The following is a 63822-nucleotide window of genomic DNA, read 5'->3' as shown; positions in this document are numbered from 1 at the left end:
GACTTCAGCTTCCCAGGCATCAGCTTGAGCCTGGATTGGAAAAGGAGAACCTTCCGACCCACTTGTAGTTCCTTGACCCGGAGGTTTTTGTCATGCCAAAGCTTCGTCTTCTCCTTATACCACATCGCAGACTCATACGACTCAAGCCTTAACTCCCCCCGCTCCTGAAGCTGCAGTTTCCTCTCTTCCTCACAAGCCTGGGGTCTCATATTAATCTCATTCACCGCCCAATATGCTTTGTGCTCCACTCCCACGGGCAGATGGTACATCTTGCCAAACACCAACCTATATGGCGACATTCCAATAGGTGTTTTGTATGCTGTCCTGTAAGCCCACAATGCACCACCGAGCCTCTTGCTCCAATCCTTCCTTGACGGATTCACCGTTTTCTCTAATATTGCCTTTATCCCCTTGTTTGAGATCTCTGTCTGTCCATTAGACTGAGGATGATAAGGTAGAAAGCTTGTGGTGTACTCCGTATTTCCTCATCAGAGCTTATATGGTTCGGTTACAGAAATGCGTCCCTTGGTTAGATATAATAGCTTGGAGCACACCGTACCTGTTGAAAATGTTAGCTCTAAGAAACTTAGCCACTTCTTTTGCCTCACAAGACGTGGTAGCCTTGGCTTCTATCCACTTTGAAATGTAATCTACGGCCACAAGGATGTATACATTCTCATACGAAGATGGAAATGGGCCCATGAAATCCATCCCCCAGACGTCAAAGATTTCGCAGACGATTACTAGGACTTGCGGCATCTCATCTTTCCTTGAAATTCCTCCAGTTTGCTGGCATCTCTCACAGTTTTGACAGAATTCAAAAGAGTCCTTGTGTAATGTAGGCCAATAAAATCCACTGTCTAGGACTTTACTCGCAGTCTTCCTTGGCCCAAAATGACCTCCACACGCCAATGCATGGCAATGATTAAGCACATCCCTTTGCTCCCATTCGGGGATGCATCTCCTGATTACCTGGTCGGCTTCCATCTTCCATAAATAAGGGTCGTCCCAGAAATAATACTTAGCCTCGCTTTTAAGCTTTATCTTCCGGGCCTGGGAAATTTCTTGCGAACTGGGTACCTCTCCTGTGACCAAGTAATTTGTCAGGTCTGCGAACCATGGTTCAGCGTTCAGCTGACACTTCCCTTTTTCAGCATCTCCTGGACCTGTTATCGCCATTATTTCCTCCCAACTGATAGGTCTAGGAGATTTTCCTATGTAGTACAGATGTTCCTCCTGGAATGCGTCAGGTATAGCTTCCTTCGTTTCTCCCTGGAAAATCCGACTCAGATGGTCGGCCACTTTATTCTCTGTCCCCTTTTTGTCTCTCACTTCCCAATCAAATTCTTGCAAGAGTAACACCCAACGGATTAACCTTGACTTTGATTCTTTTTTTGCCAGCAAGTACTTGATAGCCGCGTGGTCGGTAAAAACTATCACTCTCGACCCCAGTAAGCATGGTCGGAATTTCTCGAATGAATACACGACTGCCAACATTTCCTTTTCCGTAGTGTCATAGTTTTTCTGGGCTTGGTTGAGTGTCTTCGAGGCATAGAAGATTACATAATTTTTTCCATCAATCCTTTGACCTAGTACCGCCCCCACTGCGAAGTAGCTAGCATCACACATTATTTCAAACGGTTGACTCCAGTCGGGTGCCCTGATGATAGGGGCAGACACTAGCTTATCTTTCAATAATTGAAAATCCTTCTTACACTCTTCGTCGAAGATGGAATCAACATCATTGTGCAACAAGTGGGTGAGTGGCTGAGCAATCTTCGCGAAGTCCTTTATGAATCTTCTATAAAAACCTGCATGCCCTAGAAATCCCCTGACTTCTTTATGATTCGTAGGGTAAGGCAATTTCGAAATCACATCGCCCTTTGCCGAGACTGCATGCCCTAAGATGATTCCCTCGGGTACCATGAAGTGACATTTTTCGAAGTTAAGAACCAAATTCTTTTCCTGGCACCTCCTCAATACTACGTCCAGGCTAGCTAAGCAGGACTCGAAAGAGTTCCCATATACGGTGAAATCATCCATGAAAATCTCGATACAATCCTCTAGTAGATCTGAGAAGATACTCATCATGCAGCGTTGAAAAGTGTCTGGCGCATTGCACAGCCCAAAGGGCATCCTTCTATAAGCATATGTGCCAAAGGGGCATGTAAACGTAGTCTTCTCTTGGTCTTCGGGATCTACATAGATCTGGAAGTACCCACTGTATCTATCAAGTAAACAAAAATATTGCTTTCCAGCCAGCCTCTCTAGCATCTGATCAATGAAGGGTAATGGGAAATGGTCATTCTTGGTTGCTTCATTCAGTTTCCTGTAATCGATTCACATCCTCCACCCAGTGACAAGTCGAGTGGGCACCAATTCATTCTTGTCATTCTTAACTACCTGAATTCTGGACTTTTTAGGCACCATGTGAACCGGACTGACCCATTTACTATCTGGAATGGAGTAGATGATACCCAGGGAAAGCAGCTTCAACACTTCCTTCAGAACTTCCTCCCTCATGTTTGGGTTCTGCTTACGTTGCGGGTCCCTACAGGCCTTCGCACCTTCCTCCAGCCTGATGTGGTGCATACAAAGATCAGGACTGATTCCTACTAGGTCTGAGAGAGTCCATCCTATTGCCTTCTTATTCCTTCGGATTACCTCCAGTAACTCCCTTTCCTGTTCCTCGGTCAAGTTACTGTTGATGATTACTGGAAATGTCTCATTTTCTTCCAGATAGGCATACTTGAGCTCTGGTGGAAGCATTTTCAATTCCTTCTAGGGGGTGCTTGTTTCCTGGGGTAAGGGATTTTTTTTCTTTCACATCATTTATCATTCCCTTTCCAGACCCTGAAGAATTTCCCATACTAGCCACATGGGCTAATCCCCTTGACCTGGCTGACTCTGGATTCGTACAGAATTCCGAAATGGCTTCGGCTAGCTCCTCATCCGATAATTCCCTTGTGTGCATTGCCTCACACCAACTAGCTACCTCTCTGTCAATAGAGTGACTTGACTCTGAATTTCCAATCTGTTCCTGCATCAACTCGGTCTCAAGATATTCCTGGACCAGGGGGTTAATAATATCGATAGCATGCAAATTCTCTACATCTAATGGCTTCTTCATTGCTTCATCTATGTTAAAGGTATATTTCTCCCCATTATAGTCCAGACATATTGTTCCATCAAAGACATCAATAATGGTCTTAGCGGTACGCAGAAAAGTGTTGGGGTTTGGAGCCCCTTGCACAGCGGAAGTCATGCATTCACAAATAAATCATACATACAGATCTATTTGACCGATTATGGGATTAATTAACTATATGTTAAACCATCAAAAATGCATGCTAGAACGCACATAAATCATATAAAAGGCATTAAAACCTAAAACATGAATTTCCTACGGATTAGAATTACCGATCTGATTCTCCAAAGAATCTTCGATTGCTTGCGGCTTCTCCATGTGATGTTCTTCGTACTCAACCACGAACCTTCTAATCTGTATCCCGAACTCAGAATCCGACATTTGGGTGGGCAAATCTTGTCAGAATCGAAAAAGGCTTGATTAGAAAGGAGACAGGACTCTAGTTCTGTGAAGAACTGATTTTTCCGTCCACTCCCAGAGGGGAGCACGAAATTATGAGTGTTAATCTCTCTTAATCTTCTTTCTAATCTCCTTTTATATAGAGTTATTATGGGCCAGATTAGGGATCCATGGAGGTTGGACTTGGGCCAAACCTGTTGGACTTTTACTAATTAAATTGAGCCTCAATTTAATACAAGTCCAACAGAATATTATTATCAGCCACTATAGTAAAATAATATTGACTGCCCGTCCAATCCCAAATTACGAGTAATCCGGACTTTACCTCTTTAATTTATTATTTTCCTGTTTAAGATATAAATATCCATTAATTAATTTAAGCCTGCTATTTGACTTTAATTAATTAATATCTTTTTCCAAGAGTTGTCTAGTTCAAAATCTTTATTTATTATTCTGGAATAAATTCCAATCGGCCGGGTTTCTGAATTATAAAACCTTTTTCGAACACCTCTTGAGGATATTATCAAACTGGACTCACCCAGCACACGATTCATTGCAATAACAATACTAGCACCTCTAGACATTAATCACCACTACCCAAAATATCAGGATTCTTGGATTGCGAAAAATCCGCACCATTTGATAAATCAAAGTAGTGCATAATCAATATCGTATGCTCAATGTTATATCAACAATGATTAAGAAATAACAATCACCGAGACCTCGTCTTTCAGTAAATAGCAGTAAAGACTTATCTCAATTGTTAGATCCTTTAGTGCTATACCACACCAGTGTCGTTTATTTCCTAAGGTAAGGAAACATGCGGACTAATACTGCAACCTTTCACGATAGGTAGCCAAAGCCTATCTAGGTTGTGAAATTTTATTTCTCTTCTACAAAGGACCGAATGCGTCACCTTATGTGAACGTCGTTCACGACCAGTCTACTATGCAGAAGAATTAGACTTATTTGCTTCTTATACATTTAAATGTTTGAGAAACATCTTATAAATGCATAAGCAAACACCAATGCGATAAAATTAATTCTTCTCGCCTTGGGTTAAAAGTGGATTGTAGAGTTTATTGTATACAAGCAATTCTATCCGTGCAACATGCTCGAAATATGCTTTTCAGTATACCAATCCTAACAAAAAGGTCGTCCTTAAAGCACCCCGCTAGACTCAGCAGAGTTTCGAGGAATTAAAAGTGGACTGATGGAAATCATGTGGCTAAGAAGGTTGTTGACAGATATTGGCTTTCCACCTACACGAAAGAGCAAATTATTCTGCGACAACAAAGCAGCAATCAGTATTGCAGAAAATCCAGTGCAGCACGACCGAACCAAACACGTTGAAGTTGATCGTCACTTCATCAAGGAGAAGCTCGAAGGCGGAATCATAGAGTTTCCATTTGTTCGGTCAGAAGAACAACTTGCAGACATTCTAACTAAAGCAGTTCATCCGAAAGTCTTCAAGGAAATTCTGGACAAGTTGAGTATCGGAGATACCGTCGCTCAACTTGAGGGGGAGTGTCAAACTGTATCAACGGAGACATCCACGGAAGGAAAAGATTGCAAGAATAATTGATAGGCAAGATTTATGAAATTAATGTAAAACATATTATGTCCTAGAATAGATTGGTATATTTTCCATAAATAGTGGTGGCATATCCTCCCTATATAATGAGGGTTGTAATTCATCATAAAATATAACGAAATATATAATCACCTTTTCTACTCCTAAATCCTTTGTGTTCCAAATGCCTAGCAAGAGGAATTCCGCATCTCTCGATTACCATTGTTAAGAGCCTTTAAATGCAATTCACCTTAAAATACTTTCGGCAAACATGAAAAGCACTTGTATAAGAATTTTATTTAATTTTTCCATTTTCGTCTTGTCAGTTGCATGCATTCATAGACGGCATAATAACAAGTGCCAATACAAGGTACGCAAATTAAATTATCCTGACTACATAATATACTAGCAAAATTATGGTAATATCTCAAAGTCAACCCTTTTTATCTTGACTACATAATATACAAGCAAAATTATGTTAATATCTCAAATTCAAACCTTACTCTTATATCTATATAAATATAGTGAAATATTATGCAAAATACAATAACTATTGTTGTATCAATTTCCCCATATATATATTCCGCTTTAAATTTTATTCAAGATTCAATTAATAATTATAAATGCAGATAATAAATTGCAAGAACTAGATATGCAAATATCTCAAATTCAATCCACACTCTTCTACATATAGAGTGACATAAAATTAGAAACAATATACCCCTCCTTTCTCCATCTCCTGATGAATTCAACAATGAAAGCACCCCATTACATCCTCCTCCTCATCGTCATCCAAGCCTTCCACCATCTTCCGGCCATCCTCGCCGTTAAATATGAGGCGCTGAACGATGCAAAGAGTTATCCGGGAGGGCAGAGGTTCGAGAAGGAGATCGGAATCCCATACACATTAGAGATCATGAAAGACATCAACTACTTCATCTGGGACATTTTCCAGCAATACGACGAATCCGACAGGAAACCGGTGGAAGTCGCCAAGGTTTTCATCCGGGAATACGATGGTGCGGAGGCGATAACATACGGCGAGATGGTCAACGTCAGCTCGCTCTACTTACAAGGGTACCAAGGGAACCTCAAATGGGAGTTCACATCTCTCCTCCACCACGAGCTCACGCATGTTTTCCAGTGGAACGGAGAGGGGAAGGCGCCGGTGGGCCTTGTCGAGGGCATGGCCGATTACATGATACTGATATCCAATTATTATCCCAAGGGATTCGCGAGCCGCGGGATGGGGGAGAGGTGGGATCAGGGTTATGACTTCACGGCCAGATTCTTGGAGTATTGCGAGGAGTTGAAATCGGGGTTTGTTGCGGCGTTGAATAAGAAGATTAGGTATACTTGGTCTGAGGATTTCTTTGTGGAGTTGATGGGAAAGCCGGTGTCGCAGCTCTGGACGGAGTATAAGGCTAAATACGGAAATATCAATTAATTCACTCCATTGTTTTGTATTCCCAAGCCTACATGAAATTATAATAATAGATACATACCCATGTTTAGAACAAGAATTTGAATGGATATATATTCATTCGTTATATGAAAATTTTGATTATGTATTGTTTGATAGACGTCTCAGGAGTAGAAAGGACTTGTCTTCATGCATAAAAATAAAGAGGGTACTTGTGTTACATTGCAGTTTAGGATCTGAATGAAGCATTTGTTTGATTCATAATCTTAAATTTAGTCGCTAACATCTAAATTTCTATTTTATTCTGAAAGAAAAATTTGATCGTAAAAATCACAAATTTTGGTTGTGTTTGACGTCCTATAATTGACAACTTTAGAAAAAATCGATCCATACATGGTGTTAAGGCGATTATGATGTTAGCAACCAATAGTAAAAAATAATTTAATGGACGTGTAAGAGCATCTCCAGTGGTCGGCGGACAAGCAATAGCCCAGCCATGCCACATCAGTAGCACTAAATTCCTCCTACCACATCAGCTGGACAAGCAACTGGACAAGCAATAGTCCAGTCATAGCCTTGCCACATCATCAACACTAAAAACAAATAATTAAACAATCATACGAAATACGGAATTAAATTTACGACACATATACGAGAAAATTCTCTAATAATATTAAATTTTTTAAAAATACATTAATTAAAAAAAAGTAAAAAAAATTACATTACTTAAAAAAAATCCTAATCCACGCACGGGCCCACCCCTTCCGGCGCCGCCTCACTCCTCGCCGTCGTCGCCGCTATCCGGGACCCCCAAATCTGCGGCATCTGAGCCCGCGTCAGAGCCCCCACCTGTTGAGATCCATTTCACGTTGTTGGTCTTGTACAGAAATTAAGATAGAGAGAGTACTTGTTAAAACAAGTGGTGCGAATGAAAATGTCGTGCAAATCGCGTATATACAGTGTTTCGAAAAAAAAAAATTTGGCTCGCCGGTTCCTCGCCGATCGGGAGGCTGCAATAGCGGCGAGCCGATCGGCGAGAGAATCGGCGAGCGCCCGGGAATCGGCGTGCCCTCGCCGATTTGGTGCTCGCCGGCTGCAATAGTTCGGCGGCGAGCCGCTCGTACGCCGACTACTAGAGATGCTCTAAAAAAACTGGTGTCGAAAATTTTGTCAGTGCCCACTATGAAATGAGATATAATTTGGAGTCGTAATTACACCAAAAGACACTTAATCTAAAAAGAGTTAACTACAAAAATGGTCTCTAGACTATGGGTTTATCTCGCTCATAGTCACTGGACTTTAAAAATATCACCAGACATCCCTGGACTAAGGGTTTATCTCGTTAATGGTCCTTATTCACGGTTTTCGGTCGAAAATACCCTTTTGGGGGTTTGGGCAATTTGGTCTTTTTACATTTTTAACATTTTAAATCTGATATTATTTCAGTTATGTACTAAATCTGAGATTATTTCAAAATTATCATTCTTCTTCCCTTTTTTCATTCTTCAATTTGTTTCTTTATTTCAATATTAGATTTAATTTTATAAAATTAAATTTTAAATTTTAAATATTAATAAATTTTTTAATTATAAAAATTATTAAATAACAAAAATTAACAGTCATAATCAATATTTGATAGTGTCTAATATTTAATCAATAAGGTATGACAACGCTTTAGTTTTAATCAATATTTAATAGCTTTAATCATAAATAGATCATATAACACGATTTATTCTGAAATAAATATGCATCTAATGTAAGACTAATGTAATTTTCGTTTATTAATTTGAAAACAATCAGAATTTACTAGAAACTTTCAACAAAAATACTCCTATATAAAATTTTTAGTATGATCAAATTTTTAGTCAACTTCATAATATTCAATCATAAGCAATTATAACAACCGAATGAAGGCTAAATAGAATAGCTCTTATTTTTCTATCATGATTAATATTATTTTTCTGTACTTCTTCAATTCAGCTGAATATTATATTAAATAACAAAAATTAATAGTTTTAATCAATATTCATATTGTTCATGAATTAATAGTTTTAATTAAAAAAATTATTGATATTTAAAAATCGAAATTTAAAATTTAATTTTATAAAATTAAATCTAATATTGTAATAAAGAAATAAAGTGAAGAAGAATGATAGCTTTGAAATAATATCAGATTTAGTACATAACTGAAATAATATCAGATTTAAAATGTTAAAAGTGTAAAAAGACCAAATTGCCCAAACCACTCAAAAGGGTATTTTCGACCGAAAACAGTGAAAATGACCATTTTTAAGATAAACCCTTAGTCCAGGGATGTCTGACGATATTTTTAAAGTCTAGGGACTATGGGCGAGATAAACCCATAGTCCAAAGGCCATTTTTGTAGTTCAATCTACTAAAAAATGACAAATCACACCTCGGAGTATTCAAAGGTAAGAAGTATCGCTAATTCACAACTAAGAGAGAGTACTCTAAGATCCCATTTATTATGATAATATGATTTTCATGACAATAAAAATAATATCACAACTAAATAATATTATCATAATAAGTAATTATTTTATGACGAGATAATATTTTATTGTAAAGTCATGATAAATAATACTACCATAATAAATAATATTATGATAATATTTTATCATAATATAATAAATGGAGTAATATTTATCATTATATTATGATAAATATTTTATCATAATATTATATAGTATTATATCATAGACTATAATAAAAATATTATTTTATGATAATTTTAACAATATTATTATGATAAGATCCTGTTTGGTAGCTATACAATAAAATTTTATTGAATCACTATAATAAAAATATTATTTATCATGACTCTATATTTTTATTAATTTAGCCTACTAAAACTAAATATGTGATTCACTATACAATAAAAATATTATTTGACATGTTTTTTTACTATTTAAGTTATATTTTTATGGCACGAAAGAAGTATTATTTTATAGTAATTATGAGTGAAAAGAGTTAATGGAATATGTGATTCACAGTAAAAGAGAAATATGAGACCAGATAAAAAATTACAAAATGAAATAATTAATGGGAATTAGACTAATATGGAAACCCATATTATAATTGTCGGGAGAATTGGGTTTTAGGCCTATGCATGTATTATCTTGAATTATATTAATATCGGGATATGATCTACTATTAAGGGAATCAGCTAAGATTTTAATATTCTGGAGTAGTGATTTTACTAATAATATATTTTATTTAAATTTGTAGTAATATATAAAAATAAACACTACAAAAACTTATATTTTAAGGACACAAAAATTGAGACACATTTACTTGCGTCGGAAATTTTTTAAAAATAACAATAATTTAGGACGCAAAAGAAATTGTCCCTAAATAAAGGACAAATTAATTTTATTTTATTTTTTAGGATACTTCGATTTGCGTCCTCTAATTTTAGTTAGGACACCAACAATAAGGACATTTTTTGAAGCGTTGATGGTATATTTAGAAACACAAATTAGTGTCCTTAATTACGTTAAAATGTCTTTAACGATTTTTTTTATAGTCAAACTATAAATTTTTATTTTCTTTTTTTTTGATAAAATACATGCCTCGGTGAAACAGAAGTTTAATTATTTAGATGGAAAGAAAGTCATGGTTTAGGGCTACTCGTCTTACCAAAATATCCACTTTCCTTTTTTAGTTTGTTCCAGCCAAGATGACTCATTACTAAAAATAGAAACACATTGTTTCATCTGTATTCTCTCACTTATTTCTCCACATAAAACACAAAATAAAGTTGCATAAAATACTGTGTCGTCTAAGGAAGGAGTCATCTTTCTTGAAACAGATGGAGTATCTTTTAATCTACCGATGGCTCGATCATATTAATGAGGAAAATGAAATTTTATTTAAGAAACAAGACTAGTACGATGTAACCTCTAGCGTAGAAAATGCATGTGTAGTTATATTGTACTCTCTCCGTTCTATAGTAGTGGAGTCATTTTGTTATGTTGGTACGTTCCATAATAATAGAGTCATTTTCTTTTCTAGCAAAAGTCAATAAATTTTTTCTCTCTTACTTTACTCTCTCTTCATATCTCTACATTTTTCATTTCTTACTTTATTCTTCCATTAATTAACTTACTTATTTTTCTTAAATCACGTGCTGAAAAGAAACGCATCCACTAATACTACTATTACTACTATTACTTGTTTAGATTGGTGTATATATAGCTGTGATATATGCAAAAAATAATCTTATTGCAGAATACAAAATTAAAATATGGAGGTTATTTTTAGATATAACGAAGATCATTGTAAGTTTGTTTTTAAGTGATTTTAGAAAGATGACCTAAAATAATCTAAAATTAACCTCAAATCCGAATTTATAAAATGAGCTAAAAACTATCAAATAATGATATCCGTATAAAATGCATGATTTATTATTATCAGATGGGCAAATCCTATGGTTAGGACTTGACCTACATTTTATATTAAGAACAATTCTTGTTTGGATCAAAATTCGGTCTATATATATAGGGTCCTATTAGGTTGAGATTTTTTAGCTTAATTGAGAATTGAGATGCATTTTCAGCCAGTCATCCACAACATTTTTGAAATGTTAACTGCAAGTCTATTATGTCAACTAGGGGGTATTATCGTCATTTCATTTCTAAAATGGCGGAAAAATAAAAGTTGCATTTTAAATCACATTCAAAACCCTTCTCTAAAACTCTCGAACGTTTACATTTTGCAATTCTGCAAGTACTCTTATACAATTCTGCAAATCTTCAAAAATCAATCAAACATTGTTATTTATCTCCTAACCCTAGACCTACAAAGTCAGTTTTCTACATCTATAAGTGCTAATAATGAGGAACGAAGAACAAACACAAGAGAATCGGCTGAAGTGCCGATTGTCGCCGGAAAAAGGCAGTCGAAACAACAAAAAACGTTGAAGCGACTTCTTCAGGTTAAGAAATTGATTCAAATTTTAAGTATATTCTTCGATTTTAGTGTTTAAAAACACATCTGGATTTGTTTTCTTATGAATTCGATTTCTGCTGATTTTTTTGTTGATTAGCAATGGAAGAAGCGGAAGATGCGGAATCGAACATCGCCGCTGGAAAAAAGAAAGAGAACAAGCATCTCCTTCCAGTTAAGGATTTGTTTAAATTTTGTAGATTATTGACATTTTATACAATAGTTATTGACATAGTTATAATAATATACTTGTGTTTTCTATAAACGGCATATACTTGTCAATGATATTGTATGTTGTTGACTAGGGCTGGCAAATCGTGCGGATTGGGTCGTTATCGGGTCAACCTGATAATGACCCAACCCAATAAGGCCTAACCTGAACCCGACCTGTTAAGGAAACTGTAAATCTGAACACGAACCCGACCTGCTACCTTCAAATCCGAACACGACCCGCACCCGACACGAACCCGTTATCGACACGATATAATATGGGTTGACACGACACGATAACAACCCGAACCTGATATTACACGATTAAAATCTAATATTACACGATTAAACCTTAATTTTTAACCTAATTTACACAATTAAAATTCGTTTTATACTATTTAAACCTAATTTATAAGAAATTAAAAAATTAAAGTAATATATATATTTTTAAATAATAATAAAAATAATAATATTATTTCTTAATGGGTTACCCGTATCCGACCCGCATCCGACCCGAACCCAACCCGAAATTATCGGGTTCTTAATGGGTCAACCCGATAAGGACATGGATCCAATAAGACTTGACCCCAACCCAATAATTTCGTGCGGATTCGTGTCAGATTATCGTGTCGTGTCGAAAATTGCCAGCCCTACTGTTGACATGGTGTATGCTTGTTTGGATGGCTGTTGACATAGTCATATTGACATTATAAACTTTAACTATTGAAATAATAGTAATAAGATAATTGTGCTTGCTTTAAACAGGATATACTTTTTATTGACATGATATTGCATACTATTGGCATAGTGTATACTTATTAGAATCGCTGTTGACATAGTCATATTGACATTATGAAATTTAATTATTGACATAATAGTAACCAGATAATTGTGCTTGCTATATATGGGATATACTTGTTATTGACATTGATTTATTATGTACTTTATCTACTGACATAATTTTAATAATATACATGCACTTGTTGTTAATAGGGTATACTTGTTATTGATATGATATTGTGTATAATTGATATTGATTTATTATGTTTGATTTTAAACCAGAAAAGAGAAAAATATCAAAGAGAACAAGGAGTACTACAATATCTCAGAAAGATTTAAAGATTATTGAGATTAGCAGCAAAAGAAAAATTGACAAGGACTCTTGTGTAGATCAAACAAAAAAATCAAAAACACAAAAGAAAAGTGTAGAGGAAATAGGAATAAACAGTGAAGATGAAGAGATGCACAATGAGGATGAAGAACAGACTGAGGGTGCTGGAAATTTATCTCAAAGATTTCTAGTGAAAAGAAAGCCGCAATTTTTTGTTGATGCCATTAGCAAACTGAATGAGGCACAGATTAATACTGTTAAGGAGTTGGGTTTTGAAAATGTTCTACATTTCAGCATTGATTACATTCCCAGCAGATTGGTGTTCTCATTGTTAGAGAGTTTTGATGAAAAAAAAAACCCAAGTTAAAGCTTTATAATGGGAAGAAAATTCATATCACTGAAGAGGATGTGGAGCTAGTGTACGGATTTCCAAGAGGTGACATAATTTACAACAGAGATAAGTGGAAAACTCATGCACCTTTCATGAGAGAGATAGCAGAAAATGGTAACATGAAACTAGGAAATGTTAACCATAAAACTGTTGAAGAGCTTATGTTAGCAGATGGTGAAGGAGGATCATGGTTCAAGAGAATGTTCATGGTTCTTTTAGAATCAGCTTTGATTGAGACATCAACATGTGGAATGATCAAATCTAAGATTGGGCATATAATTGAAGATCTGGACAATGTGAGAAATGTCAACTGATGTTTGTATACAATGTTTGTTCTCAAGCTTGGAATGGAAAACTGGTCGAAAACGGAGAAGAATGCTTTTGCAGGACCACTTCCATTCCTTTTGGTATATTTTACATTTTTCATTTTATATTGTTAACAATTAACATGATTATATTAGGTTGTATGTGTAGTTGATATAGGTTGGAATTGTTGTTCATATGGTTTGTAATCAAGGTAACAAACATCATTGTTGATATCATAAATGAACAGGTACAATTTATAATAATTATCTTAAACTCTAGAAGCTTTGTATATAAATTTTATAGATTTTATATAAGTAATTGACATTGTCCATATCGTAGTTGACATAGATAAATATATAATTGACATGGTATAGCATTCTCGTGCCACTATATATATGCGTCTCTATTTCCCACTTCGACAGGCTGACTGACAACATTCTTGAAAATTTTGAAGTTTTAATCGTTATAAAAACATAGGCAGTTTGGAAGTAGAAAGAAAGACAGTGGGCTGGACTGCAAGAGACCCTTCAGGTGTTCTCTCGCACTATACATACTGATACGAGTATATCTATAGATATTCTCATATCTCTATTATTTCATATATTATTAATTTAGCATATCTTTCATATTTCTTGATCACTAAGTTAGGTTATTAAGGAGTATTATAAATAGGAGTCTTTGTTATTTTTTGAATCATTAAAGAAATACAATTATCTTTTTATCGTCTTTTACTTTTCTCTGCAATTTACTTTATCAAAAACCTTAGTTGAACGATAGTTGGCTGCTCGACGGGAGGATCCCTCGAACGAACCAACATCTTCTCCGCAATCTCTCGCAGTTATCTATCAATACGAGTTTACTCGTATCATCTGGTGCTTTCATTGAGAGCTCATCCTCCGTATTTCCGCCATCATGTCATACACCTACACCGCCTACCACCATCACCAATTCGGCCAACCTCATCCGCGCCCCGAAACAGACCCATATCAGTGGCCATCGCTGTACGCCGCCCCAACTACTGAATATGGACAGCCACAACCACCGCCCTTCTCCGACACACCAGACCCATCCTACGGGCTGCCATGGTTTGGCTCTCGAGACGAGCAGCCACGATACACTGCAGCGAGGACCACCGCACCGCCGCGATCCACGTTCGCTGGTCAGGATATGTACCGCCATGTACAGTGGCAGCCACCCGACCATGTACAGTGGCCGCCTCCATGCCAGACCCACCCACAACAAATCGACTACTACCAGCCGCCGTTGTTATATCCGCAACCTCCCTATCAACCGGATTAGCAATGTCTCCCAACGACCAACGAAGTCGCTCATATGGAGCTTCTCAGCATGCCACGTGATCTAGTGACGCCGGAGTCTGAACCGAACCTAACGGTGGCTGCCTTGGCTTCACGGCTTGAGCGCTTGACCGCAGTTGTCAAGCAATTGGTGTCCCAGATGGATGCAAACGAGCGTCACTTGAGCGATTCACACGCTGCAATGCGTCCTCCACCAGCCCCAGCATTCAGCGTCCATCCAGTCCCTCCGTTAAGCATCCCGTACACAACGCCGGTATTGTGTCCCCTACAGCAACCGACCGTTGCATCCCCAGCTGTTCTCCTTCACATTCCACACCAGGTTTTGATGTCGTACTCGCCCGATATGTCGTCCTACTCCGCTGCACCCTACGATTTGCAATCGCTCGTGAACCGTGACTAGGGCTGGGGAAAAATATCGAAAAAATGATATATCGCTCGTATCGTATTGAAAAATATCAAAAAATTATCGAATTTTTGATATATCGTAATTTTCGATACGAAACGATACCGTATCGTAAGTTTTCGATACGATAACGATATGAATTTCCTTATATCGCGATATATCGTTTTATATCGAATATACGATATTTTCGATATATCGTTTTATATCGAATATACGATATATATCGATATTTTTGATATATCGTTTTATATCGAATATTCGAATATATCGTATATATCGAAACATATTTGAAATTATAATTTTCGATATACAGGTATTCGATACGATATCGATATTTCGATATATCGTACCAAAATTTGATATATCGATATATCGAATTTCGGTACAATATATCGAAATATCGATACGATAACGATATTGATATTATCCATATCGAAAGTTCGATATATCGAAATTCGATAAATCGAAACTTTCGATACAATAACGATATGAAATTCTTTCATATCGATATTTTCGATACGATATACGATACAACGTTTTCGATACGATATCTCGTATCGACCCACCCCTAACCGCGACACTGCAGGCAGCCACATAACTGCAGGAAGCAGCTTGCCGGACCCTTAACCAAGGATGCCGCTCACATCGAGCACTGATAAGGCTAATTTCATGCATTGATTAAGGGGTTAAATTCATACATTTACGGGGTCTAACACACCTTTTTAAGCCAGGTGTGTAGAATGTTCGCCAGGTCTAGAAAAAAGACAAAGACGTTTGCATTGCGCAAGGAACTGACGAGAAAAGTGAGCAATATGACAAAAATGACGAATAGGGATTTCTGCAAAAGCTTCTAGAAGATCAACCCCGCACCCATATAAAGAAGACAACTTGCAATTGAAAGAAAAGAGGAGAGTTCGGAAAAAAGAGTTCGTTCCGGGGTTTCTCGGCACTTAGGCTGTTAAGGATGAAGTTCCTTAACTCGTAGATTTTGCGTCGAACGTCGCGGGAGCTTTTGCCCGTCGATCAATCCGGCGTCAAAATTATGATTTTGTGCGTTTTGCACGTTTGAAAGGAAAGAGAGTAAGAGAAAATAAAATAGAAGAAGGATAATTGATATTTCTTGAATGATCAAAATGACTAACAATGTCCATTATTTATAATAGTGGATACTAACTTAATGAGCAAGACAAAAGATATGAAAAAGATATGCAAATCCATAATTAACTAACTAAATAATAATAATAATCGTATCAACTCTCCCACGGTTGAAATCCACCTTGTCCTCAAGGTGGGAACCATGAAGCAACGATGAGTGTCGAGGAATCCTCCTGGGTCAAACATACACCGAATCGTTGAGCGTCTCCCTGCATCAATGTGTCCATGAATGCTCAAGCATAGAGTGTCATTTTGCGGAGGAATCAATCGGGCATCAGCATCGAGCGATGTTGATCGATGATTCATGCTTGCGACAACCCTGACATGAGATAAATCACTCAATAATTTCAGTGATGCGTTGTCCACAATGGAACTACCCAAACCAATCTGGACTTGGGGAATCTTGAATCGAGAAGCATTCAATTGTCGCGCGCTCTGAATCTCGATGCAACCGTGAACCGATTTCTCTTTACGTGCGGAATCCGGACTGGACTTCTCTATCTTCTCAACCTTTTCAACTCCACCAAAACGAGAAGAAGAATGTAGAATCTTCTCCGAAGAATCATCAAATCCTTCCTCAACTCGATCACAGTCAAGAATCACAATCTCTTTCTTATTGCACTCCAAAACATTCCCAACTGAAGTCTTAGACAGAGCATAAGCCAACGAGCGATATTCTACTTGCCAAGGAAGAAGTTCTGGCTGCGGCGGCGGCTCGAGGGCCGTATCGGGAAGCAGCGCAAAGGGTGGTGGTGTTGTAGACTGCTGCGCCGGAGCCAATGAGTCGTAGGAGACTAAACCCGACGGCCCCGGCGAAGCCTTGCTATTTCCTGATGGAGGAAGGTGCTGAAGGAGGTCCCCAAACCCAAAAATTTGGGAGCCGTAGGGCTGCGCAGGTTCAGGCAGCTCGAAAGGAAGCATGTTTTCGATTCGTCGGTCGGCTGCAACAAGGTGAGACTCCATCCTGTAGCACGCTTCCAACAATTGTTGAAGTTGTGCGAGAGCCGTCGATTCTCTCCCCCTTATGCAATTGCAGCGAATCGGGACATGTGCAAGAATTCAAAACTGCACATTTCGTATGAGGACCTCTTGAAACAATACCCTTACAACATGGCTTCCCTAGAGAGGAAATAACAACTTGAATGTTATCACCAGTCTTTGGGAAACCACTTGATACATTCACCTCAGATATTTGAGGTCCTAGCGTTGCTATAACCTTGGAATCAGAAGTATCCTTAGGCTTCGAGGGATTGGAATAATCAGAATCCACGGTGTGGATTCCAGCAGCATTCTCTCTATGCGCGGGGTTATCCCAGGCTGTGAATCGGCGCCCCGGAAATCCCTCGACATCAGCGCCGTAACGATCACACGGCTGTTGAATCGCGTTTTTGGCATACGAGCCCACGATCCCTAGGTGCTGATGTGAATCGACGGACGTTGCTGGAGAAATGATCGGGCGATGCCTCCCCGTGTCCCCTCGGCCCCTCTGCCACTCCTCATAGGGCGACTCAGGCTCATCAATCCTATGCGCCGGGTTGTCCCACGCTGTCGCGCGTCTCCCCCGAAATCCATCGTTATCTGCGCCGTACCGATCCCACTCTGTCGCGTGTCTCCAAGGTCGAATATCCAGTCTATGCGCGGGATTGTCCCACGCCGTCGCCTGCCTGCCGAGACTTTGCCCGGCGTTGACCCTGTATCGGTCCCACGGCGACGCTCCAAGTAGGGCAACGTACTGCTGTCCATGTGATGAGGGACCGCCGCCAAAACCTAATTGCAGAATGGACGAAACGGCTGTCACCGACATCACGATCGCGCTCTGCCGCCCAGAAATCTCTCTCCCTCGCTGCCAATCCGGATCTGGTGGGTCTGGTTCCGGCAGCGGCGGTGGTTGAACGATTGTCGCGCTCCGCCCAGAATTCTCTCTCCCCCGCTGCCAATCCACATATGGTGGATCTGGGTCCGGTCGAGGCGGTGGTTGCGCGACTGCCGCGCGCCGCTCCGAGGCATCGAGCCTTGCCTCCAACCTGGCCAACGACGCTAGCACATGCTCTAACGCCAGTGCCGGTGTATCCACGCAAGATTCGACGACGATTGCGACTCTCCCCCGACGATGACACCGGCGGAAGTCACCACCATCGGTTCCGTACGGTTTGCCACACGATTCGCCATGAAAGAATGAGTTCGACAATGAAAGCGCCAGTTGTTAAGGACGTACTCCTTAACCTGGCACAAATTCCTCTGTGAGGTCGCGGAAACGTTTGCCCGTCGATCGCACACGACAAGAACTATGATCAATTCCTCTGTGAAGTCGCGGGAATCTTTGCCTGACGATCAACAACGATAAGAACTAGGGTTTGTATGTTGAAGAAGAAGAGAAAGTAACGTAAATTATCTTATTTCATGAATGAATCCTAATTATGAAATATTCCCACATATTTATAATGTGGCCTCCTCAAATACTAAATCTAACATAATCTTAACCAACTAAGCCAAATATATTGTAAAGATATTAATTACTAATATATACGAGATATGGGAGATATGTCTCGTATCAACTCCCCCACGGTTGAACTCATCCCAAAAGACTAGTCTGTTAGGAGAGAGAGCCCATTTAGTCTATATACCCCACATTAGTTGTTCTCACAACCGATGTGGGAATTGAGTCCGTAACATTCGACCCTCCTTTAAGGGCCAATGTCCTCGTTGGTCACGGTCACGTTGGTCACGGCTGGTTCTTTGCCAGGTCACCACTCCGTGGGCCACCACTCCGAGTTCTCGTTGGTCACGGCCACGTTGGTCACGGCGGATTCTTTGCCCGGCCATCACCCCGTGGGTCACCACTCCGAGCGGTCCCAAACGCACTCGTTGGTCACGGCGAGTTCGTTGCTCGGCCACCACTCCGAGCCGTTTGGGCTCTCAATGAAAGCACCAATTGTTAAGGATGAAGTTCCTTAACTCGTAGATTTTGCGTCGAACGTCGCGGGAGCTTTTGCCCGTCGATCAATCCGGCGTCAAAATTATGATTTTGTGCGTTTTGCACGTTTGAAAGGAAAGAGAGTAAGAGAAAATAAAATAGAAGGATAATTGATATTTCTTGAATGATCAAAATGACTAACAATGTCCACTATTTATAATAGTGGATACTAACTTAATGAGCAAGACAAAAGATATGAAAAAGGTATGCAAATCCATAATTAACTAACTAAATAATAATAATAATAATCGTATCATAGGCCTTTTAGCTCTCAGCTCACAGACACTTCTACACACTTTGGTTTTTATTTTTCGGGCACCAGAGGGGGTATCAGGTTTCGTTTGCTGCTAGTTGCTGTGTAACACCGTCCTCACGAAGGGCGAAGATACAATTATTTGCTTTCGTTTTATTTTGCTGACTTGAATTTCACTGAGCTTCGCCGTTCGAAGCTCGACTTTGTTTCTTGTTGGATTCTCGTGACTTTATGCAATTTCTGTTTTCAGGTATGGCGATGATGATTTCGAGCATGAATGGTGTTTTTTTTATTTCTACGTTTTTGGTTGTTTACCCGATTGGATGCTTTTCGCATTTGCTTGTTGATTTGAAGAAAATCGTGAGGATTGTGGTGGATCTGAACAGAATCGGAGTTCAGGGAGTTGATTTTGGTTGTTGTTGGGTTCAGATTGCTTGGATCCGGAGTGGATTAAGCATCCGACGTGTGGATCTGAAACAAAGTTGATCGTGATTGATGCCTAATTTTCGTGTTTTCGTTTCATTCCGTCTAGTATATGTAGATCTGTTTTATTTCCGACTATTTGCAAGTTTCCGACGTCCGAACTTCTACATTCTGTTTAAATCTGAGTATGTGCTCGGTTTTCTACATGTTCGCGTTTGATTCAGGTAATGAAATGCTCGCCGTTGTTAGTTAAATTGTTAGTTTGTTATTTGCAGCTTTTATTCCGTACTTGCTATTTCTGGAACATGGTCCTCACTGTTTACTCGCTTTCTGTCTATCTATGTTAGGAAGTTGTTCGCCCGGTCTAGGAAGTTAGTTTAATATCTCGTAGTTATAAGGATGTTCGATGTCAGCATGATGTTTTCAGTTTCTTAGGGCCAGTGTTTAACTCGTTCCTAGGTCTAGTAGTAGTTATACCTCAACCCTAAATTTGCGTGGCAGTGTTTAAATTTGCGTAGTAGTTATACCTCAACCCTAGGTCTAGGAAGTTAGTTTAATATCTCGTAGTTATAAGGATGTTCGATGTCAGCATGATGTTTTCAGTTTCTTAGGGCCAGTGTTTAACTCGTTCCTAGGTCTAGTAGTAGTTATACCTCAACCCTAAATTTGCGTGGCAGCAGCCATTCATCCTTCCAGAGTCTTCTAAACGCTTTCTTACGCGTCCATCTTCGTGGGATCGACCCCTGCTTCCCTGTACTAATTCATAGTATAGCGGGTTGAGGGTTTTTTTTTAATGCGGAATTTGTGTGTCCAACGACTGAGACTTCTGAGATCCCCCGAGTTCCTAGACCTTGTGATCTAGCGGATTCTCTGGTTTGAGAAGCTTGACCTAGCATAAAAGCACACACAAGTGAGAACCGCGACCTATCAAGCACCCCCTTGCTTCAATCGCCAAATTGGAGTCTTTCTTGGATGAGACCGACCGCCACGTGGGGGAACTACACACCCAGCCTCGACCTCCACCAGCCCTGCCCAACGGACAACTGTCGGGCTCACATATGGGTCCCTTTTTGGAGTTGCAGATTGAACAGGTGGTTAAAGTCGAAGAGAAATTGTTAGATGATGAAGGGGATGGTGGATCCAACCCCCTATCCGTCATTGACTATGTTAAGTCACCATTTGGGTGTATATCGACTCCACTTGAGCATATATCAACTGTATTGAAGAGTAGTGAATGGAAGAAATGCATCAATGGGTCATTACAGGACTTGCAAGAGTCAAATGATCTCTATTTGCATATTATTTGGAGAAGTTCAAGCAAAATCAGTGATATATATTATGAAGTCCATTTTGTGAAGACGGTGGAGCTTAATATTGTTGTTAAGCTGCTTGATGAGAAGATCAAGAGATTGTCACCCTTTGCAACTCGGCTATCGATGCTCCTCCATTTGTGGATATTTTGCTTGAGCTGTCGAGGAATGAGAGATGTGGCTTTGTGACCGGAAGTGATAAAACGTTCACACTAATTGAGTGGACATTGTCCGAGCTCATACAACACAAGAGAGCTAATAATGAGCATTTGCATGCAATTGATCCAGGTGGGGATAACTCCCCAAAGATTTTGTTCACAACGGTCTTCATTTTGTGTTGGTTTCCGCCATGAGGACTAGGTGAATTTCAACCGTGGGGGAGTTGATACGAGTATATCTATAGAATATTCTCATATCTCTATTATTTCATATATTATTGATTTAGCATATCTTTCATATTTCTTGATCACTAAGTTAGATTACTAGGGAGTATTATAAATATGAGTCTTTGTTATCTTTTGAATCATTAAAGAAATACAATTATCTTTTTATCGTCTTTTAGTTTTCTCTGCAATTTACTTTATCAAAAACCCTAGTTGAACGATAGTTGGCTGCTCGACGGGAGGATCCCACGAACGAACCAACATCTTCTCCACGATCTCTCGCAGTTATCTCTCGATACGAGTTTACTCGTATCACATACACTAAGGTATTTCAAGAATTACTTTTTATAGGATTTTATTGATGATCAGCGCTTGTTCTTGTCTCTCCGATGTTTATTTACTTTAGTTTGTTTGAAAAGATTGGTTTTTGATGGGGAAAAATGATGCATGTGCAGAAACACAGTGCCTGGAGATGTTTATTTGAAGGTAATGTGCTGTGGGATTTGCCACACTGATATTCACCAGATTAAGAATGACCTCGGCATGTTCAATTACCCTATGGTTCCCGGGTATATCATCTCCCTCTCTCTCTCTCTCTCTCTCTCTCTCTCGTGTGTGTGTGTGTGTGACTGCGTTTTCTTTAAAGCTGAGCTTTGGTGTTCTGTTCTGATGTGTGTTTTCTTATAGTTCCTGATTTTCTACTGTGTTTTAATGGAGTGTGTATGTGTATGTGTGAAGAGTCTGCCTTAGAATATTCATTTGATTTAGGGGCAATTACAATTAATTTTGAATTGAAGATTGATGGATTCAGGTAGAAAGAATTGAGTTCCATTTCATTGTCTATCACCTTCTCTCCATTTTTTGGCTGAATGAGCATTCACTATCCATTTCACACTGGTTTGCTTATGATCTTGTCTAAATGTGCTAAAACAGGTGTAAGGGTCTTATTCACTTAAGCGGATTTAACTTCTTTCATCTTGGTAAAGTTTGTGGAGTCAAACCATGTTCTTTTCTTTTGTATCTTCTGCTGTTGTTTGATGTTGCTAATTGTGTATAGAACATCTTAACCTGGCTCTTAATAGTTTGATAGAATAGTGTGACCAGATTGAGTTGGCAAAGTATAATTGATTTTGTCCAAGAAATGTTTTGTTGTTGTTCCGAACTTTAAGACTACTTCTCTTTTGTTACTTCATAAGCATGAAGTGATTGGTGAGGTGGTTGAGGTAGGGTCCAATGTGACCAAATTCAGGGCTGGTGATGTGGTTGGAGTTGGCTGCATCGTCAGGTGTTGTGGCAGCTGTCACCCATGCAAGGCAGACATCGAGCAATACTGCAACAAGAGGATTTGGACCTACAACGATTGTTTACACGGATGGCAAGCCAACTCAAGGGGGTTTTGCTAGTGCTATGGTTGTTGATCAGAAGTATGCATGGTTCCAACTAGTTTTATTGGATGATCTTGTTCGTCTCTGATTGCTTCGTTTCACAGGTTTGTGGTGAAAATCCCCGATGGAATGGCACCGGAGCAGGCTGCACCACTGTTATGTGCAGGGGTGACTGTGTACAGTCCCCTCAACCATTTTGGGCTAAAACAGAGCGGCCTAAGAGGCGGTATCTTGGGTCTTGGAGGGGTCGGACATATGGGAGTTATTAATGCCAAAGCAATGGGCCGCCATGTCACGGTTATCAGCTCTTCTGACAGAAAGAGGGAAGAGGCGTTGGATCACCTTGGTGCTGACGACTACTTGGTGAGCTCGGATGCTGGTCGGATGCAAGAGGCTGCTGACTCACTAGACTACATAATCGACACGATCCCTGTGAACCACCCATTGGAGCCTTACCTCTATACTGAAAATAGATGGCAAGCTGATCTTGATGGGAGTTATCAATATCCCTTTACAGTTTGTCAGCCCAATGATCATGCTTGGTTAGTTTCATCAACCAACTTTGTCTATTTATGCTTCTTATTTTATACTAGAAAATGTTGGTGAAACATTGTGTGCATCCGGATGGATGTATGGTGCATCCATCCAATTAAGGTTTACTAATCCGATTTACTGATCTACAAATGGAAGTAATGCATGGAGTAACAATATGAATTTTGAAATATTTACTCGAATGAGTCAATTTGATGTTGTTAATTACTATAAGTAATAACTTTCATGACCAGGAAGTTGGATAGCATATAAACATCCATCACCTACCTCTCTTTAATGTCATAATCAACCAAAGTTGATCTATCTCTCAGATTATTTTTCAATAATGCATTGATGATATGATTTGATTCAATTTAGGGAGGAAGAGGATCACAGGAAGCGTCGTTGGTAGCATGAATGAGCAGGAGGAATTGCTGGAGTTCTGCAAGGATAAGAACCTTTCTTCCACAATTGAAACAGTGAAGATGGATTACATCAACACTGCCTTTGAGAGGCTTGAAAAGAACGATGTTCGATACAGATTTGTAGTTGACGTTGCAGGAAGCACACTTGAGCAGTGAAACATATATGGCTTTGGCCTTTGAGTTCATTTCTTGATAAGGTTGTTGTTTCTGTCATACTAGTTGGGATTTACTATTACAGTTTCATATTTTGTGTCTAAGATAAGAATTGGTTAGATTGTGAAAGGTGGCAATTGGCAAACAATATATATATATTGATATTTGAGAACAGTCTCTCGCTTTGACTTGATAGAAATATTTGCTTAGTCGGTGTCTTGGTGTATTTTCCTGCCAATTAAGAAGGTTAATATATGTAGTCGACCTATTAAATATGAAACGTTTGTTTTTTTGCATGAAATTTTATATACTATTGTTTGTTATGAAGAAAATAAGAGGAAAAAATTGGCATGATGATATTTTCATTTTATGAAACATTTCATTTTTAATCAAACAATATAAAAAGGAAAATGATCATTTTTAATGGATCTGAGGAAGTACATGTCAAAAAGGATAACATTTCATTTTTAATAGAACTGGGGGAGTGATTAGTGAATCAAAGGTGCTTAATGACTTGGAATATGTGTTTAGTCTGTTGAGATTAAATTATTTGAGATTGTTAGAAATTTATGTTAGATAGTACTCCCTCCGTCCCAGTTTAGGAGTAAGATTTAGTTATGACACAGATTTTAAGAAATTGTTAGAGTGTGTAATAATTGAAGTGGGTAGTGGTTGTTGGAGTGCGTAATAATTGAAGTGAGGTAGTGAAAAGTGAGACCCTTTTGACTTTTTTTATATTTAGGGTTTTGTTTTATTTTGATGAAAGTAATAACATTTGAGTGTAAATTTGATGAACAATGAGGTTAAATTTTATGTCCAAATATGACAAATTTTAAACGTGACTCTTAAGCTGGAAAGGGGGAGTATATAATTATGTCAGGGGAAGCCCAATGCCTATAAGTAAGGATAATAATCTTAAGTAGCATTATCTTAACATTAAGTATTGAGCCATACTTATCAAAATAATATTCATAAAATTTAATCTTATTTAATTTATAAATTTTAATTTTATCTAATTCATGAAAATCAATTGTTGGTCTTTGGGCTAATATTCTGAATTTAGAATTAAGCCCCTTCTTGTAGACCAATTAAAACATAGTTTTATCTTTTCACGTTTGTTTATATTTGGTGGTTGTGGTAAAAGATTGTTGCGAGTCGCCTGTATTATCAATGGTTTACATGTAGAACCCAAATAAGATAGTATTCCCTCTGTTTTTTCATAGTTAAGTCATTTCCATATATGATAAAAAAAATTCCTTTTTTACTTTATTTTCTCTTACTTTATTCTATCTACTTTATTCACTTTATACTTTATTCTCTCTACTTTTTCCTCTCTCTTAGTTTATTCTATCTACTTTATTCACTTTATACTTTATTGAGTAATGGCAAAAATTGGTCCTGAACATATGGTCATTTTACGTTTTTGGTCCTAAACATTATCTTTTGGATTTTTTGGTCCTGAACATATGAAAATTTGATCATTTTGGTCTTGGATTAACTGTTCCGTTAAAAACTAACGGTCAACGTAAAATGACCATATGTTCAAGACCAATTTTGGCATTTACTCTTAAATCCTAACTGATTAGTTGAAGTAATGTATGTATTTTGGCATGAATGTGGAGTGGAATCATGATGTAAAAGCTTTATTTGACATCAATAGATTTAGTAATGTTTGAATTTCTTGGTAGTAAGGTATGTATTTTGAATGTGGAATGAAGTAATGTATGGATTTTTTAACGTAATAGTTAGTCCAGGACCAAAACGATCAAATTTTCATATGTTCAGGACCAAAAAATCCAAAAGATAATGTTTAAGACCAAAAACATAAAATGACCATATGTTCAGGACCAATTTTGGCATTTACTCTACTTTCATCTCTCTACCTTTTCATCTCTCTTACTTTTTTATCTATTTATTTAACACATCCAATATTTCTTTCTAAAACCCCGTGCCAAAAAGTTTCACCTCAACTATGAAGAAACGGAGGGAGTAGTACTAATCTATTATAAGTAAATAATACTCTTATCACATGTAACAATGATATGTTGTCATTTATCTTTACACATTATATTTATAGGCAAAACAACATGCAACATTTAACAGTGTTAGGCCAACATAGCTCACGAACAAAAAGCTCAGGCATTCCTTTAGATTAACATGAAAAACTACTGCATCATTTTCTCTCTGTAGAAAATAAAGTTATAGTACTACTCCTGCTTAATTATATGAAAACAAAGTTGACATGATATGACACATTTGAAATCGTCTTCAAGCAACAACCCTCTCATTATCCCCACCAAACAAAAGCTGCGCTGGCTCAATGCTACTAAAGTCTCGTATCGATATTGTGATTTTACGTATGAAGACACCATACCGTTTCATCAGAGAACATATTCATTTCCAATACAATTATCATCTCGTCAATCAAAACCGAACAAAATATTCCTACAGTGGTAGACATGAATTCAAACATCGCATGAAACTTTGGCATACCTTTTTATAGGTTGCCTCAACTTAGATTTCATCTTCTTCGAAAGGATCTCGTTCCGGGAAGTCCCCAACCTAAACATTGTGAAATGAAAAAAAAACAAGTATGGTGAATAAGAATATGCAGCAGAGAAAAACAATCAACCTCACAGGTGACTAACATTGCAAGTTTCTCCAAGACCTCTCTACATAACCCATGACAAATTATCCCCAACTCAAGTATGATTTTATTTAACACAATCTCAAACTCTTGAACTATAATTACAAAGAAGCGGTTATTTTCCATTATAAGAATGCAAGGAAACCAAATTTAGTACTCCCTCCGTCCCGACTAAGATGACACATTTCTTAGCCGGCACGAGATTTTAGGAGTTATTGGTTAATGTATTTAATTGGAGAAAAGATGGATGTAAGTATTAAAATAGAGAGAGAAAGAAAGATGAATATTTAAATAGGAGCGAGAAAAAGTGGTTGGGTGTATTAAATTGGAGAGAGAAAGTTACCAAAAAAAGGAAATGTGTCATCTTAGTTGGGACAAACTAAAAAGGAAAACGTGACATCTTAGTTGGGACAAACAAAAAGGAAAACATGTCATCTTAAGTGGGACGGAGGGAGTAGTAGTTAAGAACAAACCTTTACTTTATCTGGTCTGACCATTCCACCACAAAGAGGAGGGCATTCAAAATAGCGCTTTCCTTTCACCCTGCAAACAAAAAAAAATGAACATGTTTAAATGTGCAAAACATCCTCAAGCTATCCCAGAGCTTCCCAATAACCACCTAATACACATCGGCAAAACTTATTAAGAAATCACTACACCAAGAAACACACCTATTCATTGCCAGAAAACATCACTTCCATGTCATACCCATGGATAAAACTCAATCACATGCATGGTGACTGAATGGAAGTAACTGACTGATTTGCAAGAGTCTTGTAACAGAATGTTATGTATTTTAGGATATTATCAACCTTATCTAAATCCATAAGATCTTGTCAACGACTCAAACATAAAACATAACTCCGGATATGAAGAACGGACGAAACAAAGAACAATATAAGAATACCAAAAATAGCTTAAAGAACGACACAAATTCCAAAGCTTACTTTCAAGACAAGCACAGTGATGTTGTGAAATCATAGCTACGATTAATTCCATGACAGGCTTTTCTTTCTATATTTGTTTTACCCATTATTAATCTCAGTGCATCAAGTGTTTACTGCTTCATTAGTAAAATATCATAGGTGCTATTGTAGAAAATCACATGAAGTTGAGAATCACGCACATGCCATCGTGTTTCCCCAGAGGTTCATCATACTGGATCCCAACCCAAAAACCAGGTGCAAGTGTTTCTGCCTGACCCACAAATTTGACAATGCCTCGTTTCTCCCCTACTTCAACTTGGCATCTATCTCCCACCTATTTTGTTGATGGAAAACAAAGGAAGAATAGACCAAAAGAGTTAGCATCGTGCAGCTTGTGCTCATCAAATATTCTCATCAGAATCCAGAAAAATATGCTATGTGTGTAATTGATGAGTGCACTTTAAATAAATTTAAAAAAATTGGATAATAACTGATAATAGAAGTGTCAAAATTATCTGAAGAGTGAGAAGAAGAAAAAGTTTATGTATTAAATGAGATAGAAGGTTGATCTGTTGGATTCATGCTTTGGACTAAACCATAAGAAAGCATGCCACACATCATTCTCTTAGGTGTCGTTCGGTTGTTGTGACTCATTATCATATGATTATTGATTATTCATCTAGGATTAAGTTATGAGATTATTTTAGTTGGAGGGGGTGGTTATGACTCATATGATTATCCATCTGGGATAAAGCTGTGAATGAACCAAACATAAGCGAGACGTTTCATTTTCGCATATGTTTTGGAAAAATGATAATAGATGACTTGCAATTAGATATAGTTCCACTTTAACTATTTATTATCATTTTCCAAAACACATGCAAAAATGAAACGTCTCGCTTAGGCTGGGACGGAAGAGTACTACAAAAGAAATGGATCCATATTCAGTTCAGCCTTTGAAAAAGTTTCGTCCAGATATAGCCCACATTAGGCTTATGTTAACAAGAAAAGTATGACAACTGCCCACAGGTGACTTGCAATTAGATATTCCATTACCATATGCAAGTTTTTACAAGATTACAACTATTGTGACACAAAGAAGGTATGAAGAGTCAAGGTGCAAAGCAAACCTTTATGTTTGCACATAGGTCCTCCATGTAGTTGTATGAAATCTGTAAACAATAAATGAACCTAGAATTAAGAACAAGAAAATAATATTGAGTGCAGAGAAATAAGAGCTACTGTTTAGCAATAATATTTCACGAGATAAGAAGTGTTGTGAATACTAACAGTGAATATAAAAGTTATGTAGTCTTATACAGAAGAACCTGTCTCGTAAGTTTTTAAGAAGGCCAAAATTCAGAAAATAATCTATAAAGCCAACTCATTCATAATCATTAAAGAGCAATATTATACTACTCCCTCCGTCCCAACTAAGATGACACACTTTCCTTTTTAGTTTGTCCCAACCAAGATGACACATTTCTATTATCGGTAACTTTCCCTCTCCAATTAATGCACCCAACCATTTTTTACTCTCTCCTATTAATTATTCAACACTCTTTCTCTCTCCATTTAATACCTACTATTTATCTCTCCATTTAATACCTACTATTTATCTCTCCAATTAACCACATTAACCAACAACTCCTAAAATCCAGTGTCAACTAAGAAATGTGTCATCTTAGTTGGGACGGAGGAAGTAGTAATTTATTTGTCATGAAGAAAAATGACTCTAAACCAATTAGAGGAATACTATGCGCAAAGAATCTCGACAAGTAAGCATAAAATGCAAGTAGATAGAATAATACACAGCACATACTTTAGACTCCAGATTAGAATGTTGATCTCCCATTCTTTCCTTGAACTTTTTGTAAGTGCCTGAAAGAAATAATAGTTCAATACTCTCTGACCCCACAACATCAGGTAACAAGAAATAGTATTAATCAAAACTATGATATCCATATTATGGAACATAAATTGAACGCAGAAAATTGTTATACTGCACAAAATGTGAAATAAAATTTGACAAATTCAGATTAGAGAAGAAGCTGCATAATTCCGGTGTCTAACAAAATTTTACCCATTTCACAGCTTGTCATGTTGCCATGATGACTAACAACGTCTTCTCCATTGGAGTAAGTCATTTTCAAAAATAGTATGGACATTCATGAGAAGACAAGCAAGTCATCTCCGAGCAAAGAATATTACATATATGGAGGAGAAATTGAAACAATGACAAGGCATATGCCATACCATCAAGTTTGTTATATGCTTCATCAGAAATTTTGTATTTCTCCACAAGGGAAGTATCTTCCAGCCAACCACCAGACGTTACTGATGAAGGATCAAGATCAACGACATGAAGCCGGAAACTAAGAAAGCAAATAATCCAGTATCAGAATGAATGCAGTACCTGTTGGTACCCAAATAAATATCTAATGGAGATAAAGTTTACAGTTATGGAAAATTAATACCACTAAAAGAATAAAGAAGCCAAAAAGGACACTGAACAAAGAAGTTAAGCTATAAAACCTTAGATACAGCAGATTTCTGACTAGGTACCATAGCGAATTATGAGAAACATACGGGTTCATTTGGTGCAAAATTCTGTCAACAACTAATCAATTTATTTACAAACTACAATTCAAAGCTTATTAATCTTGTTTTCCTTATGTCATTATTTCTTTACAGTGACCATAGGTCAGTGAACTATCAAAACGACACATATAAACAAATATTCCAAATAAATATACCAATACCAAGAGTACCAATAATAACGAAACAAATTGATTAGAAATGTATTTAAACCACCAGAATTGTCTAGAAACCTTAGACAAATGGAGAATACATCTAAATTACCCGTCTTGTGGAGAATAGAAACCAAGGGGTCTCGTGTTATCAGCTAGATCTGAAACTTTAGCACCTGTATCATCATAAAGCTCGAGGCACATTGACTCAACAGATGTGCCACACTTTTTCCATAGTTTATCTTTTACAGCTTCTACAGTCATCTGATAAAAAAGATGAAAAGAATTATGCTACAAGTACATATGAATAAGCTATTTGGTTATTAAGTTTCTTGATTTCTTGATTAGGACAGTGGCGCATTTATGCATACGAATTCAGGCATGAATTTGATGAAAGTTTTCACTTAATATTTCATAAATATAGCTTCCATGAAAATTTTTACAGCATGTAGAATAAATCCAAAGTCCCAGACTAGTATCAAATAGATTAAGTAATCAGGGATCGCTTCATTGTGCTAATTCCAGACATTCCCATATCTAAGTCAAAATGCAGGGCTAGGGAAGATACTAAAACTGATTATTTAGTATCCCTCCATCGGCGAATAGGAGGCCCGGTTCATTATTACTATAAATGGTAAGAAGCCCCACATACCACTGACTCATTTCACTAACATATCATTTAAAACTAATATATATAAGTGGGACCCATATTGCACTAACTATCTTCCACCCACTTTTCTTAACATTTCTTAAAACTTGTGCCGAAAAGAAATGGAACTCCTAATGGTGGACGGAGGGAGTATCTGGTAGTCAGGTTTTGAACATATTCTGGGATATCTAAACAAAGCATACAGAGAACTCTCCTCCAAACTCTCATTATCTCATTTATCAATACAATTCATTCAACCAATATACTTATTGTTGATTAGTGCAAATCACAAGGTTGCCACAGAAATAAATGAAAAATCAAACATCAGCCAGATATAAACAAAAAATGGTGGTACAATTAGCATACCTGTAAAGAGAATCGAACATCAGAAGCAAAACTCTTGATGTTGGAGTGGGTGACGCGTAAAAGAACCGACTCATCTCCTTGAACTTGTAACTTATCCATATTCTTCAGCGCTCACTTAGCTTATCGGCCCTGCTTGACAAGCAAAACAACAGAATCCTTGATGTAGAGGTAGCAAATAGAGTCCGACTGGCTTAGCACATTGCGGCTTTGAACGAAAATTGCCCTAATCCTTAGTAGCTAATTTAACTAAGATGAGCATTCACAAACAAGATTATATATCCTTCAGTACACTACTGATAACAGAATGTCTGTTTCTCCACTATTGCTAAGCCTTATTAGCAAATGGTTCAAGTTTCATACACAACACTGAATTGCAGAAACTGCAATAAGATTAAGAAGAAGATTCGGACAACGCCTAGTTCAGCTGTTCAGGAGTAAGTGGAAAACACGCATTCGGCAAAAAAATCGAATTAAGGATTGATATTCACTTGCTCTTCTCTCACATCAATTTCAACTGATTCACCGGAAAAGAAATGCGGTTGCTCTCAAAAACTTAAAACAGAAAATCAAAAGATTCAAAATCAGACCTGCAGCGATTGAAGCAAGCGCCTACTCTTATGAGAGGAGAAGAACGATGCCTGGTTCTCAGAATTATAGATCGTCACGAGGTTTCCATATTTTAAGTGTTTCCCTTTTATTCTCTTCTTTACCTTTTCATTTTTTGTAATTTAAAAAAAATATTTTAAATATTCTCTTTTTATAATGAATAGAAATTTTATTTCGACTACTATAAATTGAGGGAAAATCGCATTTCTAGGCCAGTTGGCCTCAGAAATAACGGAAATGTAACCGTTTTGTTATCTGTTCCATATATGGGAAAAACGCCAACCGCATTGGCGTTTCTATAAGTAAAAACGCCAACAACAATGGCGGGTTTTAATTTAAGTTGGCGTCTTTTAATTGCAACGTATTTTAGTCGTATTTTTTATAAATACAGTATTGAGTATAAAACGCCATTCGCATTGGCGTGTATAATATAAAACGCCTTTTTCGTTGGCGTGTTTATTCAAGTAGAAACGCCGGGTAGAATGTCGTTTTGATAAAATACGCCAACGTGGTCGGCGTGTTTCAAAGAAGACGCCACTGTCATTGGCGGCTTTATACAGATCTGATATATCCCCTTCTCCTCCCCCAAATCACGAAAAACTCAACCCACACACTCTTATCCAAGGTAGACTGCTCCACGCGAATTCGCCCTCCATCCATCTATCGGTGCTATTTTCCCCCAAATTTGTATATTATTTTCGGTTAGTATGCTTATCTTTTACATTATTTGAGTAATTGTTGGATAGTTAGCTAGGGTTTGTAATTGGTTATGAATTGAGTTGAAATATTGTGCAGAATTATTATTGTGTAGAATTATTATTGTGTAGAATTATTATTTAGCATATTTGGCTCACTCTACATAATGATGAATGTAAAAATAATACATATTTATTTGTATTTTACATTATTGCAGATAGTATGACGTGGTGTGTCAATTTATATTGGGGTGGAAAGATAATTCCCGGAGCAGCTTTTGCTAAAGGATTCATTATGTTGGATGAAACAATTTCGTACGATGAGCTTGTGGAAAAAATTTGTGAAAGGATGGGGATAATCATATATGAAAACAACATTAAAATAATATGGAAACGTACAATATGCTTTGGAGCCGGAGTCATGTTTGCAGGTGTTCTACTAGACGAAGTATGCATGCAACTAATGTTTAGTGAGAGTATGGTTATTGGAGGTCTAATTGAATTATATGTTGAGTATTCGGCAATTACTCAACATCATAGTCATCATGTCATAAGTTATGATGTTGGTACATCTACGAGAGCCCAAGAACCATATTTTGCTGCAACACAAGATTTTGAAGCTGGAGGCGTGCATTTAGGGGAAAGTGACAATTGTGATGCGGTTGAGGACGTAATAGGTCCTGATAAAGCCGACTTTCTTGATCCACAATCACCTTATTATTCTGAAGATTCTGACCCGGTTAGTACAGACTCAGATGATGATCCGTCGGATGATGAACAATATGTTGCTTCAAGACCATCCATTCCACTTGGAGAAACAACAGTTGGAGAAACATCAGTTGGTGGAAGGGCAGTTGGAGGAACAGTTCCCACAGCGTGGAATCAACTATTTTCGCACCTTACCAGGTCCATATGATAGTTTTGATCACAAAAACTTTGAACGTGATGATCCCAGTGTGCATTATTGGAGTGAAAAAGATCCTAGCAATGTCGGTTTGCATACTAAATTTAGAACGAAGTTGGAATTGAAGGCAGCTGTGACTCATTGGCATTTGGAAAAAATCCGACAATATACAGTTGCTGAAAGTAAAGGAAAGAGATGGCATGCAGTTTGTAAGTGGCCACAAGGAAATCCGAAAGATACCTCATTACCGAAATGTTTGTGGGAGTGCCGAGCAATACTGAGAAAGCATGATGAACACTGGCAAATTAGAGTGTTTAGCACTGCTCATACTTGCATGGGGGATCGTAACTATAATGGGCATGCTAATCTTTCGTCGGGTATGATAGCGTTGAGTGTTCGACATCAGATAGAAAACGATCCTTGCTACAAGATAAAAGCAATTGTGGCGGATATTGAAAATAGATTTCATGTCAAAGTTAGTTACAAGAAAGCATGGTATGCTCAGAGGACAGCGATTGAGCTTGTATACGGTGGATGAGAGTGGTCGTTCAAAGTTTTACCAGCTTATTTGAATGAAATGCAACGACAAAATCCTGGCACAATTGTGGAATGGTTGCACGATGACATATTAAGCAATGGTATGAACAAGGTATTCAAGTACGTATTTTGGGCTTTTGGACCAGCTGTGGAGGCTTTTCAACTATGCAAACCAGTTTTAACGGTTGATGGAACTGGTTGGCGTGTTATCATAAAAACGCCACTATAGTTGGCGTGTTATGAAAAAACGCCAATGTGATTGGCGAGTTTTTACAGAGTGTCGGAGAAATTTTAGACAATTTTTTCAAGAAATTAGGCCATCTTAGAGACGCCAATAAGATTGGCGTTTAATAAACCATAACAATATAGTTGCCGTGTTAAGAAACACGCCAATATGGCTGGCGTGGTTTTACTGAATGTCCGCTTCAAGAGGCCCTTTCCTCTATCTCTTTATTTTCTCCTTTTTCATTTTAATTAGGGAGTACTAATTTCATTTATCCAAAACAATGAAAAAGCACCAATACCAAGAGGATGTATCAAATTACTAATATAAAGAGTTTAGACGTGAGGGAGAGTGCCATTTTTAATAAACCATAACAATGTTCAACTGGAGAAATGAACACAAAAATTGTTATAAAGCTATAATGATCAATTCAACTAAATACTTGTTAAATGCTCAATCGTCTCTCCTTTTCCGCAAAAACAAACCACGGATTCCCTTCCCGATTCTGGAGGTAGGGAGACGAGACGGAGGAGTATCTTGCACAACCATGTTCTGTAAATCAGCGCCAACAAAGTCGTCTCGCACAGAAGAACGAGGTGGAGATTGGGGGACATCACTTAGACCGATATCTTCACCGGTTCCACCAGTGTGGCTAACTGAATGCCGTCCTCGAACGACGGAGCTTGGTGGAGGTGGAGGCATAAAGTCGTCATCGGAATCCACTACCATCCTTGCGGATGACGACTCTTCACCCGCTTTCTTCTTACCACGCCGCTTCCCTTTTTGCCTCACGGGCATGTCAATGTCTAGCTCAGACCGCTGGGAAGGACGGCAGTCCATCATCTCAGGTTCCCCAGATATGTGCAGGCCGTCTTCAACCATCCTCGAAATTGTGTACAAAGCCGGATGTCCTGACATGTCTTGCTCACTAAGATAGTGGCGTATTCTGTGCAGCGTCTCCACCTACAATTTTCAAAGTTAAATATATTTCATCATAAGAAATAAAATAATGAATAGTTGTTTCAATTTACCGCGTAGTTATGAGAGGCTGCCGTTTGCTGGAAGCCCTCCTGAGCATGCACGTCAGGTTTTGTCATGTACACCACGGTTATCCGGCGAAACCAATCCATGTACTCATCAAGTGCAATAGGCTCCATTGAGTACTCCAAATCCACGTACATTGTGTCGTGCCTATTATCCCAAGCCTGTAAATGATTGGCGTGCCAGTCAACCCAATTCCGTCCAGCTTTGCCACGTCGATCCTGTTTCAAAAAATCAGCACCGTGGAACCTGTTGACAAGCGGGATATAGGGTTGGACAATCCCAAATTGTCGCAACACTCGCTCTGGCCCGTATGGCTCAACCATATTCCAGCAAATAATGGTTATGCTCGACGTCCATATAGGACGATCGGCAACACAAACATCCGGCAGGTTTCGGTGGACATACGGCCTCCAAATAAACTACATAAGACATAAATTTAGTCAAAACAAGTTCAACCAAAACATCATACAAACACCAATTTAGGTTACGTAAATTACTTGGTCGGCATGCATTCTAGAGAACTGCTCTCTGAAAGTTTCAATGCAATGCCCGGGTGCTTTTACATAAGAGGCCGGACCAGTCCATCTACAAAAAATAAATTATGAGCGAATAACACGGCAATTATTAAAAAATATGCTTTAAAAATTTATTAGTTAACAACTTACGCGATTGCACATGGTAGGTAGTCTATAGGCACGAGATTTAGCATTCTCGGCCTAATAATTGGGATTCTCTCCCAAGCCCACAACTGTAACAATGTAAGAGCACCCCCAACATCTGTCCTCTTACCAAGTGCAGCTTCACATAAATTGTGGTACAAGCATGCAAGAGTCGCACCACCCCAGCTATAGGTACTACATCATTCTATATCCATGAAAAATTGAATGTAGAAAATGGAATTTTATTACCAGATGCGTTAGGGATCAACAGACCACCAAGTAACAACAGGCAATACACACGAGCACGTTGCACGTACATGTACTCTTCGTGATCATCACTCAACTCAATCCTCAATTGAGCTGATAAGGCTGTCTGCTTCCAGTTCATTTCTTTCAAATCAACTTGATCTGGAATAAAGCCAAGAAAATTCAGACAAACCTCCTTCCAATGGTTTACATCCTTAGTGGGGATGTAACCCGTCAGAGCTTCACCGTCAGTGTTGAGGCCCCACAAGACCTCCACGTCTTCTAATGTCACAGTCGCTTAACCGACTGGAAAGTGAAACGTGTGCGTCTCTGGCCTCCAGCGTTCAATCAAAGCGGTGATGAGATGGTGGTCAATATCTTTCGGTTTACCACACCTCAACATCCCGCCAAACCCCATCCTGTCTACAATCGCCAAGACACGAGGATGTATGGGAACATCCCAAATGATACCTTTGTACCTTCTGCAGCGTAGGTCTTGTGAGGGTTCTCCAGCCCATATATTGTTAGAGACGTGTTGTCTCTGAAAATATAGTACATATGGGTCCTCAGGACCACATAATAGTCTTCTGCGAGCACTAGAAGATGATGCCATAATTCGCCTACACAAAGTTACGCAAAATTAATAACAATTCGCCTACACAATATTACACAAAACAAACTAACCAATATACATCGACATAATTTGTCAATATTGAACCCAAATAATGCAATACACTTTAAAACTCATATAAATCATAACAAGTTGCCCGAATTTTAAGCAAGAACAACACTAGGGTTTAGGTTGTTAATCCATATTTATACCTTAACTCAACACCAATATCTCAACTATTAAGCAACAATAATGTCATCCAAACAATCAAATATGCTAAATAATAATTCTACACAATAATAATTCTGCACAATATTTCAACTCAATTCACAACCAATTACAAACCCTAGCTAACTATCCTACAATTACTCAAATAATGTAAAAGATAAGCATACTAACCGAAAATAATATACAAATTTGGGGGAAAATAGCACCGATAGATGGATGGAGGGCGAATTCGCGTGGAGCAAATAAAATCGAAATCGCGATTGTGTGTGGGTGGGAGCTGCGTTTTTCGCGATTTGGGGGAGGAAAAGGGGATATATCAGATCTGTATAAAGCCGCCACTGGTATTGGCGTCTTCTGTCAAACCTGCCGACCTCATTGGCGTCTTTTATAAGTATAAACGCCAATCCCATTGGCGTGTTACACTCAATACTGTATTTATAAAAAATACGACTAAAATACGTTGAAATTAAAAGATGCCAACATAATTAGCGTTTTAAATTAAAACCCGCCAATGTTGTTGGCGTGTTTTACTTATAGAAACACCAATACGGTTGGCGTTTTTCCCATATATGGAACAGATAACAAAACGGGTACATTTCCCTTATTTCTAAGGCCAACTGGCCTAGAAACCGATTTTCCCATAAATTGAAGCATCGAGAGAAAATTGAAAATTTAAAATGCAATGCTTCTGTGCAGGCCTCAATAAATTGAAATACTCCAGTTTCCCATAATTCTAGGTTAGATTCGATCGATTGCAGCTCCCGATCAGTACCAATCCATTAATTTAATTTGAAACCACAAATCTCGCCGTCGAATTACAACAAAAACCCGAAAATCCAAACCCTAGGGTTGAGGGGTTTTGCAGAAAAATTCGCAAATGACATCGTCGGGAAGGCCGACTTCCGCCACCGCCGGTGATTTGCAGATGGTTGTGGCGGCAGACAGAGCACCTGCCACGCTGCCACCACGTCCTCTGCCATCTTCGTCCTCAGCTCTGGTAGAATATACGCCGCCTGCTGCCAACCCCGAGGATGAGGACCTTGAAGTTAAGCTCCGGCGCATTATTGAATGCGTTCCTGTTCGTGTCAGCAACACCTCCGGCAGTTCAGCCGGTTCAGGCTCTGGTGATTTCCATCAGGTATTACTTGTTTTTTGTTTCAATGAAATGTTTGCAAACTGAATTGTTGTAAACGTTGATTGATGTGTGTCACTTGGAGAATGGTCTTAGTTTTTGCCATCCATTAGGTTTAGAAAACTTTGAATTTCTCTTATGGATGAATCTCTGTGCCAACTACCAAACACTAGTCAGAATTTTTCTCTCTTCAATTTAGGACTGGACATGTTGAAAATGATTCGAGGAATGAGTAGGGTCTGAGGGGGTGACTTACTTAGGTATGAGATGAGATGATAAATATTTGGGGGTTTTGTTTGCCACAATTGGAAGTACATCGCCGTGGTGTAGTTTAAGTTTATTAAGGAAAGTCTTGTGGCATACTTATAAAAGCATGTGTCTCTCTTTGTCTTGAATAAGAATCTGGCCTATACATGAATAATTGGCTATTGACTTGGTAGTTCAGTACCTCAGGTGGCAGACCTGTTCACTTTACTTAATTCTGGTTTTAACATTGGTTGGGAACAGTAACTGAGAGAGCTTTTGAAGACCCTTCAGAATGTAACATTACATGATTTATATACTAGCACTAATATTCATTAGTTTTAGCATTTAAATCGGCCATTAGTTTGATATACTTGACCACAGAATTTATATTTGTACTACTTAGTAATAACTCAAATCAGGAATTTTATTCTACCATTGTGTTGATACGTCATGAAACAGGTCCAGATTAAATATGTAGCGATACAAGACTATTTATCGTTTGGTTCTTAACGAAATTGACAAATAAAAACTGGGTAGAAAGATAAAGTATTGACAGCAGGAGATGAAGTTACAGGAAACATGGCGTGTGAGTGTTACGTATACCAAAAGGGTGAGGGATCCACTGTAGAAGAGTGAAAGTTACTTTATGATGTGTGACTTTGTGTTTTGTTCAATTCTATAACCTTACTTCTGAAGTTATGATTGTTAATTAATAATATGGGTTGTGTTTGTATTTAGGAAAAAAAATCCACTATCATGAAGATATTACATGTTCTATATGTTGTTTTTTAAACTCTACCGACATGTTCGTCCAACTTCATGCTGAGATTAGTATTCATCTGTTATCCCTTATGCTTTTGCATTTATTAATCTCAGGCTGCATAGCATGGATTAATCTCATTTGCATTGCTTTATCTGCTTCATTTTTGTATATCACGTCACCTTCGAATATGAGGTGGTGTAAGAATCACTGTTTTTCCATTTGCATATTATATGCCTCTTTCATTGTCAGGCTAGCAAGCATCTATTTGGCCCATTCATTTGTTAGGTTTTGAGTTTGTGTCTTTGGCTCCTCAGAACCAATCCTTTCTCGAGTCTCTTGATAATAGTTCATGAAGACTTTTCCATTAACATGATAATGTGGTTGGCTTCTCTGCCTTTGTATGGAAGTTTTACTAACTTTTCATGGGCTATTAATGGTGACAGTATCGTCAAATGAGACGGAAAGAACAAGATCGGCTTGCAAGAATGGATGCAGACTTCCAGAAAAGGAAACAGATAACCGAATTCGCCCAGAGAAGGGAGGAAAGATTAAAAGCTGCGGAGGAGCGTACAGCCAAAAAACGCTTGAAACGTCTGAAGAAAAAGCTGAAGAAGAAAGACAAAAAATGCAAAACGGATGCTGGTGGTGACGAGCATCAGAAGGAACAATCTTCAGATGAAGGTGGAGACTCAGACTACAAGGAAGCTTAAGAGGCGATTGAACTGCTGTCTTGTTCTCGTATTCTCAATCTCTGGTTTGTGTATGATGGCATAATTGGCATTAAAGTGTTAGATAAAGAAGCCGGACATGGTGAAGATCGACCAGTCGTTCAAAATTCGCTGTCTAGTTGACTAAACTTGAATCTGTTTGAACTTGAATGAGGAAAATCAACTTGTATGTGGTTTAGGTCATTATCATTGCAATCAAATGGGATATTGGCTATTCTTTTAGTTTGACTGACTTGTGATCAGCTCCACCTTGTAGTGAATTACTGGACTGGATACTTAATTTGAGATATTTACCAAACATAAATTATGATTAGTTGGCTTGGTTAATAATTGCAATACTCGCTGACGACTTTATTTTTGAAACTCTGCGATAAAAAACATAAATCGCATTCAAAGAGTCCGCAAATACACGAATATAGTCATTAACAACCTCTTTTCTAAGTTTAAGCAGCCAATTGATTGCGGAAAGCTCGTTTCCATGTGCCTTTTCACCCAACAGTTGATCCAAGTTAGGCGATCTTTGGGATGAGAACAGTTTCTGAAGATGGCAAGGTGACAGAGCGCAATAGCTCCAGCGAGCATACTAGTCCGATAAAATGTGACATTATGGTGTTTGCAGATGCCTACAAATAGAGCACAAAACATGGTTATATAACTGGAAAGAAGCTACTATGATTGAGAACTTTCACACTAATTAAGAATGCTAAAACAGATCCAAATGAAGAACACCAAGTAGAGGAGAGGGGTAAAGTGAAAATATGGAGTTAGTTACAAAGGATACCTGCACCAAGAACACATCCAAGGCAAGAACAGGGCTGTTCCCAGGGGCAATACCCTGATAATAAGGAGTAGCTGAAGTGGTAAGAGCTTTAGCAACCAACAGGCCTACTGTCGCTTGCATGCCAAGTATAGCAGCACCTATGCCCAAGACATTTATGCCTATGCCGTTTTGCAGACTTCTCACAACATCAGCACGAGGAGGTGCCTGAAAGCAAATGACGTGTGTCAAATAATCATAACAGGACAGAACTTGCATTCAAGATACAGTGCTTGTACAAATGTAATGAGATATTTCCTCAACTATACACTTATTATATCAGTGCATGACAACTTAAGTGGGCAAGTACTAGGTGCGTTTTAGTGATTGAATTTTCAGTTTGCAATCAAACACAATTAACAGAATGCCCAGAATACATGTAAATTACTTAGCTCTGCCTCAATTTACGCTCCGTATTAGTGGGCGTGGTGAAATACTCCAAGGACATGAAAACACTCACCAACATCCACTACTTAAAGAAAAAAAAGGCAATTCACCTTGTTAGAAAGTCTGGTTGTGTAAGTACGTCTTATAAGCTTCTTCTGCCCCTACGGGCCTATTCTTGGTCTATCTCCTATTTTATCATGGGCCTGTATTCCTCACAATGGCGTATCTGTGTGTTTCACTGAGCGATTTTACAATAAAGGAACATATGATTCTCAAGTCTCTACGGCTCTACCCCACTCAGCCCGAGAGATTTTACAGTAAATAATCATTTTTCTTATAATTATCTGCCCTATTTACCATATACCACATCTTCCAAACCAACAGAGTTAAGATAGTGGTGGTTCCACCATTTATTAAGACTTAATACGAAAGCAGTGATCTGAATACATAAAAAGCTTGGTGCTAACAAAAATACATTACGAAAAACATTGGAGTGCTACTAATATACTAAACATTTGTTAATCATTACCTTTGAAGGATCAGTGGCTGTCCTCCGAAGTCTATCAGATAATCGAATATACCCAAATGACCAAAACACAGAAATGAAGGCAGCAGCAATACCACCAGCAGTTGCATAAAAGGTAGGAGGTGATGTGATTTTCCCAGTAATGACAACAGAAAATGAAAGGATAACAGCTGCCACAACTGTGCAAACCAGTTGCCCCCAAAATCCAAAGCTTCCCAATCTCTTGAAGTACCTTGAAGTTTTCTCTAATCTCTTCGAAACCTGAAACAGGCATTTCAAACAGGCATTTTCTATTTCAGGGAATTGTTATGCTAAATGTTTTCATTTTTTAATAAGAAACGTGCAATGTTCTTAAAAGCTGATAAATTAAAGATCTAATTCAGTCCAAATAAAAATAAGATGAAATTTTAGGTTGCAATTGTCAAATAGCAATAATTACAAGTGTGCGACTGAAGGGGGAAACCCCTAAACCCTAGATTCAGATCATATCACTCGAAACTGAAAACTATCAACCCGGAAATTCCATAGTCGCACAACTCTAATCCACATTAAACAAAAAAAATTGCATTTCTCAGAGTAACACATAGAAACGGAAAGAGAGAGACCTGAGCGAGTTTGGCTTTTTCAGATTCATCACTTGGAGAAGTATAGGCAGCAGCAGTGGGAGTGGGAGCAGAAGCTAGGGTTTTGGCACTGTGATTATTGAGAATTGTGTAAGGTGGGGATAAACTCTGGAGAAACTTCAAAGAAGAAAGAGATGAATGAGGAAAGGGGGAGGTGTTGAATCGGAGAAAATGACGGGAGAAATTACATGATACCGCCGCCTTGATGGACGGAGGTGGTGGTGCTAGGCCGGTGCGAGCTGCCGGCAGAAGAAGAGTTTGCATAGCTTATCTATGAGGTACTACTAAAAAGCTCCCGGAATGCCAAGCTTATGGTTATGGTTTTCGCCTCTTTGTGCAATATAAATGTGAGGAAAGGATCACCTGAATTTCAAATCATTTTTCATCTAAACACAATTTTTTATATTTTTTTAAATTATTATAAATTCGTCGTTCTCGGTGATCAAAATATGACGTGCTTAAACAAAACCAATTTAATGTTTAAATATAATTTACAACAATATTTGAAATTCGATAAACTAAATGTTTCATCAATGTTTCATATATACATATAAAATGTTTCATCAATACTTTAAATTGATACAAGCAATTTCAAGTTTGCATACAAAAATTTGTTACTAATGGATAAGTCTACATTCCATCCCAACTTCTTACTAGTAGTATTTATTTGCCCATTTTACCCGCTAATCGCAAATTCCTTTTGACATGACAAATATCCCAAATTTAAGTATTTCGTGCAAAACTGATGTAACAAGAGGCAGTCGTCGCGCAGTGAGCTCAAGAATTTATCAATGCATCATGGTTTGGTAGTTGTTACAAACGCAGCCAATCTGAATCTGCTCAAATTCCATGTAAAGGGTATTCTGCAGCCACTGTAAAACAAAATTACACCTGGTCAATATAAAAAATTATAATGAAAAATTGCAGAAACACGATATGATATTCATAACTTCACTCAGATCTTACATTGTTTTACTTTCCTGTGGTTTCAGTTCATATGTGAGCATCACTAAATTTAGGATGGGCTCACATCAGTCGAAATCCACCAACTGATTACTTCACATCAAACTGGATACAGTAAGCAGCTTCATGTCTTTGTTATGGAAAACGAACAAACTCACCACAATTTTGTTTTCCTTTCAAGCATTTCTCCCACCACAAGAGCTCGGAGTTGTCGACAATGAGTTTGCTCTCATACACAATGCGACGATGTAATTTATGCTTAGGTGATGGTCTCAATGACCTTAGTTCAATCAGTGGATTTGTGATCACTGTTCTACTGCAAATCTCTTGTGCTGGTTGGACATGCTTCCACCAGAAATCAGACAAAGCTATCTTCATAGTGTCCCAATATTCCAAATTGCGGTGTATCCTAAGCAAACTGCTGCCGTTGAGTGTCCAGACATACATATCCATCCAATCTCGATCCAATATCTCCATCAAGCCTTGAGCTTGGGGGATATAATGCAGTGGCACTCGTTTCCATGGCTCTGCTTTGCTCATGTCACCACCGAAGAATGGGCATTTAATTTCAAGAACCCCATGGCTGGGCAATCCATATACGTAACTGTCAATAGCTCCATCGGGGGAAGCAGCAAGCCAATTATCGGCAGGGCTCTTCTCTCCATACACTTGGAATTCAGGATATGATACTGTATTTCCAGTTAACAGCTTATATCTTTCAAGTGCCACCTCTTCCTTAATGTTGCTCCAACAAGTTGCTAAATTACCTGAGAATGGCTCGATTGTTCCAAGTTTCTCTAGCCATAATCTAGCCCGTCCACGAGGCCAGAAACCAATTGCCAAAGCAAAAGTACTTGCTGTTAGTTTATTCTTTCTCAAGTGTTGCCAATTCTTGAACCAATGCTGAAGTCCACTAGATTGAAGAACATCATGAGGTATACTAGAAAAACTTTCAAGACTTGAACTGCCACTGTACCTCCTCAAGTTTCCGTGAAAAAAAGAAACTGGAACCTTCTCAAAGTTGCATATATGCTTGTTAAATTCAGAATATCCAACAGAAGAAATAGACTTTCTCAAATTATTCACTGCACAAGATAAATTTGAACATATTAGTATCCATTACTCCACCGAACAACCTATATTTAATGCATCTCTCAAATCACAAAGATGCGTAGAAAATGATTAAAATGAAAGATGCCACTAAACTTAAGTAAAGAAAACAAACATCCATATCTATGATTAGAGTGTATATCCAAGAAAAATATTAGTCAATGCAGCATAGACCTGGGATAAGCAATCAAAACCATGAGGAGAGTGCAAGAAACCTTACTCAAACGTGCACCACCATCAGAGCAAGTAGCTTTGCTATCTTGGCGACCACTAACTGAAAAACAAGGTGTAGAATAGTACTTGCTCATTTCATTAATGAGGCCACATCGAAGAACAAAATACGGTAAAGTTTGAGTATTATTAGTGCAAATATAAGCTCGTTGATTTCAATTCTATCTCAATATAGTCAGCGAAATATGAAAACATGTCAAGCCCCAAAAATAATACTCCCATATCATGTGTTATGCATATTCAAGGTATTAACTCGAATACGTAATTCATCAAACAGTTGTCTTGCATAGCTGCTTAAACTAATCTACATCCGTATCCAAATTTCCAAATATGAAAAAAAAAATGTTCATAATGCCTCACTATGCTAACCACATGAAGTGATGGAACTCCAAATTCCGAAACATGTAATCTGAGGATAAAATAAGCAAAAATCAAGCAAGCACAAACGAAAAATTAACATGCTCGGCATTGCAATTATGAGAGAGAATAAAATCAAAATTAATTTTAACAAATTACACATAATAATCAGGAAAAGCGTTGTATATTGAGGCAGTCGGAGAGCATATGGTTCCGGGGTTTAGGAAGGGTTTAACAGAATAAGAACTAAGGGGTGAGCAACCGACCAATTCGCATGTAGCGTCATGTATCTAATACAGAGAGCTGCGCAGAAATTAGGCTTGAGGCGCAGCGGCCGCCTCCGGTAACTGGTGGTCCGTGGCGGCGGAAGACAGCGGCAGCTGCTCCTGTTTAAATCGGCGCAGCTACTCCTTCGAGCTGCTTCCAGTGGAGGCGGGAGGTAGAAGGTCTATAAAAAAGGAGACGCAGCAACGGCGGCGTGAAACCCCGGCAAGGGTGGGAGAGAGGGAAATGCGAAGAAATGGGGGGAGATGCGATGTTTGATGGTTTACTCTTTTGCTTGAGGGGTGGGAAAGAGAAGGGAAGTGTAGAGAAAGATTTGGGCTTTGCGTTTGGGCTTAGATACTTATTTTAGAGAGGTAGTTATCCTATTTATTTAAGGGCTTAACTCCCTTAGCCTAACTATTTATTTAAGGGCTTAACTCCCTTAGCCTAAGAGCACCTGCATCGGTGCTCAATACTAAGGCGGGCCGCCGTGCCGCTGTGCTCTTGCCACTGCCACGGCTCGATGCATCGAGCACCATCGTGCCGCTGAGCAGGCTGACGTGTCGCGTTCTGATTGGCCAACGGCAAAGCTGTTGGCATTTTCCTTTTTTTAAAAAACAAATTTGAAATATATTTAAAAATTGATTTTAAATTAAAAAAAATTATTTTCCCACTTCCCAATAAAATATATCCATTTTTCCCCACTTTTAATTTATTTTTCATTATTTTTATCCCAAAATTCACATTTTCATCTATAAATACCTCTATTTCCACATTTTTATCCCAAGGTTCGCATATTCCGGGAGACTATCAGCCTTACCTGGTGGACGAGCAAGATGTCGAGGGGCAATACGGGTGGCCTCCCGAAACTGGCACTAGAGGGAGTGCCCCGACGCCATCGGAGGGCGGTTCCGGCGCTCCTCCTCATCCTCTTAGTGTCTGTGTCCGTACTCGTGGCAGTACCGGAGGTGACATCAACGTCCGAACCCCGTACACTCCGGGGGAGATGGAGAAGTTATTCAAAACCTACTTGAAAATCTCCGAAGATGCGAAAACCGGCACGAACCAAACCGGGGACAGGTTTTGGTGGCACGTCTCTCGCCGGTACAATGCCAACCGACCTGATGGAACCATCAAGCGCAATGAGAGTATGGTGTACAATGTCATCGGAAGAGCCAACGATGAAATCCAAAAGATCCAAGGGTATTACCTCCAAGAACAGCGGTCAGCAGGGAGAGGCACGAGCGAGGTTGACATCATCCTGGCCGCCATGTCGACCTACCATTCAATTCAGTACTAGTCATTCAAGCATCTCAACGCTTGGTAGGAGGTGCGCCATCATCGAAGTATAAGGGAGGCGTCGTATCCTCCTCCAGCTCCTCCAGCAAACGGTCAAGGTCGGTATCCCTATCCGACGCTGGCGAGAATGAGGTGGCTAGCCAGCTTGCCGGAGCTCACTTGGGTAGCCCTGACGCCGGCCCGAACAGTTCCCAACGCCTGCCGCAAGGAAGGAAACCGGCGACGGCCAACCGCCGTCACGCCGCGACCCCATCCGCACCGCCCGCTCCCGCTCCTTTTGTGCCGCCTCCATCCCCCACCAACTCGTTGTGGATCCTTTTGGGTCAAATCACTATGGCCGATACGTCTCGGATGACTCCCGAGCAACTTGATTCACATCACGCAATGATAAGAGCTCTCCGAGCTCAATTGGGGATACCGCCATCGGGCTAGTCTTCTTTAAATTTCCACGGATGTATTAGGATTTAATTATGTAATTTTTAATTTGTAGGATTTTAATTATGTAATTTTTATTTTTTAGGATTTTAATTATGTAATTTTTAATTTTTTTTGTAATTTGTAATAGTATTTCGGGTATTTTTAATGCATTTGAATATTGTGGAAATAATTTTATTTAAATTGAATAATAGAATGGTGAGACCCTTGAGCATGCTCTTGCGGAAGAGCATGGATGTGGATGTTGTGCTATTGCCAAAGAGCATGGAGTAAAAAATGAATAAAAGTGGGTCCGGACCCACTTCCATGCTCTTGCCAAAGAGCATGGATGTCGATGCTCTAAATGGCTGAAAAATGAGGATGAATTGGTATAATAAGAATATTTTTTAAATTTTGTTTATGAAAATATATTTTTACTTAATGGAGTAGTACCTGTTTGAAAGTTACTTATTAGTTATTATCTAATTTTTTTATTTATTTTAGCACTTAAAACTAAACGTTTAAACTTCTAGATGTATAAATTAAAGATTGAAAATTATTTATGAATAATGTACTACTTCATATTCTTGCATACACAGTGCTTATACGTTTTTTTATCAATAATGGAATTATCACAGAAAATACATTATTTAAAAAAATCCTTAAACAATCCCGACACCTATTGGCTTGAAATTCAATGGTTAAGAGTTAGTAGTTATAAAAAATTAATATCCTATAACCGAGTATCTTGCCAAAGGAATATGATTGTCTTAAATCCTAGCGGTAGATTCAATTGAAATAATTAGATATTTTAACGATTTCAAAAAAAAAAAATCGTTTTCCTTTATCATTTTTAACTTTTTATTATTTAAATAATGATGATATCGATAATAGCAAGAAGGTAAATTAGTATTCCCTCGGTTTCAAAATGAAACACTTTCTTTTTTAGTTTGTCCTATTTAAGAGGACACATTTTTATTTTTAGAAATAATAATTAACTTTCTTTCTCTAATTAATACATCAACCACTCAATACTAAGTTTAATAAATATGAAAATCAGTTACTACATCTGTCTCACCTTAAGCGAGACACTTCTTTTGAGCATGAGATCTAAGAAATTGATATTTAAACAGTTAAATGAAGAAAAAATAAAGTATGAGAGACAAAATAAAGTAGAGGATTGAATAGAGAATAAAGTAACTAGGTGAATAAAATAAGAGAGATAAAAGATAATCCCTCCGTCCTATAAAAATAGGCTAATTGGGGATTACACGAGTTTTAATATTTAATTGGTAAAATAAGAAAGAATGAGAAAAAAGTAGTTGAAATAATATAGTAGATGGTAGGATCATAATGATAAAGTAAAAGAGAATGATAAAAAAAAATTCACAGTGGGACAGAAAATTCAGTTTATTTCTATGGGACAAAAAGAGTATTACTACCCCCGTCCCACATTAAGTGTCACATTTAGTGTGGGCACGGATTTTAAGAAATGTAAAGAAAAGTGGGTTGAATAAATTAGTGGATTATGTGTCCAACTTATATATTATTTGTTTTATAATAAAATGTGAGTAGAATTGGTTGGTGGAATATGAGGTCTACTTACCATTTATGGTAAAAGTGAAAATGTGACTCTTATTGTGAGACGGACTGAAATGACAAAATGTGACACTTTTTGTGGGACGGGGGTAGTATTTTTTTGCTAAAATGGAAAATGACACACTTATTGTGGGATTAATTAAAAAGAAAAGTGTCTTGCTTATGAATTATGATTGGACGGAAGGAGTATGATTTTTTATGCATTATACTTAAAATATTTCTTTAAGTTAAAAAATAATTAGTCATAAAATAGTAATAGTACTACTAATATGATGTTTTCTATATGATCATAGTTTGACCGTAGCAACTAACAAGCCTCTAATCATAAAATAGTAATAGTACTACACCCACTGAAAAACAGATAACAACTCCTTAAAATATGATAGTAGTGTCAAATTTTAAAAATTGTAATTAACCGAAACCACTAATTTTTTTTGAAATAATAATCTCCCACCTGCAACCACTTATGATACGAAGTTGAAAGTTGAATTTGTGTTGAAATTGGTGCTAAGTGCTAACGGACAGATTGTGTTTGATGGGAGTACTATTAAATTATCAAACCAGATGCAAATCAATTTCATTTTTTATTTATTTTTCCATGAATATACATATAACTATGTAAGTATTGTATTCTTACACCAACTCGTGACTTGATTCAGAAAATGTTTTATCTTATATATATACATGCAACTGATTTGAAAATAGCTTATTTCTGCAAAGCATATACTTAGGCGTCGGGATAATATACATTTATTATTTTAAAAATATTTATCAATCATGAGATTAATGATTAAATTGCCAAAGTCACTGCGTAATCCATAGTCCAAAGTACTAACTGGAAGAAAGAATGCTAATGAAAGTCGTACGACTTGAAAATTCTTTTACCAAATATCCAGCATCATATTCTTGAGGAAATTTGCGTTTTTTTTTCTAATGATAAGAAGATTTGTAATTGCTTGGTCAAAAAATCAAATAAATGTCAATTATGTTCCCTAAGGGCATTAGCAATGGGGCGCCCTAAGGCGCGCCCTATGGCGCGCCACGTCAGCAGTTTTATCCTCCTACCTCCCCACCTGCAGTGGGGCGCCCTAAGGCGCGCCCTAAGGCGCGCCCTATGGCGCGCCACATCATCATTTTATTTATTTGTTTAATTGATTTAAATGTTTTCAACTAACAATTAATAACGAGTAAATAAAAAGGTCGAAATAACAAACGGGGACACATTAATAAAAAAAGAAGTTACACCGTTCAACTTACAAAAAAAAAAACTAAGTCGGTGCAATTCCCAACTTCCGACGCAGTTCATCTATCAATGCCCGGAGGTATTCGGCTTCGTCGGGGTCGGTACACTTCTTGAGGGCCTTGTGCGTCTCCAACAACGTCCTCGCCATCGACGCTGTCGCCAACGACGAATACACTTCGGCTGCCTGGGGCGGGAGCATTTCCGGGAGCGGAGGTGGGGTTGCAGCGGTCGAGGATGAGGTCGCGGCCGCCTTCCCTTTGGCCTTCGCAGCCTTGACGCCGGGAGGACGTCGGGAGGACATCGGTGTGCCGGAACCGCTGTCGTCCACGTACAACCGGTTGAGGTCAACCGGTTGATTGCCGCTGCCGCTGCTCGTGTAACCACCAACTTCGGTGGTCTTCATCCTCTTTGGCGCACTAGTGTGCAGAATTCCACCTTGGAATTTCTGCTTGTCCCTCAAAAGCGTCCAGATGGCCTCGTGCTTGAACTCGCCGAACATCGACCGGTACGACAATATCGCTTTAGCACGCACGTCTTCCCAGCTCTCGCCGCTCCCCTGTGCCCGCGCGCACTTCTCGACCTATCGTCCGCGACCTATCGTCCGTGTACGCCACAATGGGGAGGACGATGGCGCGCCCGATGCCTATCGTCCGCAGCCATCGTCCGTGTACGCCACAATGGGGCGGACGATGGCGCGGACGATAGGCATCGGGCGCGCCATCCTCCGCGCCCTTAGTATCGGCCGCGACGATCGTCCGCGACCTATCGTCCGTATCCGCAATGGGCGCGGACGATCGATGGCGCGGACGATGCGCGCCATCGGGCGTGCCATCGTCCGCCCATTGCGGATGGCCTAATTCACGGTCGTTTTTTTGTTTGGGCGAAATGAGAATCGAGATTCCCAGAGGAATCTTTTTTATTTACAAAGACGCAATCCTGAAGTGCGTATTTAGTGGGACACACATTGTACAAATGCATAACTGCAACATGCATTTACGAAATGTGTAATATATACAGAATACGCATTTACGAAATTCGACCGATGAAATTTAGGAATTTTTATATGTCGAGACAGAACTACAGTTGAATAAAATCTGAGAATTTTCTTCTAAAAGTAGTAATTAAATTGCAGTTTTATTCTATTAATAACGAGACAAGATATTGATCCCATGCGTTTGTTTTACTGTGTCATTTCGAGGTTGAGTTACGTGGGAAATTGAGATTGTTCTACAAGGCTTGTTAGTCCATTATAGATACACCAGAATTCATTCATTTTTCGATGAGTATTTGAAATTTGAAATAATGTGTACATCAGCTTATTTCATGTAAACGAAAATATTAACTGAAAAAATGGCATTTTGTGTATTGCAAAGTTGAGTAGTTGTATAGGCAAAGAAACAACAACCACATATTCACCAAAACCACTGACAAATATCCCTTTCTATACATGAATTTCTTGTAAATAAATGGTCAATTTTAATTTTTAAAAAAGTGAATGCTTCACTTTCTCTAATACTGACAAATAATGCATGTTAAAGTTGGCAGGGAGAATATTTCTATGGTTGTTACCCTTTGTGAGAGCTCTCTATTTACTTTTAGGGGTGTTCGGTTGTCAAGATTAAATCTTATGATTAAATATGTATCATGTTTGGTTCATAAGATTGAACTCTTCAATTTAATCCTAGATGAATAGTCTCATGATAATTAGTCATAGCTTCCCCCTCCAACTAAAATAATCTCACAACTTAATTTTAGATGGATAGTCTCATGATATTAGTCATGGCAACCGAACGCCACCTTAATAGATTTTCATATACAGCATTTTATTTATTTCAAATGTAGACTATGTAGTGGTGGGAATGTAGTACGTACGCATAAAGATGGGAGAAGTAAACTAAGATGAAAGATTATAATATCAACCAATGCTGTGTACTACATTCACCAAAGAATGCATATATACTTTGTTGTGCATTTTGTGTTTATTCTTTCAAATTTCGACCACTTATCTCTAATAATTGAGACTAACATATTATAATGTCAAGATGTGTACTGGACTGGAGTACCATGTTGTTTGTGTTATATTGTGTTTGTTCGCTGCTTTTTTATAGTAATTTTAGATTTATTGTGTTTGTCTGTTGCTTTTTTTCATAGTAATTTTGGATTGAATATAATTTGCTTTTGACTATATTTAATTTTGTTATTTTTTTTGTTGTCACTAATCTAAACCTTTTAATTTATACCACTCACCATTTTTTTTTCGAATGTTATATTGTTAGATGTAGTGCATATGTAGATTTTTATATGATGATGACTATAAACTTACTAACCTTTCTCCTTACTGACATTGGCAAAAGAGAGAGAACATTTTAAATACTAGTACTATAATTCTGAGACCAAGTATAAAATGACCATAACTAGTTTCTTGAATATACTCTATGGGGGTGTTCGGTTTGCAAAATTGTATCCACGATCAAATTTGTAGTGTGTTTGGTACTTTGGTTCATGAGATTCAACTTCACAACTCAATTCTAGATGGATAATCATGGAATAATTAGTCATAGCTAAACCCCCTATGACTAAAATAATCTCACGACTCAATCTTAGATTGTATTTGATATTATTTTATCTTGAAAATCGAACACCATCTATATATATATATATATGACATGGGTTGTCAACAAAAATTATACTATAGCTTTTTATCCCTTTATTCCATAATAGCATAAACAATAAACTTTCACAAGTTATACAAGAAATTCCTCATTTTACTTATCTCCAATTCTGTGCATCTCAATCGGAAGTCAGCCTCTAGGTAACACAAGCTCAACCACACATAGCAACTATACTTCCTAGTTCCTAAGACAATGACACAAGCTCGAAACAACAAAACATACATACAAAAGTCACATTGTGTTATAGCACTACAACTATTTAAATCTTATCCTATAATAATCATTTTGCCCATATATATATAAATCTATTCAATGTAGATATGAGATAAACTAAGAAAGGTTTAATAACAAAAATTCATCACTACTCGTACTAGCTAATTAAGAATTGTTAGTTGATCCTATAACACTACCAAAATAAAAAAATAAGAAGATTTTTACCGAGCACGAAAATTCCTCAGAAGTTTATGATCAACACATGCCAAACACTTTATGAGCATATAAGAAAAGCTCTCATGCATAACACTCTGCTCAAATTCAAAAGTTACATCTAAAAGAAAAGCAGAAAACATTTTTACTCGCTCTGAAAATTTCTTTTATTAATTCCACTCACTTTCAAATTATCCCATACATACTTACCCCATCTGCTCAACTTCACTCTCCCATATTTTTGTTCACCAAAACAACCATCTCCAAAGTTGCTCACCCTCTCTCTCTTTCTCCTGCTCATGAAATAGCTATGCATCTCTGTGTAGTTCCCCCAAGTCCATGAAACAATGAACACCTCCTTCCATCTCCCTCTCTACTCTCTCTTTCTGCTTCTCTCTCTCCATGCTGCATCATCTCTCAACTTCGATGGAACCCTTCTCCTCTCCTTCAAATACTCCATTCTCTCCGACCCTTTATCAGTCCTCGCCAACTGGGACTACAACGACGCCACGCCCTGCTTCTGGACCGGCGTAGCCTGCGCCCAAGTCATCAACAGCCTCGGCTTCCCCGAGCCCTTCCGAGTCACTGCCCTCACTCTCCCCAGCACCGGACTCGTCGGCACCATACCGGAGGACTTGGGCTTCCTCCCTCACCTCACAACCCTCGACCTCTCCCACAACTCCTTCACCGGCACTCTCCCTAACTCGCTCTTCAACGCCACCGACATCCGAGTCCTCGACCTCTCCGCCAATGAAATCTCCGGTTCCATACCCGACCTCGCCGCCAACACTGCTCTCGGCGTTCTCAACCTGTCTCACAACGCGTTCACCGGAAATGTGCCGCGCAGCGTCGCTTCTTCTCCGAATCTCACTGTTGTTTCCCTTCGGAGCAATCGTCTCTCCGGAGGGATCCCGAGCGGCATCCGATCGATTCAGGTCTTGGACATCTCGTCGAATTCGCTCAACGGATCGCTGCCGCCAGCTGGCTTCGGCGGCGAGAATCTAAAATATCTTAATCTCTCGTCGAACCAGCTCGCCGGTGCTGTTCCCCCAGGCTTCGCGTCGAGGATTCCGGCCAATGCCACGATCGATTTCTCGTTCAACCGTCTCTCCGGTGAGATTCCGGCGTCTTTGCCGCTGTCGAATCAGAATACGGAGGCGTACGCCGGGAACGCCGACCTCTGTGGCAAACCGGTGAATAAACTGTGCACGGTTCCTTCCACGATTTCATCACCGGTGAATGCCACGGCCGCCAACTCCTCCTCCGCTTCTGCGGCAGCGATCGCTGCCATACCGAAAACGATAGCGCAACCGGATTCCGCCACGGGCGGGAATCCGGTCGCGGCGCAGCAGCACGGCCTGGAGCCGGGGGCTGTCGCCGGTATCACAGTTGTACCTTTAGCTGCGGTGGGAGTACTCGCAGCCCTAATTTTATACATTCACCAGAAGAAGAAGAATGCCGCCAATAAAAGCGGCGCGATTCTGGCAGCCACCGCATACGAATTCAAAAAAGAATCTGAGTTCAAAGAGATCAGGACGGCTCCGATTTGGGATTGCTTAACAATAAAAAACGCAGAGGAATCATCCGAAGCCACAGGTAGCGACAGCGACGGTGACGAAAGGAACAACTACGTCGCCGATCATCATCATCCTACGATTGAAAAGCAGCAATTGAACAGCAAGAGAGTGCTGGTGATGGTGGACGGAGAGACGCAGATGGAAGCGGAGACGCTGTTCAAGGCTTCGGCATATGTTCTAGGATCGAGCGGCGCCACTATTGTTTACAAAGCCGTGCTACAAGATGGGATGGCATTTGTGGTGAGGAGGATCGGAGAGAGCGGCGGCGCCGGAAGGTTGAAGGAATTCGAGCATCAATTCAAGGCGGTGGCGAAGCTTCGGCATCAGAATCTGGTGAGGCTGAGAGGGTTCTATTGGGGAGAAGACGAGAAGCTTGTTATCTCTGATTATGTCTCTAATGGCAGCTTGTCCAACGTTGGTTGCAGTAAGTTAATTTCTCAACATCTCTTCCTTTTTTTTTTTTTCTTTTTTTAGAAATTTATTTATTTTTAATTTGGAGTTTGAGGTTGAATTATGAGAACATTCTGATTGTCATTGCTCTATCTTTTTCAAGCTAAGCTTCATTGAATGGACTCTGAGATTTGGGACCATAGTATTTTGTAGTTAGGAAAAATATAGCAATGTTCCTTACATAAGACAGCTTCAGAATTGAGACCATGCTTGTCGTAATTATATAATATGATCTTCCCAATGGACCTCCATGTGAGCATATAAGGTTCAAATGTTCTTCTCAGATAAAAACACATAATAAGCCAAAAGCATGTGCTACCACACCTCCTACTTCTCTAGGGAGAGAGAGTTATCTCATGCATGTTTAGGTATCAAATGCTAAATTATTAATCAGAATCAGCATTCGTTAGTGCTGAAAATTAAGATTCCTTAGCTCAATGGCCCAAAGGGGCTAACCTAGCTAGTCCTCTCTTTTTATTGGAAAATTATTTCTTTAATGTTGTTGACTTCATGAAATTTGACTCTTCCTCTTACTTTTCTTGACGACATTGTTTTTATATCAATTTATAATCAAATTGTTGATATCATTTTAGGAAAAATTGGATCATCACCATACCATTTACCTTTCATGACCCGAGTCAACATAGCCAAAGGTGTAGCAAGGGGGCTAGCTTACATCCACGACAAGAAAAAAGTGCATGGCAACATAAAACCTAGCAACATTCTCCTGACAGCTGACATGGAGCCCGTGATAAGTGATTTTGGGATCCATGGGCTCATCTATGGAAAGCACGCCCGCAAGTCTGACGGCCCAGCCCGACACTTTGGGAGCAGGAGATCGACCCCGTTGCATGAGGATCTACACGAAACCGGCCCTTGTCTCGGGCCATCCGTGTTTGTGGGGTGCACATCCCCTTATCATGCTCCAGAGTCCCTCAACAACCTCAAGCCTAGCCCCAAGTGGGATGTCTACTCTTTCGGGATCTTGTTGCTCGAGTTGTTGACCGGAAAGGTTTTCTCGGACCGGGACTTGAGCCAGTGGACCGTTGGTTCAGTGGCTAAAGATCCGGATCGGGTACTAATGATGGCTGACATGGCGATAAGGGGCGACGTGGCGACCCACAAGGAGGCCATGCTGGCTTGGTTCAAGCTAGGTTTTAGCTGTGCTTTATTGGTCCCTCAAAAAAGACCTTGCATGAGAGATGCCCTTCATGTGTTGGAGAAATATCCATGTTATTTTCAGTAATGATGGTGCTGGGAGGGAAAAAGGCTATGACTGTTGGAAAAAGAGAGATAAAGGGCTTCCTCTACTTTGGTCTTTTTTGACTTAGAATGTGAAAATGGTGAATCTTGTTCATAATTAAAGTGATTAATCATAATGTTATTAGTATCGAGATTGTTATTATTGAGTGTTTTTTCATAAAGGTTTGCTTTGTTGTTAAGCAATTAACCGCAATTATTAAAGTTATTGCATGTATGTAGGATTTGATTGTATTTATGTCGCAAAGAAAACATGAAATTTTAGTAGGAAGGTGTGCATGAGGCTGTCACCTTTTTCGTGACTTGCCTATTTGACAGGAAAATTTAATCAAGTTAATTGATTCAAGTTGATTAATTCTAAAAGATTGATAAAAGAAAACAGAGATCAATTTACAAGTCAAACTTGTTTTGATTTGTCCATATTACAAGAATGGTTTAGGCCATCCACAACGCTGTTCCTATACCGTTCCTTAAACCACTATTTGAGGGTCCCACTGTACTTATTTACTCCATTCCTTAACTAAGGAACGGAACATGCAACCCTCCGTTTCTTATTCGTTCCTTAACCGTTCCTTAAATTACTATTCATTCAATTTCATTTTGTATTTTTATTTCCAACCCAATTCAATTTAAATAAACACACTTTAATAAAAAACAAACACACTTTATTAAAAAACACACAACATTAAAAAAATTACAACTTAAACTTAAAAAAAATAAAAAACACACAATAATAAACACACAATTAAACGTGGGAAAATAAAAAACTACTCCGCCGGCTAATCATCCTCCGTAGGCGGTCGAGGTTGAGGGGGAGTCGGAAGGCCAAGTTGTGCTGCCATATGCACAATTCCGTTCCACCAGGCCGCGAATTGGGCGTACGAGAAGCGGGAAGTGTCCGCCATTGTGGCGGTCATGTACGCCACCATAAGTGTGTCCGAGCCTCCCCGCGAGCCCGATCCCGAGGCCGACTGGCTTGATTCGCCTCGGCCCTTCCCCGCGTTGGATCCCTCGTACCCCCAAACACCTGCGGTTCACCCTCGCTGGCCTCACCGGTGTCACCAGACGAGTAGTTGTCGGTCGCTGTGTGCTTCGTGCGCTTTGAGGTTGAGCCCGAGCTCGAGCGGACACCGCCGGCCCACCTTTCCTCGTCCTTGACGAGCTGCCAAATATCAACATAGTTGAACTGTAGCCCGGTGTCCTGGTAGAAGACGCGCAAAGCCGCCCTCAGAATGTCGGCGCCCGAAGCTCCGCTTTGGTAGTTCGCCTCTTCGGCCGAGTAGATGCCGCAAAAGTTTTTGACCTGTACGTCGACTCGGCCAAAGTGAGCACGGAGCATTGTATATTTGCGCTTCCGGGCCCCTTTCGGCTTAATCTGGTGGTAGACATCGCGGACCTTTTCCCAGAAGCACTTGGCGGCTTGTTGATTCCCGACGATGGGATCGTACGAGACGGTGAGCCAGGCGGTGTACACCGCCTTTGTTTCTTCGTTGTTGTACGGATGCCGGCCCAGATCCTCCGGTTCCTCCTCCTCCGCCTCCTCGGCCGCCTCAGACGCAGCCCTGGCGCTTTCACCGCCTCGGCCTCCTCCCTGGGTGGGTTCAATGGGGATATTCTCCCGAATCTGGGACAAACCCTGAGAAAGGCGCGAGTCGGGTGGTCGTGCGTAGGCATCCACATCGAAAGTGGGTGGTTGGTACCCACCCGGCGTCGCCGACCCCTGGATGCCCGGCGTCGACGACCCGGAACCACCAAGTGTGTTGTACATGGTCTGCCAATCGCCCAACGCGTTGAGATCCCACCCACCGGAGCCGTCACCGCCGTAGTTGCCGTCGCCGGACATTTTGTGTAGAGATTGAATATGAAAATTGGAGAGGAAATTATGTTGGTTGTATGTGAAATGAGAATAAAGTAGGAGTATTTATAGAATAAGAAAATAAAAAAAAATAAAAAAATAAAAAAGTTAAAAAAAACGGTAATATTAACGTTATAAAAAAATAAAATTTTTTTTTTAAAAAAAAATTTTATTTTTTTTATAACGTTAATATTACCGTTTTTTTTAACTTTTTTTATTTTTTTATTTTTTTTGGACCAAACTATTCTTTTTGGACCACCGCCGAGTCAGCAATCCAAGTGGCTTGACACGTCGTCAAGCGAGGCACAGTCACGGTTGCCACGTGAGAAATCCACACGCTCCACACACGGGTGGCACATTACAGCCACACGCCTGTAACCGACGTCGGTTACGTTTTTGCCATGATGAGCCTTCAATGGCTGGTTGACCCTGCATGGTGGTTGGCCTATAAATAGGCTAGCCATACCACTGCATTAGGACACACACCTACAAGCATTCTCTGCATAAGCTCTCTCACTCTCCCTGCATTGTCTTTCTGTCGAAGCTCTGCCCTCTCCTCCATCCCGTTCGCCGGAGCTCTGCTGATTGCGGTGCTGCATCAGAAGAGACGTAGCCGTTTTACCTTTGGGGACGACACGCCAAACCGAGAGCACTACCGGGGCGTATCTCGTCTTGCGGGAAGAGGCCTCCTCGACTCGGCTGTCATAGCATACTGGTTTAGTTGTTTCATTTTCGTTGTAACTTCAGTTCTTTTTTGTATTCCTTCTTTTGGGTTGTATTACGCCCGGTTTTGTTATCTTGTAATCCCAGAAATCAACAATCGCAAGACGAGATAGCTTGCCTTTGAAGGAATTTGAACTTCTAAACTGAACTAAAACTTCCGAAACATTAACACCTTTTGCTGGAGATGTCGACGGAATCCAACACTGCTGCTGCCAACGCCACCGCCGCCATTCCCTCCACCATGGCGACCACTGGACCGGTCAACACTTCATCGATTCCCTCGATGATGCCAACTCCTGGCTTCCCAGCCGCTTCATCCACCGTCCCTTGGGTTTGGGACAACCCCTTCGGGGCGTCCACTGGTTCCACCTTTGGTGGTTCGGTTGGTTCCACTTTTAGTGGTTCCTTCGGGTCCTTTAACGGATCGAGTGCTGGGGCCTTCGGGTCTCACACGAATGCTGGGACCTTCGGGTCTCATGCGGGTGCTAGTCCCTTCGGGGCTGGTACGACCATGGCGGGCTCTATGCCCAACATGAATGGTGCGGGCTCTATGCCCAACATGAACGGAATTGGTTCCTTCCAAGGACCAACTGCGGCACCTTTGGCACCAAGAATGATGCCACCTGCCGAGAAACCACCAAAGTTTGGAGGATCTGACTTCAAGCGGTGGTATCAAAAGATGTTGTTCTACTTGACAACATTGGGCGTCACCAACTTCCTCACGGAGAACGAGCCGCCCGCGCCAAGCGACCAAGAGACTAGGCTCGAAGTCATGGCGGACTATGAAGCTTGGAGAAAAGGGGATTATCTATGTAAAAACTTTATTTTAAGTGCATTAGATGATAGCCTCTATAATGTATACTCCAATGTAACCACATCTAAACAAATGTGGGAAAGCCTAGAGAAGAAATATAGCATAGACAATGCTGCAGGGACTGAACAGGTTGTAGCATCCAAGTTTATGGACTACAAGATGGTCGACTCTCGACCCATCATGGAGCAAGTCCAAGAGCTCCAAATGATCATCCACTCCTTAGTGGCTGAAGGGATGACCTTGCCCGATAAGTTCCTAAGGTGCACGATCATTGACAAGCTCCCTCCAAGTTGGAAGGACTTCAAGAGTTATCTCAAGCACAAGCGAAAGCAGATGACCCTTGAAGACTTGATCGTGAAGTTGCGCATTGAGGCCGACGTGCGCAAAAGTGATCAAAAGGCTAAGGGCTTCACCCCAAATGAAGCCAAAGCCAACCTGTTGGAGCGGGGCGGTCCCTCCAACAAACGCCCTCGCCCAAACCGTCCAAACGACAAAGGGAAGGGAAAGCAGCCTTCAAAGAAGTTTGAAGGCGACTGCTACAAGTGTGGCAAACCAGGCCACTTTGCTAAAGACTGCCGCAGCAAGAAGAAGAAGCCGGCAGCCCACGTCGTTGAGAAGGAGTTCAAGGACTGGGATGAGAACGACCTCATTGCAGTGGTCACTGAAGAGGTTAACCTTGTTGATAACAAGGGAGGCTGGTACATCGACACCGGCACTACTGCTCATGTTTGCTCCGACAGGAGCAAGTTTGCCTCCTACACTGCTGTTGAAGGGAGGAAGATCAACATGGGGAATCAAGCATCGTCAGAAGTCCTCGGCGTTGGCAACGTGATTCTCATGATGACGTCTGGCCTAACTATCACTTTGAAGGATGTGCTGCATGTCCCGGACATCCGCAAGAACCTAGTGTCAGGATCAATACTAGTTAATAAAGGGTTTAAACTTGTATTTGAGTCCGATAGGTTTGTCTTGTATAAGTTTGGAAAATCCATCGGAAAAGGTTATGTAACCGATGGGCTTTTCAAGCTTAGTGTAGCAACTCGAAGTGTTGCGAAGCCATTGGCCAATAAGAATAAAGCATCTACTTCCTCTTATTTGATTGAGTCTTCAAATTTGTGGCATTGTAGATTGGGACATGTAAATTCAAAAGCCATTAAAAGATTAGTAAATTTAGATTTACTAAAGGCTAATGAATTGGATATCCAAGATAAATGTGAAATTTGTCTTGAAGCAAAAATGACTAAGTTGCCGTTTCACTCGGTTGAACGAAGCACAAAACCCCTTGAATTAATTCACACGGATGTATGTGATTTAAAGATGTTGCAAACTAGAGGTGGTAAAAAGTACTTTATCACTTTCATAGATGATTGCACAAGATATTGCTACATTTATCTTTTAAGAAGCAAAGATGAAGCAATAGAGGCGTTCAAAAATTATAAGAACGAAGTTGAGAATCAACTTGGTTGTAAAATCAAAATGATTCGAAGCGATAGAGGAGGCGAATATGTAGCCCCGTTTGAGGAGTTATGCAACGCAAGTGGTATAATTCATCAAACAACTGCTCCATATTCACCACAATCTAATGGTGTTGCAGAACGCAAGAATCGAACTCTAAAAGAGATGATGAATGCACTGCTACTCAGTTCAGGATTACCACATAACATGTGGGGGGAAGCTGTTTTGACAGCAAACTATATCTTGAATAAAATCCCTCTCAAAGGAAAAGATGTTACTCCTTATGAGTTGTGGAAGGGAAGGAAGCCATCCTACAAATACCTCAAAGTGTGGGGGTGTTTGGCAAAGGTGATGGTTCCTCCGCCCAAAGAAGTTACAATCGGACCTAAGACGGTTGATTGCATCTTCATTGGATATGCACTTAACAGTAGTGCATATCGATTTGTTGTTCACAAGTCTGAAATATCGACTATCACAGTAGGAACAACAATTGAGTCGAGGAATGCTGTATTTCTCGAAAATACCTTTCCTTGCAAAGATAAGGAAAAGGTATCAACCAATTCTGAGACAAGAATTGAAGAAGCCACTAGTTCTAAACAAGTGGAAGAAGAAGCCACTAGTTCTAAATCAACAGATGCGGAACCTGAATCGCGCAAGCGTGCAAGGCCCGATCCAAAAGATACAGTACTAAGACGTGGTAATAGAGTCAGAACACCAAAAACTTTTGGTCCTGACTACATTGCTTTCATGTTGGATGAAGAACCAACATCGATAAAAGTAGCCTTTGCTGGCCCAGACGGGCTGCATTGGAGAGAAGCTGTTCAAAGCGAAATTGATTCAATTTTGCTAAACCACACATGGGTGTTGGTTGATTTGCCCGAAGGTGCTAAACCTTTAGGATGCAAATGGGTTCTTAAAAGAAAGTTTAAGGCCGATGGAACAGTTGATAAGTATAAAGCCCGATTAGTAGTAAAGGGTTTTAAACAAAAAGAAGGACATGACTTCTTCGATACCTATTCACCTGTAACAAGGATTACATCTATCCGGGTGCTTCTCGCTATTGCTGCATTGCACAATCTCGAGATTCATCAAATGGATGTAAAGACCGCGTTTCTGAATGGTGAACTAGAAGACGAAATCTACATGGAACAACCCGAAGGGTTTGTAGTACCTGGACAAGAGAAAAAGGTATGCAAGCTCGTGAAATCCCTATATGGATTGAAACAAGCGCCATTGCAATGGCACTTGAAGTTTGATAATGTGATGTTATCAAATGGGTTTAAAATCAACGAGTGCGACAAATGTGTCTACATCAAGAGCACTAATAACGGTCATGTTATAGTGTGTCTCTACGTTGATGATATGTTAATCTTGGGTAGCAACACTCAAGTAATTAACGATACAAAGGCCATGTTAAAGAGAAATTTTGACATGAAAGACATGGGTCTAGCCGATGTAATTCTTGGAATGAAGATTCTAAGAACGAATGATGGAATCATCTTAACACAATCACATTATGTTGAGAAGATATTGAATAAATTCAAAGCCTATGATGGCGCGCCGGTTAAGACTCCAATTGAACTCGACGTTCACTTGAGCAAAAACAAAGGCGAGCCCGTTGCACAAGAAGAGTATGCACGGGTCATCGGGTGCATTATGTACTTGACTAATTGCACTCGACTTGACATTGCTTGTGCCGTGAACAAGTTAAGTCGTTACACGAGCAATCCAAGCAAAGAGCATTGGAGAGCTCTTGTGAGGGTTTTGAGATATTTAAAACACACTCAAAATCTTGGGCTACACTTCTCGAGATACCCCCCGGTGCTTGAAGGGTACTGTGATGCCAATTGGATATCCGATAATAGAGACTCACTTTCAACAAGTGGATATGTCTTTACTATTGGGGGTGGTGCTGTATCGTGGAAATCCACAAAACAGACCTGTATAGCCCGATCAACAATGGAATCGGAGTTCATTGCCTTGGATAAGGCTGGTGAGGAAGCCGAGTGGCTTAAGAACTTCCTTGAAGACATTCCATGTTGGTCTAAGCCAGTGCCACCAGTGCTGATTCACTGCGATAGCCAAGCGGCTATTGGAAGGGCAAACAATGGTTTCTATAACGGTAAGTCTCGACATATACGTCGACGACATAACACCGTGAGACATTTGATCACAACAGGGGTGATTACAATTGACTATGTGAAGTCAATAGATAATCTAGCGGATCCGCTAACCAAAGGGTTAAACCGTGATCAAATGAATAAGTTGCTAGAGGGAATGGGTTTGAAATCCACAAACTAAAGAATTGTCATAGTGGTAACCCAACCATGATGACTGGAGATCCCAAGAACTTGGTTCAAAGGGACAACTAAGCTATGAGAGTTCATGGAAAAACACTCAAACTATATCTATTCCCTAGAGAGCAATAGAGTGTTGGAGAACTTGCCTCGTGGTAAAGGCTAAGTCTATGACTTTTAATGGTTCTTAAGGATCTCAAAGAGATGGAATTCTCAAAGAGACCAAGTATGGCAAGGTACTTGACTAAGAATCACCTACGT

General features: G+C 39.4%; 6 protein-coding genes and 1 pseudogene across 8 annotated transcripts; 4 read left to right on the top strand and 3 right to left on the bottom strand.

The window, feature by feature from the left end:
- The first annotated feature begins 5874 nt into the window (after positions 1-5874).
- On the top strand, positions 5875-6567 carry LOC121804189. Its single transcript, XM_042203718.1, has one exon. The coding sequence runs from the start codon at positions 5875-5877 to the stop codon at positions 6565-6567; it is 693 nt and encodes a 230-aa protein (XP_042059652.1).
- A 15668-nt stretch (positions 6568-22235) lies between these two features.
- Positions 22236-24405, top strand: LOC121804188 (annotated as a pseudogene).
- A 1981-nt stretch (positions 24406-26386) lies between these two features.
- Positions 26387-32259, bottom strand: LOC121802079 (tubulin-folding cofactor B-like). The gene is made up of 9 exons (XM_042201640.1): positions 32166-32259; positions 31579-31707; positions 30676-30827; positions 30070-30188; positions 29636-29694; positions 28944-28985; positions 28014-28147; positions 27361-27430; positions 26387-26802 (listed from the first exon to the last, which is right to left on the bottom strand). Exons 2-9 carry the CDS (start codon positions 31675-31677, stop codon positions 26755-26757), a joined length of 723 nt encoding a protein of 240 aa, XP_042057574.1. The 5' UTR covers positions 31678-31707; positions 32166-32259; the 3' UTR covers positions 26387-26754.
- A 5718-nt stretch (positions 32260-37977) lies between these two features.
- On the top strand, positions 37978-40512 carry LOC121805619 (PRKR-interacting protein 1-like). The gene is made up of 2 exons (XM_042205545.1): positions 37978-38468; positions 39915-40512. Exons 1-2 carry the CDS (start codon positions 38208-38210, stop codon positions 40179-40181), a joined length of 528 nt encoding a protein of 175 aa, XP_042061479.1. The 5' UTR covers positions 37978-38207; the 3' UTR covers positions 40182-40512.
- Positions 40513-40526: 14 nt separating this feature from the next.
- LOC121805618 (protein TIC 21, chloroplastic-like) lies at positions 40527-42898 on the bottom strand. Its single transcript, XM_042205544.1, has 4 exons — positions 42535-42898; positions 41933-42190; positions 40981-41184; positions 40527-40822 (listed from the first exon to the last, which is right to left on the bottom strand). Exons 1-4 carry the CDS (start codon positions 42814-42816, stop codon positions 40709-40711), a joined length of 858 nt encoding a protein of 285 aa, XP_042061478.1. The 5' UTR covers positions 42817-42898; the 3' UTR covers positions 40527-40708.
- A 199-nt stretch (positions 42899-43097) lies between these two features.
- LOC121805617 lies at positions 43098-45816 on the bottom strand. Of its 3 annotated transcripts, XM_042205541.1 has the most exons (4): positions 45480-45816; positions 44846-44899; positions 43519-44600; positions 43098-43424 (listed from the first exon to the last, which is right to left on the bottom strand). In XM_042205541.1, exons 1-3 carry the CDS (start codon positions 45487-45489, stop codon positions 43651-43653), a joined length of 1014 nt encoding a protein of 337 aa, XP_042061475.1. In that variant the 5' UTR covers positions 45490-45816; the 3' UTR covers positions 43098-43424; positions 43519-43650. The 3 variants fall into 3 exon arrangements, with proteins under 3 accessions (XP_042061475.1, XP_042061474.1, XP_042061476.1); XM_042205540.1 differs by having other exon boundaries at positions 44846-45816; XM_042205542.1 differs by lacking the exon at positions 44846-44899.
- A 7441-nt stretch (positions 45817-53257) lies between these two features.
- On the top strand, positions 53258-56581 carry LOC121803440 (probable LRR receptor-like serine/threonine-protein kinase At4g37250). Its single transcript, XM_042203105.1, has 2 exons — positions 53258-55131; positions 55751-56581. Exons 1-2 carry the CDS (start codon positions 53478-53480, stop codon positions 56401-56403), a joined length of 2307 nt encoding a protein of 768 aa, XP_042059039.1. The 5' UTR covers positions 53258-53477; the 3' UTR covers positions 56404-56581.
- The last annotated feature ends 7241 nt before the right edge of the window (positions 56582-63822 follow it).

The sequence above is a fragment of the Salvia splendens genome, chromosome 5 (assembly GCF_004379255.2).
Source record: "Salvia splendens isolate huo1 chromosome 5, SspV2, whole genome shotgun sequence".
Classification (NCBI taxonomy): Eukaryota; Viridiplantae; Streptophyta; class Magnoliopsida; order Lamiales; family Lamiaceae; genus Salvia; species Salvia splendens.
Note: the sequence above shows the minus strand (reverse complement) of the source record. Positions and strands in the feature narration are given on the sequence as shown.

Coding starts and splice junctions, on each gene's coding strand:
- LOC121804189 (XM_042203718.1), top strand. CDS start 5,875: ATGAAAGCACCCCATTACATCCTCCTCCTCATCGTCATCCAAGCCTTC.
- LOC121802079 (XM_042201640.1), bottom strand. CDS start 31,677: ATGGATAAGTTACAAGTTCAAGGAGATGAGTCGGTTCTTTTACGCGTC. Junction 30,189..30,675: donor TTCTATTCTCCACAAGACGG/GTAATTTAGATG, acceptor TTGCTTTCTTAG/TTTCCGGCTTCATGTCGTTG. Junction 28,148..28,943: donor ACCTATGTGCAAACATAAAG/GTTTGCTTTGCA, acceptor TCAACAAAATAG/GTGGGAGATAGATGCCAAGT.
- LOC121805619 (XM_042205545.1), top strand. CDS start 38,208: ATGACATCGTCGGGAAGGCCGACTTCCGCCACCGCCGGTGATTTGCAG. Junction 38,469..39,914: donor GCTCTGGTGATTTCCATCAG/GTATTACTTGTT, acceptor TAATGGTGACAG/TATCGTCAAATGAGACGGAA.
- LOC121805618 (XM_042205544.1), bottom strand. CDS start 42,816: ATGCAAACTCTTCTTCTGCCGGCAGCTCGCACCGGCCTAGCACCACCA. Junction 42,191..42,534: donor AAAAAGCCAAACTCGCTCAG/GTCTCTCTCTTT, acceptor TGCCTGTTTCAG/GTTTCGAAGAGATTAGAGAA. Junction 40,823..40,980: donor TGGATGTGTTCTTGGTGCAG/GTATCCTTTGTA, acceptor CTCTATTTGTAG/GCATCTGCAAACACCATAAT.
- LOC121805617 (XM_042205540.1), bottom strand. CDS start 44,933: ATGAGCAAGTACTATTCTACACCTTGTTTTTCAGTTAGTGGTCGCCAA. Junction 44,601..44,845: donor TGATGGTGGTGCACGTTTGA/GTAAGGTTTCTT, acceptor TATCTTGTGCAG/TGAATAATTTGAGAAAGTCT.
- LOC121803440 (XM_042203105.1), top strand. CDS start 53,478: ATGAACACCTCCTTCCATCTCCCTCTCTACTCTCTCTTTCTGCTTCTC. Junction 55,132..55,750: donor CTTGTCCAACGTTGGTTGCA/GTAAGTTAATTT, acceptor ATATCATTTTAG/GAAAAATTGGATCATCACCA.